Source organism: Lactuca virosa, chromosome 6, assembly GCF_052849685.1.
Source record: "Lactuca virosa cultivar CGN04683 chromosome 6, Lactuca_virosa_CGN04683_v6, whole genome shotgun sequence".
Taxonomy (NCBI): domain Eukaryota; kingdom Viridiplantae; phylum Streptophyta; class Magnoliopsida; order Asterales; family Asteraceae; genus Lactuca; species Lactuca virosa.
The window spans coordinates 175,014,547-175,086,635 of NC_136431.1; the positions used below are offsets into that span (position 1 = coordinate 175,014,547).

Consider the following 72,089-nt stretch of genomic DNA (forward strand, 5'->3'; position numbering starts at 1 on the left):
CTCTCCTTCTAGAGGAATGTTCATCAACTCTTGCTATTCTCATTGCCAAACAGGAATTCAAGAAACATGGTTGAGAAACGACTCACCATTGTTGGGTAACACGGTAATGTCATTTTCTCTTTAATAAATGATTAGAAAATAGACAAATTTACAAATATGGTCCTTGTACTTTACCTAAAAATCCCAAGCTCAGTCCAAATTTTGAAATTGTCCTAGTGGCTAGTGTTGTCCTTAAGTTTGCATTTTGTTGCGGATATGGTTCTTAATGACTTCAAAGTTTTGGACTAAAATTGTGATTTTGATTAAAGTATGGGGACCATATCTGCAATGAAATGCAAACTTAAGGACTGTGTTGAGAAAATTTCAAACTTAGACTAATGATTTGTTGCGAATTATTTTTTTTTTTTTTTTCAGACGATTGCAAAAGCGGTTGGAGATTGGTACTATGAGAGGAACTCATTTCAAAAGATAGATTGTGCATACCCATGTGATAAAACTTGCCACAATCGTGTGTTCGAGTAGAAGCTGACATCATCACATTGTTTATTTACAAGAATGCCCCTGGAAATTAAATTTAATATAAATTCAGTATAAGATATGTTTCCGTACACATTCTTTGATGCGGGTTTTGTGTTGGTGCTGCTTATATTGAAAGGTTAAGTGCCAAATATCAACTATAATTAATTATACAAAATACAAAATTTGAAAAGTTATAAGTTTATGATATATGGGAAGATCACCAATTTCTGCTCTTGGTGTGTTCCTTTGTTATTATGGATCTTTTGGATGATTACAAATCAATAAAAATGTGGTTATAATTTATTTTTGTATGGTCTAAATGTATTTTCTGTCAAGTTTGAGCTTCATGTAATTTAATTTCAAGAAAACAAATTATATTCATTAAATTAGTGTGTTTTTTGTAAAAGCATTACAAGTGAGTTGATAAATTTGAACTAGTGTATAATAATAGTTGATTTGAGCTTTAAGAGCACTTGAGTGATTTTATAAATTTAAGAACTTGAAGAACTTGAGTGGTGATAGATAAGAGAGTATTGTATTGAAAAAGTTCAATACTCGGATGAAATGAGAACTTCCTTTCGTACGTGTGAAGGAAAGGATTCTTTTTCAATAATCACATACTATTTTCAATATAAGTTGGCACACTAATAATAAATATGACATAAGCATCGACGTCGTAATAATATAAATCATAACTAAATATAACTAGAAATTGCTCAGTCCCCACTCCGTGGGGAACACAAACCAGATTTTGCTTAGTCTGTTATGTTTTGTTTTGTGGGGAAACCAAACTTATCAACATGTCAATATAAGAAAGTTCAAGAGGTGGAAAATATTGATGTTCAAATTTGAGGGGATAAACGTGATATTTTATATAGTAAAGTGGTCAAAAGTAGCATTCTACAAAGTATGGTGGAAGGTGCCAACAAAAGAATGTGTAGGGGTGAAATATACCAACAAAAGAAACTTTTGTGGTCAAAGTCTAAAATAAGAAAGTTTTGTTGCTAAAGTATGAAACCACAAAACTATAGTCTAGGGACCAAATATATCAAAAAAAAATGAATTTTATGGTCAAGTATAAAATAAGAAACATGTGTGGCCAAAGTATGAAAACATAAAAGTATATTATTTATAAAAACTTTTGTTTCCATATATAGTATAATTACAAAAGTCGGTGCATGCTTTTGCATTATTTACTTTTGGTGAAATATCCGGAAGGAACGAATCATCTTAGTATGGATCGAATTTGGAGTCATTGAGGTATTCATTGTATGGCGAGTCATTTTTTTTCTTAAGAAGTTTCAGTGTAAGGTGATGAGTTATCATCTATCAGTTAAGAGCTTCGATCCGATTTGAGGAGACCGGATGGTCATCAGACTATACAACCATTTCATGCATTATTTGGATTGGTATTGATCTAAACTCAACCTTTGTAGCATTTTTCCAACGAATTGTGTAGTCTTTAAGTATATTTCAGTATGAATGACTATGTTGATCTCTTTTAATGGATTGATGTTGGGCCATATGAATGAGGGAAATGGGTGAATGGTAAACATGCAGTTATGATTTATAAACTTTTGATGTTGTTAGGTAAGTGATAATGCGTCAGAACATAATTCCCATATATGTTCATATAGACACATGTCTTGACTATTGGTGAGCATGGGGGAACCATGGGGGAAGGGTGAACATATTCTTAGTTCTTGGTTTGTTATTGAAGTCATAATGGAAGACATATGAGAGAAGTTTCACAAAGTTGAACAGTAAAAGGATGGTGTGATTCTCATAGAGATACTAGAACAAGGTAGGAGCTTCTTTAAGGATCATGAAGAAGTCATGGATATGGGAAACATTTAGCACTATTCAGGTGGGCCTAAGGCCGTTCTTGAACATGTCATGGCTTCATAGGAGGATGTATAAAAGTTCCTTATAGTTTAGAGAAGAGCACTATTTGAGCGTAAATTCTCCAATGAGTTTGTTGACTTCTTTAAGAAAGTAAAGCATCTAGATAGGATATGGATGGACAAAGTGGGAGGAGGTTCCATGATTAGAGGATTTAAGGGAACATGAAACCATTTGAACCATGTGGGTTATGTCATTGAGTTGAGTCTTCGTGGAGTCATTGTATTCTATACTCTTGTCGTCTTGTTGAAAATCTACAAGAATAATTTTCGCTTTATTGATATGATTAACCATAAATTTCCACATTTGACAACCTTATAAGTTAGGCCTCCAGGAGCATCTTTTGTCTAAAGTGGGGCATCTGAGGGAAATAGGACATATCCATCTCAATTTGGAACATGTGTCTAAGTAGATGAAATTGGAAATTGTCACAACTGGCAAAATTAGGTTAAGATGTGAATTCCTGAACAATATAATCTCCTTGTATAATCCCAAAACTCGATCCAATAAGCCAAATTCAATCATTTTTGGGCCTTAGCCCAAGAATTTTCGACCCAAAACCTTTATTGGACCAATATTTCCTTATTGGGCCCTATTGGGCCGATAACCTCTCATTAGGCCCTAATGGGCCGAAAACTTTTATTAAACATTATTTTGAGCCGAAAAACTCCTATTGGGCTAAGTCGAAACCGAACACCACTATTTTGGGCCACCCTTTGGGCCGAAGATCTTATGAATCGGCTATGACTTGAACAAAAAAAGAAAAAAAAAAGGGTGGATAATAAGGGTGCCACCACTTTATAATCCAACATACACCCAAGGCTTTTATCCCCCAAACAACTATGCTAGTCCCAAGTAAAGAGAAGTCAACTCTTCTTATTTCCCCCTCTCTTCTTTTATTCTCGGCTACAACACACACAATACACACACTTCACAACTTCAAATTCTACACATTACTCTCAAGAACAATCCTTCTTCTCTTCAAAAATTTCAAGTTCATCATCATCAAAATCGGGTTCTAGGCTTGCTTGGTAAGTTCTATGCTAAACTCAAGTGTTTTGCTTCATATTTATGTTGAAAACATCCCATTTACACACTTTTGTTGTGTGTTAAACTCTTAGAACCACCATATTTTCGAGATCTCACCAAAAACTCAAGCTAGGTTCAAAGTTTCATCTTCTTCTTCATCTACATCTCAAAAACCCCAAGGTGAGCTTCATACCCCCATATCTTTCGTATTTTTCATGTTTTCGGGGGGAGGATACAAGTCAACTCTCGTTTAACCGTTGGATATTTGCATGTACCATTGTGTTATGCGTATAACTTTTAGATCTTTACTTGAACATGAAGTTTATCACTTAGATCTTCACAAAAACCATGAGAAAAGTATGTGTTGTCATATATATTACATATAAACTTGTAGATCTGGGATTATACACTCAAAATAGCAAAAATAAGTGTTGTGTTCAAACATGTATAACCTAAACTCAAAAATCAGCTTTTAACAAAAACAATTTGGTCAAATTACAGACTGTTTTGACCACCTTAAATATAATATTTTTCAAAACTGTTTTACATGCAAAAAGTTCAGGTTTATACCTTTAAAATGACCACTCTCACGAGTTCATACGATTTTTCTACAATTTTTGGCGATTTTTACAAAACTGCCTATCATTTCCGGAATGATTTTGGACCAGTCTGTGAAGATGAACATTTTCACACTGGTTTGAGGCCATTAAAAATTATAATAAAAATTATGAACAAAGTAGACTCATTTTCCAAACTCTTGGAGTTTACGGATCCAAATTTCGACTTACGATGATTTTTCTATAACTTTTCTAAAAACAGGGACAGAAAGGTCAAAAACCAGAAATTATTTTTATCAGGTTAAAAGCTCTTATACATGTGTTAGATGCAAGTTTGTATAACTTATATATACTTTTAAAACATCTAGACATGTTAACTTATATGTACTTTATATATATATATATATATATATATATATATATATATATATATATATATATACATCCTTATTGGGCCTGGATATAATATACATGTTTAGTGGGCTTTAGCGTCCTTTTACATGCTTAGTGGGCCTTAGTGTCCTTTTGCATGTTTAGTGGACCTTAATGTCCTTTTACGTGTTTAGTGGGCCTTAGTGTCCTTTTACATGCTTAGTGGGCCTAGGTGTCCTTTTGCATGTTTAGTGGGCCTTAGTGTCCTTTTACATGTTTAGTGGGCCTTAGTTGTCCTTTTACATGTATATTGGCCCCGGGATATACATTCTCATTCCTTTTGAGCCTGGAAATAATATACACGTGTAGTAGGCCTTAGTTATCCACTTACATGTTTATTGGGCCTGGAATATACCTTATATGTTTTTCTTTCTCTTTTCACGTAAATTCGATTAAGGATCTAGTGAGACGTGTCGGTTGACACCTATTGAGTGTACGATCGTAGCCTGTAGTTATAACCAGAGTCTCTTGGAGGGAGATCGGGGTTTGTGTATAGATCTATACGGGGGTGACACCCCACACCTGAGTTGTTCGCTACAGTTAGACTAGGCTAGTCTAGGGTGACAAAAACCTTATTCTATTCCGTCGGCGTCCAACAACGCCATGACAGGCGAAATTGTCATTATCTAGTATGGTTGTAACGACTCACTTTTAGAGGAATTAACGTTATAAAATTTACGGGGAAATCATTCTCTTTTCTCTTTGGATTACTCGGTAACTTACTCGCGCCGGTACTCAACCTCGGGGGTTGTTTTACCATCATTCTCTTTCACAGACAACATCGGGTTGTCTGGGGGCATTCTCTTTATATTCTCTTTGCATTCTCTTTACATTCTCTTCATTCTCTTTTTTCATTCTAGTAAACAATAACACACATGCATTAATACAAGATCGAACACAAACATTTCAAACCATTTCTTTTTAGAAAATATCGGATTTTCTGGGAATATTCGCTTCACTTTTGCAAACAAAAGATAATATAGGACAGGCATGCATATATTTACAGTTTTAGAACGAGACTTACAAATTATTTTATAGAAATATCAGATTTTCTGAAAACACTATGAGAACTACTCTAAACAAGTACAAAACCATTTTATACAAAAATGCTTATGAACTCACAAACTTTTTAGTTGGCGCTTTTTCAAAACGACTTGTATTCTCAGGGACCAGTAGTAGGTAATAAGCTCGACTATGAGATCAAGTGGTGCGACTTCAAGAAATTTTACTTTACTTACTTTTGTGTAACTGATGAACAAGTTCAATATGTAAACTATGTAAGTGTGTATTTCCAATGTATGATGTTTGGTTGCTATGTTTCATTCATATTCAATTGTTATGATATTGTACAATGACGTCAACCGCCCCCGGACGTTTCCGCCGTCCCGGTTCGGGGGTGTGACAGATTGGTATCAGAGCATTGTTTATAGTGAACTAGTATATCTAACCATACAAGATATACAACTATAAATACAATGAGACTAAAAACACTCTGACTAAAAGTATACTTTAAAGATATAAGTATTTTATAAAAGTATACATACTTGCTAGAACCGTATCATAATAATAACAAAAAAAAAGTATTTAGATGTTGACCACTACAGTCAAACCTGGGCAGTTATGTAATCATATTTGGGATAAATATAGTCTGATCAACTATATTTATTTGAGATACGACCAACATGAGACGACCAATATCATAAGGTATGGTTTATTAAATCATGTACATCTTTTTAGACTAGTAAGACTTTAGTTTTTTAGCTAAATAAATAAGATTTTATAAGTTAAAAAATATTGGAAGATTTTTTAGAAAATCCTTCCATTCTTTTTCTTAAAAGCGTAGGTTCATGGGTGGATAAGAGATGGTTTTTATCTTATTATATTCAAGGGAACATGTCTTAGGAAGGCATGGGTTAAAGCATAAATAAAATATAGCCTTGTAGAGGTATGATGATCTTAACGGATTAAGATCTAATGGACAAAGACTTAACGTAAGAAAGATAAAAGCTAGTTTTCATCTTCCTTTCTTTTTAGTTGAAAAATCCGAATTTTCTTCTCTACTCTCTCCTTCTCTCTAGTTTCTTAAGTGGTTAAGATCATATGAAGAAGCCTTGATACTTTACTTGAACTCTCCTTTAGAACAAAAGCCTTTTTTGTTCTTAATGGCTTAAGAGTTTTGTTACTACAAGAAGATGACTAACATCTTATCAAGTTGGCAAATTGTTTCTGGATATCTCTAGAGAGCTTCTACTTTGGTGCTTGTTTCCATCTTCATCAACTTCCTAATTGCTAAAAGGAACCAAAGACTTCAAAGGTTGTAATCATTTTTCCTTTTCTATGGTTGGTTAAATATTTCTAAGCTTTGCAAAATGATCATTTGTGGGTAAAATGGTTTTACTTTATTCAAATATAAAAATGCTTATGTTGCTAATTATGTTGAATTTGTCACTATAATTAAACGATTTTTAAATAAAACCCCAACAAGTCATTGTTTGAGAAGTTTCAATGTAAAGTGGCGAGTCATCATCTACCGGTTAAGAGCTTCGATCCAATTTGAGGAGACCAGGTGGTCATCAGACTAGACAACCATTTCATGCATTATTTGGATTGGTATCGACCTAAACTCAACATTTGTAGCATTTTTCCAACGAATTGCATAGTCTTAAGTATATTTCAGTATGAATGACTATGTTTATCTCTTTTAGTGGATTGATGTCGGGCCATATGAATAAAGGAAATGGGTGAATGGTAAACATGTGGTTATGATTTATAAACCGTTGATGTTGTTAGGTAAGTGATAATGTGTCATAACATAATTCCCATATATGTTCTTTTGACGTATGAACACATGTCTTTCTATTAGTGAACATGGGGGAACCATGGGAGAAGGGTGAACATATTCTTAGTTGTCAGTGTGTTACTAAACTCATAATGGAAGACATAGGAAAAGTTTCATGAAGTTGAACGATACAAGGATGGTGTAGTTCTCATAGAGATACTAGAAGAAGGTGAAAGCTTTTTTTAAGAGCATGGAGAAGTCATGGATATGGGAAACATTTAGCAATATTCAAGGGGCCCTAAGGCCTTTCATGAACATGTCATGGTTTCATAGGAGGATAGATAGAAGTGCCTTGTATTTTAGAGAAGAGCATTATTTGAGTGTAAATTCTCCAATGAGTTTGTTGATTTCTTTAAGAAAGAAAAGCATCTAGATAGGATATGGAGGGAGAAAGTAAGAGGATGTTCTATAATTAGAGGATTTAAGGACACATGAAACCATTCAGACCATATGGGTTATGTAATTGAGTTGAGTCTTCGTGTGGTCATTGTATTCTGTACTTTTTTGGTCTGGCTGAAAATCTGCAAGAATAATTTTTGTTCTGTTGATATGATCAACTGTAACATCCCCCTCTAGCACGTATCACAATGTTGTCTTCTTTGGGCTCATGACATGAAAACTTCCTAGAGGGTCACCCATCTCTGAATTTTTCTCGTCCGAGCACGCTTAACTGCAGAGTTCTTATAGGATCTTATGCCCTCACGACTTTAAAACGCGTTGTGATAGAGAAGGTTTTCACACCCCTTATAAGGAGTGTTTAGTTCTCCTTCCTATCCGATGTGGGATCAGGTGCAACCCACCTTCACCCCCCCCCATTATAGGGTTCAACGTCCCCGTCGAACACATCGACCCGTGCCCTAGCTATAATACCATTTGTAACATCATCCTCTTGCACGTATCACAATATTGTCCGCTTTCGGCTCCCGGAGTGAAAACTTACCAGGGGTCACCCATCCCTAAATTGTTCTCGCCCATGCACGCTTAACTGCAGAGTTCGTATAGGATTTGTTGCCTTCACGTTTTTAAAACGCGTTGTGTCATATAATGTATCAACACCCCTTATAAGGAATGCTTAGTTCTCTTACCCAACTGATGTGGGATCAGGTGCAGGTACCCCCCCATCTTAATTTTCATTAGGAAAACACATTTGACCAACTTAAAAGTTAGGCCTCGAGGAGCATCTTCTGTCTAAAATGGAGCATGTGAGGGAAATAGGACATATCCATCTCGATTTGGAACTTGTGTCTAAGTAGATGGAATTGGAAATTTTCTATTCATTTGTTGCTAGAAAATGTAGAGTGATAATGTATCTTAGAAACTTTAAAAATACCACTTTTTAAATGGATTTCTCAACATTCGAGTTTTTATCAAGTAACACTATAATCTAAAAGTTATATTTTGCATCAGCCTAGAGAACTCTTTTGGCTAGCGAAATGAGATCTTTAAAGAAAGCATCATATTACAAACTTTTTAATAGCTCAAACAACTTGCTAGGTCTGACTATATGTAAATGTAACGCCCGTGTTTCTAGGCTAGGCATTAATATTGATGTTATAGTCTAGGTTAACCTTTGTAATTCATTTTGAAGAAATGAAAAGGAATTATGTGAATATTATGTGAAAATTGTGTGTTTTATGCTTAATTATTAGGGTTTAATTAATTAAGAATAAAAATGAGTGTCAAAAATAAATATTAGATAAAGCCGATATCTATTAAGAAAGTTGTAGTGGTCGTGACAAGGATTACGGATATATAAAGAATACCAAAATCCGAGTTATAACGAAGAAGTTATGACCTGTCGAAGTTTCGCGACAAAACTGGCACGGTGCCGAATGTCGTAAAAAGTGAGTTTTTGATAAACTACTTTTTAGCCTTAGTGATCTAAACAAAAGTCGTAGTGTTCGTTAAACCGAGAGTAGGTATAAAAAGAACGCCCAAATCTGACTTCGTATGAGGAAGTTATGATTTTTCTAAGTTTCAGCTTAGCAGTAGACAGCTAAAAACTCAAATTTTAGATCGAGTGATTTTTAGCCGATACAACCTAAACGAGAATCGAAGGTCTCGTCAATAGTAGCACAACAGTAAAAAGACAGACGAAAACGGACGTCGGATGAAGAAGTTATGAATTTTTAACGGATTTCCTGTCCCGGTCTGTTAAAAATAATAATATAAAAATTAAAGTCAAAATTAGCCGACGAAGTCTAAACGAAAGTTGTAGAGCGTAGTTTTACCTACGCGTGCATATAAAGAATGTCAAAAACGGAGCCCGTATGCGAAAGTTATGGATTTTAGAAGTTTTTGCACAAAAATCGAGAAAAAATATCAAATCCGAGGAATTTCGCATGGTGGGACTTCGGCCACGTCACCCGGAATCTCGCATGCATGCCACGTGCTCGCTGCTGATTCGACCGAAGGGAGGCCCAACCGAAGCAGTCCGCATATCGCCCCGTGTCCGATCTCGTGTGTCATCAGAAACGTGTCCGACCTTCGCATGGAGTGCCACGTCCGAAGCCTCGGACCTAGACCTCGGTCCAATCAGGAGGAGACACCAGCACCTTCGCATGTGCGACCCACGTGACCTCGCTCCGGATCTGCTGACGCGTGGAGGCTTCTCAACCCTTGGATCAGGAGCCTCGCCCCTATAAATAGAAGGGTGCGAGACCTCCCGGTAATACTTTGAAAACTTGTCATTTTTAGCCCCTTTTTCAATATTTCTTTCATTCCAACTTCCCCCAAAGCCCCGGTATTATACCAAACACCCGAAATACGCCCCGAAGTGCCCAAGAAGCCCGAGAAATTTATCTTTTCGGTTTCGAAGCCCAACCTTCGCAGAGCCCGGTTTCTCAATAAAACTTCCGGTTTTATTAGAAACGATCGTTTTAAGAAACGAAGTGCTGCCCGATTATCAGTAAATCATGTGAGTGTAAGTCACCTTCATCTTACACCTAGATATGAAGTATTTTCTATAAAATACGTGCTATGTGTAATTATATTAATTGTTTAATTGAGGTGACTGTTGAATAGATGTTTTATACAAGTTTTAAACTGTATATGTATTTTTATCTACAAATATGTTGGGTAAAACATGGGTAGATAGTTGATGTGTGATGAAATAAAATGATGAGAGGCATCGATGTGATAGTGATCCAGTCATCTAGCGGAGTATGGATGACGACCACAGACTTTTCTAGACAGTCCAGTGGAACGCTGGCAGGCCCGCAACCTGTAGGTGTTAATAAACTTGGGTGTTCATTTGCTGTACTCCATCCCCCTCATGGTTGCCTTTAGGACATGTATGGCTGAGGAGTCCCCTTAGCAGTAGTGTCCATCTCGATGATATTCTTTAGGCTAGGTCCCTTGTGATAAGTGTTTAGGGACGTAAAGTGAGGATAACGGGAACGGGTAATCAGGGTTATTGTTGATTGATGAACTTAATAAGTTTATTATTATTGTGGGTTGAAAACCCTATATGCTCACCAGGCTCCCAAGCCTGACCCACTCAGCTTTTTATGTTACAGGTCAGTGGACCCCGAGCATAGTCGGAGGATGATGAGAGATTTTTGGATTATAGGCCAGTAGTTGTAAATAACTGTTGAAAGACTTATAATGTCTTGTTTATGCTTTTGATCTGTATCGGAACATGACATCCCGATGTTTTGATATGAAATGAAATTATATATTTCTTAAAGAAAGGTTTTGACAAACTTTTATCATGTTTTGTATTGGGAACCAATTCCACAACATCTTTTAAAAGGATTTCTCTGATTTTATTTTAAAAAACATAAATTAAATCGGTCTTTTCTGGCCGAGAAATTAGGGGATGTCACAGTAAAACACTATAATCTTTTATGATGGTTTATAATAATATTCTATTATTAAGTACTACGTACATTGATTAAAGATAGATGTGATTTTCACTTGTTTAATCATCTTGATTGGAGCTCTCGTACTGATAATGTTTTATAAATTCTATAATTAAAAAAAAAGTAACAAAATCTAACTAAAACTTTATGGATAGAATAGAGAAGACTTGAGAAAATTTGAACACGTGTTTAAATTCTTATGTCATTATCTTTTTTATTTGATGCGTATTTATAATACATATCATCATATTCATGCATCATAAAAATATAAGTACATAGTTAAAAAAAAATGATTCATAAATAAAAATCGTTCATCTTTGTCTATCCATCAATAATAGATGAATTATTTATAACAATATGACTTCCCAAACAATATATATTATCTTGTAATATTGAATTTTTATTCTTAATGTCACTTTATGCATTATCATGTATATATTACTATATTTGTCTGTGGGGAAAAAAACATGACAGCAATAATAATGACGCAAAGCCCCACGTCAATACAAGTCATGGTACAATCAGTCGTTCGGATTTGAATCCCGGGTTCTCCGTTTGCACGGCGGTCTATCGCTCTATCTCCGCCCTCTCTATCTTCCAAACCCCAACACCTCCGAATCCGATTTCCACATATCACAATGGGATTAAGGACGTACACTTTATCCATCCACCTACATGTTATTCATTTTAGGAAAAATGGAAGTGCCAATGCCATCAATCATTTATAAAATCTGGATCTGAAACCTTTGCTTAAACTTCATCATTTAGGTATCTGAAAAATGAAATCTTTGTGGAGTTAATCGATTGCGGGTTAGTGTGCGAGTGTTCTGACAGAAATAGATGGGATCGAGCACCAGTAAATCTATTGACCCTGAAGCCACGGCAACGCCTATCGGCCGGCGGAGCTATTCGAGAAATGTGTTTCAAACTTCGTGTATTCGACCGGCATCTGGATCTTCCGATAACAGCGACATTGATGACGATGAGGGCATCGACGACGAACAGGTTACTTTTCTCTTTGCTCTTTTATGTATTTTTCCCTAACCAAAACCTAGGATGTGCATTCGTGAAGTTTAGTAGCAGAGATTTTGGCCGATTTCAATTGAAACTTTTTTATTTATGATTCGTAAGTGATATATACTTGCTAGAGAGACTAGTTCTAGGAAATTAGGAATCCCTACATTGTTAAATTAGTTATATCAATGTTGATTAACAATCGTGATGTTTTTTAGTACTGATGGATGAATAATAAGCGAACTTATCAATGATGTTTTTTAACTTTTCAGGTAGCTAAAGAAAACGTTATCGAGGGCAATCGTTCAAACATGATTACATCAAAATCAAAAGGTAAAACAGATCGAAACAAAAGCATCAAAAAGAAAGGAACCGATAAAAGGGCATGCATACCTTCTGAAACACAGGTGAATGAATGGGGTGAATCAAGCCTAAGTGGCACTGTATCAAGAAACACCAGTGGCTCTTCTTCTTCCCAAAACCCTTCAAGTCGCTTCCTTTCACGCTTCACTTTCTTTCCTGGTAACACAAGCTCACGTTCCTCAAGGGCATATCCGGAATCTTCCACAAGTTCCATCATATCAAATGATGAAGACCTTCACTCCAATCGTTCAACCAATAAACCCAAAACCCGTGTGGGTTGTGAGCCTTTTCCTTCATGTTTCATGCCAAGATCATCATCTCACGCACCACAACATGATGATTCTGACTCTGATAATAGTGATATAAGTTCTATCCATGAATTAAGTGGAGATGCCATTGCCAACAACAATGGAAGCTTCTTTTCTCCAAGAAATGCTTCTCGCTATGGTGGAAATAGGAGAATGGAATCTCGAGAACCCGTTGAACAAAATGTTAGATTTAGTAGAACTTTAAGTGTTGGAAGACTTCGTGATCGAGTTCTTCATAGACCAACATTTCCTGAATTAGCATCTTTCCCATTTCAACAAGAAAGGGAAGTGGTGAATGAAGTTAGTGAAAGTGGATCACGTTTGTCTAATGAGAATGTGATGATATCTACAACTTCTAGTTACACTCCTTCCACCATTTCTAACTCCTTGTTTGGAAATCAAGATTTTGAAGTTGATAACATGGGTGCTAGAGAAACTAGATATAGCAACCTTCTTGAACATAGGTCAAACTTTCTTGAAAGAAGACGAAGAATAAGATCACAGGTAACCATTATACTTTGGTTGCGTTTGTTACATAGGACTGGACCCGAATGTACAATCTTTCTTGGGCTAGTTTCGATGATGAGGATGAGGAGGGCATTCACGTCTTTTTTCAACCAAAGATTGAGAGCAAGTCCATGTCCCATCTCTTTTGGGTGTGACAAAAAGTTACAACTTTTGTCCTATTGACACCGGTCCCTATAATACCATGTTACACCTTTTTAGATGAGACAAAAAGTTGCTATCTTTGTCTTATTGACAAAAAGTTGTTATTTTTGTCTCATTAACATCAATCCCTATAATACCCAGCTACCCCTTTTTAGGTGAGAGACAAAAAGTTGCAATCTTTGTCTTATTAACATCGGTCTCAGTCAAATGCAGTACAGCCCTTTTGTAGGTCAGACAAAAAGTTACAATCTTTGTCTTATTGATATCAGTCCGAGTCAAATGCAGTACAACCCTTTTGTAGGTCAGACAAAAAGTTACAATCTTTGTCTTATTGATATTAGTCTGAGTCAAATGCAGTACAGCCCTTTTGTAGGTCAGACAAAAAGTTGCAATCTTTGTCTTATTGACATCAGTCTCAATCAAATGCAGTACAACCTGTTTTGTCATGTCGCCTGTTTCTTAACAAAACGAGCACTTGATAACAAACCTTTTGTGGGATTTTGGGCATTGTTAGGTACACGCATTACAAAGAATGGGAAATCGATTTGAGAATCTTTCAGGTCATGAAAGGTCTTGTATATTATCTGGTCAATATCAATCAGGACATTGCTCATGTCGAATCAACAATCAAGACTCAAATGATGGGAATACTAATAGCACAAGGGGTAGCATTTCAAGAATTGTTTTGTTAGCAGAAGCTCTCTTTGAGGTGATATCGTTTTTTCTTTATGTTTTCTTTTTTATAATGAGAAGGGCATTTTCGTCTTTTTTCATAGATAAGTGGTCCTGTCCCATCTTGTTCCACCTTTTAGGATCTAACAAAAAGTACAGCTTTTTGTTTTTGTCCCATTGACATCAGTTTCAGTCTCAGTCAGGTTACACAGTATGGGGCTTAAAGGATGATATGTTTTGATATTTCAAATTTTTTTTTAATAAAAGTTGAAACTGGTGGACTTATTTTAATTAGGTTTTGGATGAAATTCATCAGCAATCTGTAGTTTCTTCATCAAGGCCTACACTGTCATCAATCGGATCAATTCCTGCTCCAATTGAAGTTGTGGAAGCACTTCCTCTTAAACTCTATCACAAGTTGCCAAATCATTTAAATGAAGATGATGCACAGTATGTATATAATATATATTTTTCTCCTTATCAATAAATATTGTGATGATGAGAATGGGCAAATAGGTAAATTTAGCTTGAAGTTTTTTTAAAGAAGAAATATTGTAATTTTGGGTTTGGTTAATTTGTGAACAGATGTTACATTTGCCTTGTTGAATATGAAGATGGAGATGAAGTTCGTGTTCTTCCATGTCATCATGAGTTTCATAGACTATGCATTGACAAATGGCTCAAGGAAATCCACAGGTGCTTTTTTGCTAATCTTTTTTTATTCTAGGGTTAAATGTGTAATTATGAAATTACATTTCACTTAAGTTTAAAACTTTAAATTCACTTGATGAAACAGGATTTGCCCATTATGTCGTGGGGACATTTGCAAAACGGGCTCATTGCCTACTGAAGGTTTGCAACTATAAAAGACCCTTTTGCCCCTGTGTACCTATAGAACCAAGCTTGGAACTTGAGGGTAAAACGGGAAAACTAAAAATCTATGGGGTGTTGGTTTTGGTTTGTGTTTGGGTTTCTTGACTTGACTTGTTAAAGCCTTGTAAAAAAAGGATGGAAGTTTTTGTGAAAAATCATTTTGGTGCAAGAATTCTTGAAAAATAAGTGAGAAAACAAGATTTGAGTTGGCTTCTTTCCTAGAAACCGAAGATCCGGATGTATTTTGTTGATTTTTATTTTTTTGAATTTTAATGTCAAACAACTATTTTGGTTGTCTTGTATTTTTTTGTTACATTCTTTGTACTTTGGTGGTGGTTTTGCTAGTTGTTTGAAGATAAGATTTAATATGATAAATTATGTGTGGTTTATTTTTAGAACAAATTACTGAAATCGTCGTCCCTGTGGTTTGCCAAAATTTCGTGTTGGGTCCCTAACTTTTGTTTTGCATTCGGACTGTCCCTAGGTTTTGATTTTGTTACGGTGTAAGTCCCTGCCTAATAGAAAATGACTATAATGCCCTTAATATTTTCCTTTTCAATTTTCTTATTATTTTTTTAAATAAAAGAAATGATTTAAGTGATTTATTGACCTAATTGCACTCTTACTCTTGCTCTACTTCTACCATTCCCACTCCCACAGCCAGTCATCGGCCACCATCAGCCATCTCCAACCGCCGCCAGCCACCGGAAAACCACAACAATCGAACCTCAAACAATTATCAAACCATAATCTACCCGAAAATCTGAAAGTCATACCAGAAATCAAACAATCACACTATCACCACCATATGTCACTACCATCGTCAAAAACCTGTCAGCCACCGGAAATCATCACCGGCCACCATCGGAAAAATGAAAATACCTCTAGAAAAATCTATTATATAACCTAAACATTCGATGAGATATGAAAACCAAAGTTGATGCAGATCTGAACAAATCTAAAGCAAACACTAGCCACCCACTGTCGAACACCTACTCCTCTAACCCTAACTTGTAACTCAAATCCGGCGAGACCAAAACTCAAACGACCAAAGCATCGACATAAACCACACGTCACTACCATCTCCGCTCTGAAGCCACCACCATCGCTGCTCTAAAGCCACAACCACCGTGCCCTGAAGTCTCCACCATCGGATCTGCTGCCACCACCACTACTATTGACCATCGCCAAATAGATCTACTTCAGGAAAGCGATCAACAAGCAGATCAGGACAAAAATGGGAGGAAGACGAAGTAGAGAGAAATCGACGTCGGTAAAACATTTGCAAAACTGATGATGGCGGCTGAAGAGGTTTTCAGCGAGAGAGATAAAAGCGACAAGAAGAAAGAGTCGATAAATACGAAGTAGACGACGGTCTGAGTGCCTTCGTCGCCAGCGATCTGGTGGTTTCTGGTGGCCACGATTTGGTGTCTCTGGTGGGTAGGGGTTGAGTTATTTTCTTTAACTGATTATTTTGATTGATAAAATATTAAACTGAAAAATAAAATATTAAGGGTATTATAGACATTTTCTATTAGGCAGGGACTTGCATCATAACAAAATCAAAACCTAAGGACGGTCTGAGTGCAAAACAAAAGTTAGGGACCAAACACGAAATTTTGGCAAACCACATGGACAATTTCAGTAAATTATTCTTATTTTTACTTGATACTAAAAGAACGAAAAAGTTTGGTAAAAGAGAAACTTTGTATTAAATCCCAAGTTTGTTAAGACTAAATATGTTTTAATATCATTTATCAAGAAACTTTGTATTAAATCCCAAGTTTGTTAAGACTAAATATGTTTTAATATCATTTATCAAGAACGTTTTATTACAACCATATGGAAAATGACCTTAATAGTTGATTGTGAACTAAGCTAGTAATTGTTTGAGTTTTGGGTCAATATGACAAGAGTTTGATTTTGAAGCTTTATTAGAAGTAGTTTGACTGTTTAGAGAAGATTGGTGAATAAGAAGATGTAGTTATTTTTATATCGGAAACTTGACTTTTGATTTCCAATGAAACCTATTTCAATTGCAAACATGAAAGTCACAAGTTTGACTTGCAGCAGTGATAAGAATGTTCATGAACCCAAAAAATTACATCTAACCACTACTATAATGTTTCAAAAGGAAAATATTATTATGAGTATTGATAGGTAAGGTTACACTAAATGAAAATTTAAAATGGAAAAGAATTATAATATAAGATGTTATATCCGCAACAATACAACAGACCCTGATAATCATATTAAAATGGGATAGATGAAGAGGAAATGTTAGACAAATGTGCTTCCATAAGAGGTAGAGCAACTGCTTCATATAGATGACCTGCGCAACCGATATTTGTAAAAAAGACAAAGAAAAAAATACCCCGTAATGGTTTTGTAAATTTTAAGGAAAAAATGTGACATGGATGTAAACGTGGATTAAGGGTCTCCAGGTGGAATAAGGGTTTTGTAAATTGGCTTTCACGAAGACGTCTGTAAGGTTCGATCGATCAAGTTTCCTCGCCATTTTGTGAACTCGATTCGTTGCTAAAGCCGACTGCTATGTTCTTGAAATCGATTTCTATCCTCTCCGTTTTCAGTCCAGCAACCACCTAATCTCTCCCCAAGCTTTAGAAAATGGCAGCTGCTCAGTTGAAATTGACTTGTTTTCTTCCTTCGTTTGAAGGTCTGAGATAGAAACCACCTAATCGATTGTGGTGTCTTCTCCGTTTAGAAGTTCGACACTCAGGTCAACCTGTAGTCTGGTCGTCAAATTTTCTACTACCGTTGCTCCCAATTACACTTCATTGAAACCATTGGGTGACAGAGTGTTGGTAAAAATCAAGGTTGTAGAGCAGAAAAGTGCAGGTGGTATATTACTCCCATCCACTGCATAAACGAAGCCTCAAGGTGGTGAGGTTGTTGCAGTTGGAGAAGGCAGGACAATTGACCACAAGCATAACTCAACTTATCTGTAACTACACATGAAGTGAAAATAGAAGCTCCATTCATTTTTGTATGAAGGCGTAATGGTTGATTCAAGATAATGGAAATGAAACATTAAAAAAACTATGTTCAAATATTCAATTTTGAAGTTATGTTTAATTTGAATTTAATTACTACCAGTTATTTAATAATGTTAGAATGAAATATAACTACCACTATATCATTATCTACATTAAATAAACAATAATTTTTATAATTTTATGCTTTAGGACCATTTTACCCCTGTATACTGATTTTAACAGTCAATTAAGGTGCACAAAGACGAATCTACTCTTGCGTTAGGCTAATCATACATACATCTTTTTACGACCAAATTGCCCCTATATACAATATGTTATTATATGTAAATTGATAAGAAGTTACAAAATGCAATTTTTTTTGTTCATATTTAAGTTTCTGAATAAAATGGGACAGTGTATGCAGTTTTTATGTTCAAAATGAAAGCAAAGTTTTTTTTTTTTTTTTTTTGGTTAAAGTTAACAAATTTTAACAGTAAAAAACACATATTTTTTTTATCATTAAAAGTTTGTGACTAAAATACCCCTATGACCAAGGTTAAAATTTTACAAGGTTAAAACTTTCCAACATTGTTGTTATACCCTTGACAAAAATGACAGTTCATATAAGGCAAAAATGATAGTTTTGTCCCTTAATAAACATGATGGTGTAACCCTTCATAGTTTTGTGCCTTGGACTTTAATTGTGAGTGGAATCAGTCATTCCATTCCAGTTGCACACCAAGGAAAAGGTCTTACCTTTCTTACATAAAGATTGGTTCCAAACTACAAGTTTCCAAAATAAATACTTATACCCATTCCATTTCAAAAATATTACTTTATTACATCATATTAAGTTTAACACATAAGTAAATTTCCATGCCCCTGTTGACAGTTCATAGACAGTTTATGGATCATTTTGCCCATTTTGTTATTATTCAAAAAATACATTGCTATTTCTGGGCATGCCCCTCCATTATTATGGCTTGATGATAGTTTATGGACCATTTTACCCCTACTGTTACATGAACAATATAACTAAAGATTTATACTTTTGCATCCCTTTACACCATTATACTATCAAAGCTCTAAAGTCTAATCTACCCTCTAATATGGTCTCACTATCATCTTCTGGAGTGTTGCGATTTTTTTCCAAACACCAATTCAGAAATTAAACCTAAAAGAACATATTAACAGAAAGGGAAAATGACTTATATGGGTAACTATGTTTTAAAATCGTTCAAAAAATACCATTTAAGTTTGGTGTGTGCAAAAAACACCATCCAAGTAAAGAATTTGTACAAAAAACACCAATGAACTACATTCTTTGTTCAAATTTGACCTTGTGGTAACTGGCAATTACCGGTAAAAAATAAGTAAAGGAAAAAAACAAGAGGAAATGACTCAAAGAGGTAACTATGTTTCAAAATTGTTCAAAAAACACCATCCAAGTTTGGTATGTTCAAAAAACACCATCCAAGTAAACTTTTTGTACAAAAACACCAACAAACTATATTTTTTGTTCAAATATTACCCACCGGTAACTGGCTCTTACAGGTTAAATGATGACTTGACTTAACTATTATGACATGGAAAAATAATTATTGACAAAACAATAAATGATATATACCTCCTTTAAAAATTGATTTAGGGTTTCTTCATGAACGAATGAGTACTTCTTCTCCTATGATTGATCTTCTTCTTCTAAAGTGATGATCTCGAACTCAAGTCCAAAACTCCAATTCTTGACTTAAGGCAAAAAGGGCTCCTTTACCCTTGGATATAAAGAATGATGAAATCGGACTTAGAATGAAGAAGTTATGGTCTTTGGAAGATTTGCGGTTCTTGACCCTAGCCGAGTACGCTAGGAGTACACCGGGCGTACTGGCTCGACATCCCAATCGTTGAGGCTTCAGCATATGTTGGGCGTATGCATGGACTTGTTTAAGTTAGGCCTCAGGCCCACATGATTGTAGCAAGTCATTTTTTGGGCTTAAGGCCATGTTGGGGGTTCTTGGGCCATATTGGGCCTTAGAGGCCTTATGGTTGGGCTTGGATGCCTTTGGGGCTTTTTATGGATTTGGGCCTTAGGGGGAGGGAGGCCCATTAAGGCAGGCGTAAAGGAGCCTTTTTTGCCTTAAGTCAAGAATTAGAGTTTTGGACTTGAGTTCGAGATCATCACTTTAGAAGAAGAAGAGCAATCATAGGAGAAGAAGAAGTCATTTGTTAATGAAAAAACCCTAAATTGAGTTTTAAAGGAGGAATATATCATTTATTGTTTTGTCAATAATTATTATGTCATGTCATAATAGTTAAGCCAAGTCATCATTTAACCTGTAAGAGCCAGTTACCGGTGGGTAATATTTGAACAAAACATATAGTTTGTTGGTGTTTTTTGTACAAAAAGTTTACTTAGATGGTGTTTTTTGAACATACCAAACTTGGATGGTGTTTTTTGAACGATTTTGAAACATAGTTACCTCTTTGAGTCATTTCCTCTTGTTTTTTTTTTCCTTTACTTATTTTTTACGGTAATTGCCGGTTACCACAGGGCTAAATTTGAACAAAGAATATACTTCGTTGGTGTTTTTTATACAAATGCTTTACTTGGATGGTGTTTTTTGAACACACCAAACTTAAATGATATTTTTTGAACAATTTTGAAACATAGTTACCCATATAAGTCATTCCGTCCTAACAGAAGTTGAAGAAGAAGAGAATAGAAAGTAATGATGCAAATCGTTTAATTGTTGTAATGTTAAACTGGAAGTTCTCTGTCGAATACGAATTAAGGAGTCGCAATCGTCTTTTGCCAAGAGTCGTTGAATTCATTCCAAAGCAGAAAGTGGCGACTGATACGCAATTTATAATCGATCAGAATAAAATAAAATTGATTTGGAACATCGAATTTGTAGCGACTAGAACGATTGGAATTACAATTGGAAACGCTTTGAGAATTGAGTTGAGTCGCGACCCAGGTAACTATGCACAGGACCCCAAGAAGAAGACGATGCAGGAGAAGACAAGTAGGATAAGAAGAAATAAGTCGTTCCCTTTCTTTTCTTTGTAGCCCTAAATGTCATGTCATCCCCATTTCACCATGTCATTACTCTTAGACCAAGTCAACAAATTTTTAATCCAAGTCATCAATTACCCACAAAAACCGGTTACATTAGGTGGGATTTAAACAAAATGTATATTTCATTAGTGTTTTTTATACAAATACTTTAGTTAGATGGTATTTTTTTTAACAGGAAAAACTTCAATGGTCTTTTTTGAACGTTTTTGAAACTTTCTTACCCTTATAAGTCATTTTCCCGAAAAAAAAAAGTAAATCAAAGTTAACATCAAAACATAAACATATGTAAACTAAATTAGGATCATATGGATCTAAGAACCTCCAAAATGAGGCAAACAAAGAAAGAAGTCATTGTGAGCGGTAAAATATAAGCATATGAACAAGAATTATGTCTCAACAATACAAATTAACAAACAAAACATAAAAGGAGGCCATTCTACCCAACAACCGCTTTTAAAAACATATTTTTTAAATTAACCAGTGTATCTTTGTTTTTATGAAATCTTTTCTCTCATCTTTATTCTTAAATATATCATATATTTTATATAAAATTATATTTAACAATAAATGAGGTTAAATAGTATAAGCATATTACAATACACAAATTAAAATAAATAATCATAAAATGAAACAAATTAAGTACTTAAAAATAATAAGGTTGGAAGATTAAGTATAGCTGGAAGTATAATAAAAATATTATTATACAAAAATAGTTAATTATATAAAATACTAAACTTAAAAGAATATATTTAATAGAATATAATTAGTTGCTAATATTGACCAAAATTTCTACCATCAGATACAAAACAATTCACAAGGTTGATTTTATATTATTTACCTCTCCTAATGGCTAATAATAATATACATTTTCTTTCCTAAAAACTTATAAAAATGGTTTTTAAACAAGAATAAAAATATTATAATTAATTAAACGCCATTGAAATTACAGATTTGAGAGCGATAGATTACAGTGTTGTTTTCTCTGTCTCCAAAACAAAACCCTAACCCCTCTTTTCCGAAGAAACGCCACATCTTCTCAATCCAAATTCGAAAATGGTGTGCATACGCAAAGCAACCATAGACGACCTGCTTGCGATGCAAGCCTGCAACCTCTTCTGTCTTCCTGAAAACTACCAAATGAAATACTACTTCTACCACATTCTCTCATGGCCCCAGCTCCTCTACGTCGCCGAAGATTATGGAGGAAAGATCGTCGGTTATGTGCTTGCTAAGATGGAAGAAGAAACCACCGAGTGTCACGGACACATCACTTCCCTTGCTGTTCTTCGAACGCATCGAAAGTTAGGGCTCGCAACCAAGCTCATGGCTGCTGCTCAGAACGCCATGGAACAGGTAGGTCTATCTCTCTATTTCGTCAGTTTGCGAATTTTGATATCGGTTTTTGAGTAATTTGATTGGATAGTATTGAGTTGTGAATAAATTTGGATTCGAATCATTCGATAGTATTTGATGTATCGTGATTCGTGATTTGTGATCGCTTCTTCTTTGATCGCTTGCTAAAGTCCATTTTTTGTTAGGTCTTTGTTCAATACTGTAATAAACAAATCAATGAACGTAAGCTGCTACCCTTATTCAAATATGTTCATAAATCATTATAACTCATTCTTTTTGACTTATAAATCATATATTTGTTCTTTGTTCTTCGCATAGACTGATTTCTTTTTTTTTTTTTTTTTTAAATTAGGTTTTTGGTGCTGAGTATGTGTCACTCCATGTGAGGAAGAGTAACAGGGCAGCATTCAATTTGTACACAGAAACATTGGGATACAAGATTCATGATATGGAGGCTAAATATTATGCAGATGGAGAAGATGCATATGATATGAGGAAAGAACTCAAAGGAAAAACTCAACATCAACATCACCACCACCACCACCACCACCACCATGGTGGTGGTTGCTGCTCTGGAGATGCAAAAGCAGAGTGATGTAGGTACAATTTTCTATGAGGAGGGGCATTTATGTCATTTGCATAGATGAGAGATGAGAGCAACTCTTTGTCTTGTCTTACTTTTTTGGGGTGGACAAAAGGTTATAATTTTTGTTCCACTGACAACAATCACAGAACAATGTTGTAGGATAACATGGGATTTTTTTTATTTGGCAGAAATACCCTCAAGTCGAATGAAGAAACGGGAGAAGATTGCATGGTTCTATATATACCAAATACCATTTCTGTTTTGTGATGTTATTGTGTTAATTGCAACATCTGTTATCTTTGCATAAAGTATAAAATGAAGTATTTTTATACATTACTAGCTATGGTGAAGGTTATTTTAGACATTTGCTCACTTTTACTATTGGCCAACTATCTTTAGAATTGTGAGACTTGAAACAAAAGATTGTTAAGGGGCTGTTTGGCAAGATCTGAATCTTTAAGATCTGAATTTTGTAATGATGTTTGGTTGGAACCTCTGAATTACAGTATTGAATGATAAAAATGACCATTTTACCATTTTGTATTATTTTTTGCTGAATTCAAGGTTTTTGTTTATATAATAACCAAATCAACTTCATACATTATTATAAAAAAAATATAAAAACTACATAAAATCCAAATTAAACATAAATCAAAGTCAAACATAAATTAAACATAAATCTATATAGGCATGCATGTTTTGTATCACTCTAATTAAATACAAACTGAAACTCTCACAAGTAGGAAAACATGTTTTCTCTTCCTTCCTCCCATTTCACCAATTCCATCACTTCATTCCAACTTTTTCTAATCATCTTTCTTCCTTTTAACCCAAGGTCATTTTGGGAAAACATGTTTCCTCTTGGTTCCTCCTAATTCTGTAACCACCAAAACCACACCTTCAAAACATATGTGATGAAACCCGTCAAATTGGCAAACATGATCTTGAACCATCATCTTACCCATTAATCACTAATCATAACCCATTTAAAAAAAAGACTCAAATAAACAACGCCCATAACAAATAAATTAAGCAAATGAATTCAATTTCAGCAAATTAATTCAATTTCAGCCATACATACACATATATTTTGATTTCATAATTCCATTTCAGCAAATGAATTCAACAATAATTTAGCACAAATCAGCAAGATCCGCAACAGATTTCAGCTATATAGTTCAACAAATAAACACAAACTCAATAAGTTTCAGCAACAGATTTCAACTATACATACACATACATTTCAGAAATCAATAAAATCAGCAAGATCATCAACTTATATTTTAGAAATCAAGCCATATCAGCATTTAAGATTTATCAGTTTTTAGATTTATCAAACATCATATACTATAGCATCGTTTTCAGAAAGAGGGAACGTGGGAGGCAAAGCTGTCGGAGGCGCAGCAGTCGCCGGAGGTAGAGAAGACGCCGACAATCAACAATACATTCCAGAAAAAACAGCAAAAAACAAGTTTATATCTATTAATACTCGATTTTCAGGGCAAAAAAAATGACAAAAACCTTATCTACAACCGGAGGTTGGCATCGTTTTAAATAGGTGGAGGTCTATGTTGCTGCAATAGATGGCGGAGGCGAGGCGACGAAATTGGCGGCGGTGGTGTTGTAGATCGGAGGAAGCAGACGATTATTGGAGATCGGTGAGGTATAAGAAGTGGGGTGAGAAGGAGGAGAAGGGGGCGAGAAAGAGACAACGTGTTTTTGGGTCAAGGGCATAGGGCGTCTTTTATTTTTCAGATGGAGTTTGAAATCTAATTCGGTAAGTGCTAAAATTCAGATTCAGACCAAAACTTAAGAGATAAACAAACGGTCAGAATCTTAAAGATTCAGACCTACCCCTTATTAAGAGGTATTAAGATACAAACAAACAGGCCCTAAGTTGAATGAAATTTATAACTTATTGGCATAAAGAAAAAGTGGTTTCAACGACATTAACTTTTTGGAAATGATGTTCAAAGTGAAAGTAATGGGAAAGCGTTTACCCACCATAAATGTTGGGGAATTGTACAAAGTTGTCCAAAGTGGGTTGTGGTTCAATTGACGGAGGAATGAAACATATGGGTTTGAAAGGTCAAAAACATCTGAGTCCAACAATTACACATAAATGTCAGATGAGCATTGTCATATCGACCTAACAACAAAGATGTTGCCTTCAATGAGAGCACACGGTATGTGTTTGAGATTGCTCGTTATTACAGACGTGGACACGTCTTAACGGCGTTGTAACAAGGGAGCCCCCCCCCCCCCCCCTACTCGTTGTTTCTCGTTACGGGGCATGTCGTTGCCGTTACCACCAGATGAAACGCCCAAATTTCGAACGTTCGGCCATTTTGACTGTTGACGACTTGATTAAAAAAATATATATATTTTTTCTAATTATAAATACATTTCATTCTCATACATTTTATATACATTTTCATTCATTCTTTCTATATTTCTACTTCAACAACAAAAAATGAAACAAAACCCAAACACTCCAACACAACCATCCGTTGGAACGCAAACGGGAGGGAGAGGGAAAACTATAGCGGTTGACATGGAAAATGAGGAACCTCTATATTGGTGGACACCGGATGAAGAAAATGCTTTGGCACAAGCGTGATGTGGTACTTCAAAAGACGAATGTCGCGGAAATATGATGAAGAAAGGTGCTTATTGGGAGGCGGTGTGCAAAAAATTTCACACTATATTGAAGAAAAAACCATATCGCAATACGGACATGCTTAGTAGCAAATGGATTCAAATTAGCAAACGGTGTACAAAATTCACTGGTATTTACAACCGGCTTAAGGCGCAACAACAAAGCAGAACCAACGACGTGAATTTGTTCAAAGTTGCAAAAGAAACAATATCGGGTCGAGATGGGATATATGTTTGAGTTCGAGAAAGCGTGGGAGCTGGTGCAATTTGATCCAATGTGGAATAAAACTCCTACATCGTAGTAAAATGTTATGTATTAGGCTTAATTAATGTTGTCTTTTAATGTTGTTTTATTGTAATCTTAATTTTAGTTTTTAAAATTATATCTTTTTTTTTTTTAATATTATGTTTTATAAAAATATATTTTAGTTAGATATTATGTTTTATTTAAAATATATTACTTTTTTACAACAAAAATAAATTCTGGAAAAAAAAGAAACTCGAAAAAAAAAAAAAATTATGACATGAAAAAAAATTGATGTCACATCTTATTATAACATTGTGACAATTTCCCCACTTGGTGTTAACCATTGCTTATGTAGCATATGATGTGGCACCAATTTGGTGTTATAACTAGTTGCACATTCAATGCTCTAAAAAACTTTTTATGGAATAACATTCAACAATTAGTTGAGTTGATAAAATAGATTGAACATATAATTATACAAAAACAAAAGATGGTGATACATCAAGAAATGGTAGGGATGAAGGAAAAAAAGGCGTAATTAGAAATCTTGAAATCGAAGACGGATGATTTGGAAGGCGACGCCCTCCACTCAACACTAGCTATGCAAAAAGGAGTTAGGAATAAGTATTTGTAATGTTTATAATTTTTATTATGTAAATTTTATTTTTACGAATTAATGAAATATTTTTAATTTAATTAATCTATATTTATATTTGTATTTATTTATTAGATATTATTTATATTAAAAAATTAATAAATTTATAATGGAGAGTGGTGTCCAGAATGAAGCGGTAAATAGTGAAAAATGAGTGTGTTGTCTTTGTACTGAGAAGAGAATAATATTTGCTTTATGGTTATGACGCGAGAGGACAAAGAAATGGTGTAGTAAGCCCATTGAAAACAACCGACACCTAAATAAACCGACCGACCTGTTTAAGATTTGGGGGGATGTGTTCGGGTTATTCGGGTTTCAAGTAAGGAAAATCAGGTAATCGGTTTACCCGTTTTAACATCGGATCGGGTGGTATCGGATAAACATATATATATTATCGGGTATATCCGAAATACCTGATTAAAATTAAAAAAGAAATACCCACCATGCTTCTCTTTCTATTTCTTATATACACAGCTGTGCATAATTACATTATTTTATATGTTATGTTAAGTATATAGTAATCTAAATTTGATGATAAAACTAAAACAAATACATCCATAAGTCTTTACTTGGATATATTATATGTTTGAGATATGACTAAGTTAATGAAATATTGCTGTTAAAGTTTCTTGTTTCAAATATATAAAATAATAGTTATTAAACCAAACTTATACATCAACAAAAGTTTTTTTTATTTTATTAGTTTTAATGAATTAAACAGAAGGGAAGAAGTATAGGATGTAATACACTTCTTTAGACGTCTTCAACGGAAAGGTTTGACACCTCCAACTGTTTTTGGCTTTTATTTAATAAATTTAAATGACTTATTTATAATGCCAAGCATGACTCATATGGCTTTGGTTTAATTAAAGAGATCTGGCATCCTTAAATTTGTTTGTTGCTCAATTGAAGAATTATTTTTACAATGACGAATTGATGAATTATGTTGCTTGTGAAAATCTAGGTTTAAAAGGGTATTTGAGTAATTTTACAATGATGAAATGCTAAGAATTGAATTCCATGGGTTTTAGGATGAAACCGAACTCATTTGCAATTGCAACCAAACCTAGGATAGGAATGGAATGCAATTCCAATTCCAGGCAAACCCTATGGAATCCCGAATTCCAACTAAATTCAATGCGGTATCTAATAAGCATAAAAGCAATAAGAACTATTTGCAAGTTTGTATACAAGTAATTATTCAAAGAAATGATTTGGATGAACAAAGAATGGCACTAAAGCTTTGAAGAACTCCATCAACATACAACATACAAGAACGATGTAATCAGATTCAACCTAAATGTATTGAAAGCACATATCAAACTACAATCGTTCTCTGCGAGAGGGAACAAGAAAAGACATTGTCCCTACAAAATTGTACAACACACAGACAGACCCATCGATTCATCTAATATTATCCAAAAGGAACAAATCAATCACACCATTGAAGAACAACAGCTATGTTCAAATTCAAACGTACCAGGATCTAACTGGATCATCAATTGAAGCTGTAAGCTGCTCTAGATGAAGAATCGCTACCAACAACCGAAAGCAAACCTCCATCCACAGCCTCTTGTTCATCAAGAAACAAGTCATCAGGGCTTCTAAACGCCGCATGTAACCCCACAATCACTGCCACTATGAGCAAGGAGACGAACACATTCATTCCGACATTCGTGAAAGCCAAGGCGAAGATTGTTAATAAACTCAGACAGGTTAGCACGACTCGGTCGTCAACAACTCGGTTGAAGATCATAATAGGGCTGCGAGGATCCCGGAAGAAGTAAAGAAAAAACCAAGCAACGAGTACGATCAGAAAAATAATCATCGAAATCGGGTGGTAAATGAGGCTGAGGAAGATTATTATAAGCATCACCATGGCGTAGTTGACTCGGAAGTAGTTGAGATTTTGCCTGATTCGAGACATGGAGTCTTCGTAGCTTATCGGCCGAGAGATGGCGGAGAAGTCGAAAAAGTCTCGCCATGGGCGGCGCTTGGCGACGAAGTTCTCCGTGTGGAACCTCGCCCGAGCGAAAATTGTGGAAGGAGACCCTGGTGGAAGGGTGGAGGTGCTGGGGCTGCTGACGGCGGTGCTGCTGGGGATTCCACTGTAACCGGTGTTTGAGATCTTGGACATTGTTAAAGAGATTTATTAGTAACAGAAAAATGGGAAACGATTACCAAATTGAAACCCTAGATTTTGGGATGCTATTGCTACTGGATCTGTAAAGGTAAAGGTAGTTAGAAGAAATGGAAACCGACAGTGCCACGTGGTCTTGATTCATCAAAGTATATGCACACCATCATCATTATTTAATGCTATAAAATTGATAAAATTGAGAAATTAAATATACTTCTATTTTTTCTTCTTTTTTATTTTCCTGCCTAATGAAATTATGACACGTGTCATATTTAGATAAGATTAATAATATTTTAATACACTTGTCATAATTTCAAATGGGTAGGAAGAAAAGTAGGAGGATATAGAAGGTGTTAGTGTTACTTTAGCCCTACAATGTTCCGTACATTGGTTTAAATGGTAATTTATGATTTTTTTTTGTCTTTGAAAGGTACGAACTTTTATTTTACTGGTTAATTTGGTACCTTTACTCATTTTTGAAGGTTACACCGCCTTGTCAGTTGCCAACTAAGCACGTGAGTCAACAATGACTCAGTGATGAGTCGACTCATCCTGATTTTGAAGACGAAGATTACTTCCAGGAAGAAGTCGTCAAGGAAATACATTCTTCAATCCCAAAGTTCATTAATAGTGGTGGCGGTGGAAATGGGGGTAAAGGTGATTAAAAAAAGGCGATTGTCGTTAATGAAGAGAGTGAAAAAAGTTCCGGTGGTGAGTTGCATTATAGAAATGACCCAACTGTAATAGAAGACAAACCGGTGGAATTTGAAGTTCATGTGGTTGATAAAGAAGAAACATCTAGATAGGAAAAACCTCTTGCTGATTTTCAAAACGATTCCGAAGTGGTTAGGGAAATTCAAGTCCAATTTGCGAGCTTCAGAATCCAGCAATGAGCTAGCAAAGATGCTTGAGGTCGGAAAAGTTCCACACAACAGAAAACACGCCGCCTATCAAGTTCCCTCAAAGATGTTGAACGTCTTTTCACCATCATTAGCAATCGCAACTTCTAAATACACATTTGCAGAAACCACCGATCCTTCCAACTTAGAAGCTGGTATAGATTTAAGAACAAAGTCAAAACATCTTTCATCCACCTTACATAAGCTCTATCTTTGGGAAAAGAAATTGTTCGAGGAAGTTAAGGTATGTTAACATTTTTATTATCTCTCTTCCATAGATGCTGTTCTTGAATCTTGATTCTTGTATGTAAGTTTGGGTTTTTTTTTGTACTTTTTCATATGATTCATGAGTAATTAATCTTTATTTTTAGGTTAACAAGAATGTGGAGGTCAATGTTGGAATGCCACCATAGTCAAACTCAAGCTATTGCATCTCACAAACATTTCAGTGATGATAGTCTTGAAGCCACATTACAGCTTTAACATGAAGTTTTAAATTGGACTCTTAGATTCTCTTGTTGCTTTGGAGCACAAAAGGGATTTGTAACATCATTAAACAACTGGCTTCTAAAATATCTCTTATACATCCCTAAAGAAACAACAGATGGACTTGTTCCATTTTCCCCTTCAAGAATCGGTGCTCCAATTGTGTTCATAATATGTAACAAATGGGCACAAGCAATGGAAAGGATTTCAGATAAAGAAGTGGTGGAATCCATGCGGGATTTTGTGAGGATTATGCTTCAGTTATAGGAAAGGGATAAACAAGAAATAAGAATATGGAAAGGAAAGTTATGGATTTGGAAAGGGAGGATGTGAAGATTCATAAGGAGTTGCAGGTTCTTGATAAAATAATTATTGTTGGTGGTTATGGAGAAGATAATGGGATTTCAGTTGTTTATCAGAGTAAGACTAGTAAAAGTGTTGGAGCTCAAACGAATTTGAGACTTGTTTTTGAAGCTATGGAGAGATTTACAGCTGCTTCTTTGAAAGCTTGTGATGAGTTGTTGCAACATATTGAAGAAGATATGGTTTCTCGTGACAATTAAAGAAAAAAAAAGACTTAAACTGAAAAATGGAATTAAGGAGCTCGAGTTCATCTGGTTGAATCAGATGTCTAGTCAAGACACAACTTGTCACGAATAAGGTGAATGACTTATTTGGGTTATATGAAAGCACTAAAGATATATACATAGGATGTACCCTAACCCTAAACAATCACTCCTTCCAAATCGACCTAATATCGGTTACAATAGGAAGTTTTTATGTGATTATTGGCATGGATTGGTTAAGCTCTCACCATGCTGATATCATGTGTTATGAAAAAGCCGTCCGACTTAACTTACCAAATAACGAAACCCTGTTCATCTATCGTGACAAACCCGAAACGAACCGCCGAATCGTCTCATGCATCAAGGCTCAAAAGTACATGCGCAAGAAGTACCACACATTCCTAGCCCACGTTGTTGATGAGAAGAGAGAAGTGAAGGACATCAAGGATATCCCAGAAGTCTGCAACTTTCCCGACGTATTCCCAGAAGACCTTCCGGGAATACCACCCGTGCGACAAGTCGAGTTCAGAATCAACATGATTTCTGGAGCCACTCCCATAGCCAAATCACCATATCGATTAGCCCCCACAGAGATACAGGAGTTGTCCAGTCAACTGAACGAACTGCCGAGCAAAGGATTCATCAGACCAAGCTTCTCACCTTGGGGAGCACCAGTTTTGTTCGTAAAGAAGAAAGATGGATCATTCCGCATGTGCATTGACTATCAGGAGTTGAACAAACTCACTATCAAGAACCGGTATCCCCTACCCCGAATTGACGACCTGTTCGACCAACTACAGGGATCAAGCTACATCTCAAAAATCGATCTAAGTTCGGGGTACCATCAACTCAGAATACACGACGAAGATATTTCTAAGACGACGTTTAGGACTCGTTTCGGCCATTACAAGTTCGTTGTGATGCCCTTCGGATTGACTAATGAACCCATAGTATTCATGGATCAAATGAATCGCGTATGTCGGCCTTACCTGGATAAATTCATGATAGTGTTCATCGATGACATCCTAATCTATTCGCGAAGTAAGGAAGAGCATAGTCAACATCTGCAGATAGTCTTGGAGACACTAAGGGCGGAAAATATGTACGCAAAGTTTTCAAAATGTGAATTTTGGATTCGAAAGGTGGACTTTTTGGGACACGTGGTCAGCAAAGAAGGGATACATGTGGATCCCTCCAAAATTAAGGCAATTGAAAACTGGGAAGCGCTAAGGACACCGACATAAATCCGCCAGTTTTTGGGCCTTGCTAGCTGTTAGGCGTGTCAAACCCAACAAATAAAGGGGTACGATATACTCCAAAAGAATCCCACTATATTGCACTAAAAGGTAGTACAAGGCAAGCCCGGTCGATCCACAGAGACACGGGATAATTAGTCTATACCTCTTTGCGCAAGGTACTTTGGTCACAAAAGGGGGTTTTGTTTGCAAAAGTCAAATAATGACAATAACAATCAACTTTGGAACATGCAGAAAATGAAATAGATTTGTAGACAAGTTGTAAAAGTGTTTCCAGTTCTGGTTCTCAATGTTGTCATTTAACCTGATTATGACTTGATGTAATTTGTGATTACTATTCTAAGTTGGTACTGAAAGATATTAACACGCTCTAATACCTCTCGCTTGCCAAATTATCTAACCAAAACACGCTCTTTGACTAGACCTAGCTTTACTAATTCAACCTAAACACGCTCTTAGATTATATTGAAAAACTGCATTAAGTTTTGTACAAGCTTCCCAACAATGTTCATTTCTTCTCATACGCTCGGAAGTGTGAAAACATGTGATAAATATTCTACAATAAGAAAACCTATTGTTTGTTACCAACCATTAACTTTATAGAACGATTAGGTGCCCTAAAAGTTAATTAACTACACAAAAATTCAAATCATGAAAGTGGCCAATCAAACACAAATCAAATTTAAGGATTCTAGTTTAAACAAGAACATAATCACTAGAATAGAATCACAAATCAAACATCAAATCATATGCTTCAAGTCAAGCAATCAACATATCTTGAACAAGAACTAGAAACTAGGGTTTCTTAGCCACACATGGCTAGAACAAGATCACAAGAATAAAAGATAGAAATAATGTGGAATTACAAGTTACAAATAAGAGAAATAATGTTTCCAAATGATAAAGGGTCAAAACCTTGCAAAAACCTTCGAAATCCCCTCTCAAAATGTGCTTTGATATGTTCTGTGTGTGTAAAAATGGCCCTCAACCCGTAATATGAAAGATAGGGAAAACTGCCAAAAGTTGGTTTTTGGGTCGAACACGGCCCGTGTTAAAATAGGCTAAACTAACACGGTCCGTGTTCAGTAGCCAACACGGCCCGTGTTGATTTGCACTAAACTGATATGGCCCGTGTTCAGCATGGTCAACAACTCCCATTTTGGTCAACACGACCCGTGTTGATTTTGTAGTGTAAATCCAACACGGCCCGTGTACCCCTCTGACTCCGAATCCAAACTTGATTTTTCCAACTTTTTCGTTCTTCGCCTGATCATCCCGAAATCTTCACCAATGCTTCCCGGCACCTCCCAAAGCGCATTCCAAGCTCCGGTTTACCTGAAAAAGACATGAAAGTGTGCAAATAAGCTTGTTCTAGAGACTAACATGAATATGATGAAATGCAAGAAAAAGGAAGAACCATTATGCTAAATAGATGCATGAAATGGGACTAAAAGGTGTGCAAAAAGGTGCACAAATTGCACCTAACAAATATCCCCAAGCTTAGACCTTTCTTGTCCTCAAGAAAGAAGAAGAAAGATCTAGACCGGGGAAAATAAAAGAAAAGAAAAGAAACAAAAATCAAATCAAGAACCTTTTGAAACTTAATGCAAAAATCAAAACAATCATGAAAAAGATTCAACCCAATTAACCTCGTTTTTGTAGCATAGTTGAGAATGTATCTGTCGTGCCTTGAGTCAACTTGGCATTGGTCTCAAAATATTATATGACAATAGAAATAAGACTTTGGCCACTCCCTAACGCAACTTAACAGAATCAAAGATCACAACACTTGTTCCCTTTCAATTGCATCAAGTCAATTCATGGAACACATTATGGTCTTACTCTCGTGAAAATGTATGTGAAAAAAAATATACTCAATCATCTTTGTTTTACAAAATGTAACAATGATCGACTCCAGCTATTCGTTGATTAACAACAATCTTTTTCTAAAAAATATTTTCTAATAATTCCCTAAAATTTACCCAGATTGGTTACAAATTTAAAACCACTTACACTAGTCAAAGTAATTAACAGTCAGTCCCAATATCATAAGTTCAAGTCCAAGTCCAAGGGAATCTTTTTGCAGCCAAACATTTTTCCTAAATATATTATTCAATTAAACTATAAAAATAAATATATATACAAACTATCTAATTATGTTTTTCCTACAAATAAAGCTCATGACTTTCTTTGAAATCCATGTAACGGACTTCCAACCAACACATCCGGACCATATGACCTTAGTGTGCTAGATTTAAAGAGATCCCGCGGGTTTACTCGCCCGAACCTCAAAGGCCACATATTAGCTTTATTTGGATACCTATACATATCTATAATTTTTTTTGTTATTATTAAGTTCATGACTTTCTATGGAACCCGTGTAGCGAACTTTCAACCCAATCAGTCCCAAACAATTCAGCTTTAGGCGATTAGATGTAGAACACCCCTCGGAGTTTACTTATTCGAGTCTCAAAGGTCACAGATTAACTTAATTTTTTTTTTTTAACTTTTTTTTTGCTAGGCTTATTTCTTTATATTTCCATCCTTGACTTTTATATTATGGGGACATCTCACGGTCTATTACCGTGAGGGGCTTTTAAGACATTTTTCAGGGGACTGAAGTCAACATGCAAAGACCCGTAAGTATAGTTGGAAACTATGTCCCCAAGCAGGGTATATAAAAGGGAATTAGTAGAAATGACTTTTTAGAGCGCTGGAAGGTTCGGGACACTAAAATTTTATATTCTTTTTATGTTTTCTTGAATTTGGCATTTTAGGACCAATTGATCACTTACTACTCATAAGACCGGTCACGTGTCCCAAAGATTGACTCATACCTGTCGTTATGCTCCGGTGTTGACAACTTTTTCATTTTCTGTTTTGCACGAGTAGCTTCGGGAGGTGTGTTCATGTGCAATTAGCTTGCTTTGAGATTTTTCAATAAAAAGAACAAGTCTAATCTCAAGGCATACGACTCACTGACCAATTCAACTGTTTTTAGAAGATTAGGCTGCCTTGGGTTGGATCAAAACAAACATGGAATAAAAATCTTTTTTTTTTTTTTTTTTTTTGAAAATGCATGAATGAACCTAATGCATGAATGAACCTAGTGTACAACTCTACCCCTCACCAAGCTTAAAGATAAGCATCGTCCCCGATGCTCGGAGAGGGCGGAACAACCTATTACGGAGGAGGAGACGGGTGGTGCCCGGTTGGGTAAGAGTCCAAACAATCACAAGTGCACACAAATTGAATTTTTAAGCAAAATATGGACGATTAAAGATATGGAAAGAATTTTACCGAATCGTTCTTGGAGTCTTGTAGTTGGTGGTGAGAACCTCCTCTTCAACCTTCCCAAGCTATCCGTGAAATATTTTTGGAGCCCGAGAGTCATTTTGAAGGCTTAAAAACATGTTGCAACACATTTGGAACATTAAAAACTACAAACTTCAAAAAAAAGTGAAAATGTTTTGAATTAAAAGACGAAAATACCCCCGGGTTGCCTCCCGGTTAGCCGCCCTTGTTTTAAGTCGTTGGCTCGACTTGGCCCCGAAATATGCTTCATTCTATGTATGTGGGCCCTTCCAAAACATCAACCTTCTCGTCACCTCCTTCAATGGAACATTTATCTTGTACTTGACTTTCTTTTTGCGTGGGAACCATGTTGGACTTAGACCCTTAATGACAACAATCGTCCAGCCGACCCCTTTCTTGTACTTGTCCAGTAAGGTGGTCAAATCTTCCTTCTTTGATAAAGTGGTCGATTTGATGACCAGTTGGGTGTCTTCCTTCTCAGGGTACATATCCCTTGAAGGGTCCAACAAATTTGTCGTTTTCGGCTCTTGTGGTTGGTCTACCGGTGAAAGGAGTTTCTCATTGGTAGTGGGTGGCTCAGCCTCTTTTTTGTCAACCTCCAACACCTCCTCTATAGTTTCCTTGACATCCTCCTCCACTTCTACTTCTCCCTCTTCTTCCCCATCTTCAAATTGCAATCTTGGGTCATCAACAATTTTCCTATCGTTCAAGGTAATGGTAGAAATGATAGGCCTTAGGTCCTCATCAGTCTGCGATGGTAATTCGCTCTGAGCTTCCATTTTACTCACAGATTGAGTAAGTTTTGCAATTTGTTGCTCTAAGCTTTTGAGGCTAGCTTTTGTTGTTTCTTGGAAGATTTGGGTGGTAGTGGCAATGCTTTTGACAATGTCTTCCAAGGATATGCCCAGCGTTTTAGGTTGTTGGGGAGGTGGAGGATATGGTTGTTGGAACTGTGGAGTTAGTTGGTATTGGTCATTTCCCCAAGCTTGGGATGGGTTTTGGCATTGGTTGTTTCCTCAAGCTTGGTTGTTTTCCCACCATTGATCAAGTTGAGGTTGATCATAACTCCATTGGTTTGGCCAGTAGTAGCTTCCCCTTTCCTGCACTTCCTCCCATTCCCCTTGTAAATATGGACACATGTTGGTATGATGTCCATTTTGAGTGCAAAAATCACAAGGAATAGGTGTGGGTTGCGCACTTTGGTCATTTCCAATCATCATAACTAACTGAGCTAGCTCAGAAAGTTGGTATTCAATGTAAGGAGCATTCATTTATGATCGACACTTTTTGTTTTCTTTTTTTTTATGTGTTTTTTTTTGTTTTTTTTATAGAGATGTACCTGCTCACAAAAATCTTGGCATAAACAATTAGTAACACCGTGTCCCCGACAACGGCACCAATTTGTTAAGGGTGTCAGACCCAAGAAATAAAGGGGTATAGACTAATTATCACGTGTCTCTGTGGATCGACCCAACAAACACAAATCAAACATCAAATCATATGCTTCAAGTCAAGCATCAAATCAAACATCAAATCTTGTTTAAACTAATTTGATTTGTGTTTGATTGGCCACTTTCATGAAAGTGGCCAATCAAACACAAATCAAATTTAAGGATTCTAGTTTAAACAAGAACATAATCACTAGAATAGAATCACAAATCAAACATCAAATCATATGCTTCAAGTCAAGCAATCAACATATCTTGAACAAGAACTAGAAACTAGGGTTTCTTAGCCACACATGGCTAGAACAAGATCACAAGAATAAAAGATGGAAATAATGTGGAATTACAACTTACAAATAAGAGAAATAATGTTTCCAAATGATAAAGGGTCAAAACCTTGCAAAAACCTTCGAAATCCCCTCTCAAAATGTGCTTTGATATGTTATGTGTGTGTAAAAATGGCCCTCAACCCGTAATATGAAAGGTAGGGAAAACTGCCAAAAGTTGGTTTTTGGGTCGAACACGGCCCGTGTTAAAATAGACTAAACTAACACGGCCCGTGTTCAGCAGCCAACACGGCCCGTGTTGATTTGCACTAAACTGACACGGCCCGTGTTCAGCATGGTCAACAACTCCCATTTTGGTCAACACGACCCGTGTTGATTTTGTAGTGTAAATCCAACACGGCCCGTGTACCCCTCTGACTCCGAATCCAAACTTGATTTTTCCAACTTTTTCGTTCTTCGCCCGATCATCCCGAAATCTTCACCAATGCTTCCCGGCACCTCCCAAAGCGCATTCCAAGCTCCGGTTTACCTGAAAAAGACATGAAAGTGTGCAAATAATGTTGTTCTAGAGACTAACATGAATATGATGAAATGCAAGAAAAAGGAAGAACAATTATGCTAAATAGATGCATGAAATGGGACTAAAAGGTGTGCAAAAAGGTGCACAAATTGCACCTAACACTAGCTACTACCGAAGGTTCATACAGAACTTTTCCAAAATCGCAAAGTCACTTACTAGCCTGACCCATAAAGGAGTGGCCTTCAACTGGTAGGAGAAACAAGAAACTGCCTTCCAGACGCTAAAGCAAGCTTTATGTAGTGCTATGATCTTGTCTCTTCCAGAAGGGATGGAAGACTTTGTAGTCTGTTGCGATGCGTCCAAATAGGGTCTAGGTTGTGTACTCATGCAACGGGGAAAGGTCATTGCCTATGCCTCGAGACAACTCAAGACTCACGAGGTCAATTACACCACACATGACCTGAAATTAGGAGCAGTAGTATTTGCCTTAAAGATTTGGAGACACTACCTTTTATGGTACAAAGTGCACAATCTTCACCGACCATAAGAGTCTCTAGCACATTCTTAATAAAAAAGAACTCAATATGAGACAATGACGATGGGTAGAACTGCTAAATGATTACGATTGCGAAATTCGCTATCATCCGGGCAAGGCCAATGTAGTAGCATATGCTCTAAGTCGAAAGGAGTACTCGGGACGCCGAGTAAAATCATTAACAATGACTATCCATTCACATCTGTCCACCCAGATCAAGGAGGCACAACTTGAAGCCTTGAAACCTGAGAATGTAGCAAATGAAGCCTTGCGGGAATGGATAAAAACCTTGAGGTCAAGGATGACGGAGCTCATTACCTCATGAACCGAATCTGGACATCGAGATTCAGCGATTACAGAGACATTATCATGGATGAGGCTCACAAGACCAAGTACTCCATTCATCCTGACTCTGATAAGATGTATCTAGACCTCAAGAAACTCTATTGGTGGCCAAACATGAAGACGAAAATTGCTACTTATGTGGGCAAGTGCTTGAATTGCGCCAAGGTCAAACTAGAATACCAAAAGCCCTCGGGTTTGCTACAACAACCAGATATACCCGAGTGGAAGTGGGAGCGGATAACCATGGACTTCATAACTAAACTCCCCAAGACAACTGGTGGGCACGACACCATATGGGTAATTGTCGATAGGTTAACCAAATCCGCGCACTTCCCGCCGATAAAAGATACATACAAAATGGAGAAACTAACTAGGACGTACATCAAGGAGATTGTACGATTTCATGGGGGTGAAAATATCCATTAAATCTGACAGGGATAGCAGGTTTACCTCACGGTTTTGGCAATCATTACGAAAGTCTTTGGGAACCAGGCTTGACATGAGTACAGCCTACCACCCATAAACCGACGGGCAAAGCAAGAGGAATATTCAAAAATTGGAGGATATGTTAAGAGCTTGTGTTATAGACTTCGGTAAAGCTTGGGATGCCCATTTACCAATCATCGAGTTCTCATACAACAACAGTTATCACACGAGCATTAAAGTGGCTCCATTTGAAGCCCTCTATGGGCGCAAGTGCAGATCACCTCTGTGTTGGGCCGAGGTGGGTGACACGCAGCTAGCAAGGGGACAAGTGCCTAACAACACACTCACCGCTTTGAGATCATATGGGAAACGACAGAGAAGATCGTTCAGATCCGTGAACGACTAAAGGCATCCTGGGACCGACAAAAGAGTTATGCGGATAAACGACGCAAACCCTTGGAATTCCAGGTTAGTGATCGCGTGTTGTTGAAGGTCACACCCTGGAAGGGAATGATACGTTTTGAAAAACGTGGGAAACTAAATCCAAGGTACATAGGGCCATTCGAGATCCTTTCCAGGATCGGCCCAGCAGCCTACAAACTTCGACTACCACAGGAACTCAGCAACGTGCACCCCACTTTTCATGTGTCCAACTTAAAGAAGTTCCTATCTAATGAGACCCTCGTCATTCCACTTGATGAGATCGAAGTGAACGAGAGTCTCCACTTCGTCGAGGAACCTGTGGAAATCATGGACAGGGAAGTCAAAAGAACAAAACAAAGCTGCATAACAATAGTAAAGGTCCGTTGGAACGCCAAGCGAGGACCTTAGTTTACTTGGGAACGCGAGGACCAAATGAAATAGAAATACCCACATCTTTCCCCTAACCCTTGAGGACCCACTTGGAATGCCAATTTCGAGACAAAATTCTTTTTAACAGGGGGATGATGTGACAACCGTCAATTTTGGTCAAACAAAGTCAACCAGGTCAACCCAACTTGTATTAGAATTTTAGGAGAAATGAGATATTCCCTAATGCTTCTAATGTACTATTGACAAGTTATAATACAAAGTACCTTTCTTATTGGAAATTATTGGATTTAAACCCTAATTAGGGTTGGTAAAGTAAAAATTCGATAATTCAATTTCATATTATTTGGGTACAAATAATATTCATAACACAATGTATCGGAGTTCATAAACCTTATACTACATGACAAATTCATAACAAAAGCTACAAATATATATTTTTTTTGGTGAATTCGTCACCAAATGCGACAGATTCTATATCCGGCTAAACACTCAATTTTTAACGGAAAGAATTTAGGAATCAACCTAACTTCCGTGTAACGTATTATTATTTTTGATAATAATGATTATTATAATAATTTTAATTTTTATAATTCAAATTAAATATTTATACATCCTTTATACCATATTTCTTTATAAAAATACCAGTATTTTTATAAAAATGCCAAGTTTTATAAAGAGTTGACTTTTTTTTATTGTTTTATTTTTATTTTTTTTATTTTTATAAAAACACATAAGATACAAAATGTCTCCTCTTTTCCCCACCATATTCTAACACCCAAGATACAATTACACAAACCATAAGGTAATATTCAAAATGTCTCATCCATGTTCCCTCATACCCCCTACCCACCCCACCACCCTCCCTCCCCCTCCCCCTTAAAGTTACGCCCCCACCCCTTTATTCACTTCATCTTCTTGATCATTTTCATCTCTTCATTTTCTCTCAAGAACTCTTCATTTCTCTCAAGGTTAATTATCCATAAGTTGGTTCTTCATCTTTTGTTAAGCTTTTCTTCACTAATCTGGTGATTCTACACATAAATATACTAGTTTTGCTACAATTACACACATTAACATGTGTTAACATTCATAGGGTAATTCCATCTTCAAGTGTTCTTCAAGCGTCTTCAAGTGTTCTAAGCTTGAAAACCTTCATCTTCATCTCTTTATCCACCAAGAAACACACTCAAAGTGAGTTCATACCCTTTCATTTTCGTTTTATCCCAGTTTTAGGGGGGAATACAAGTAAACTTGTGTAATAACACTAGTTGTTACGCATGCTTAGTCTTCAAGTTGTGTAAAAGTATTCTTTACATGAAATAATGTTATTACCTAGTATTATTAACATTTATGTGTGGTATGTTGTATAAAATGCAAAAATCGATGAATAATGAGTATAAACATACTATATGTTCTTGAGAAAAAGTAACAAAAACAAAACTATAAAAACTATGGTTTTATGAACATAATATGACTTTTCTAGCAAAAATGGTTTTAACCAAACTATTACATTATTTTTGTGGGATACAAATCAAAATATATTATTTTGAACATGTGTTATGAAACTAGTTAAAAGTACCAAAGATTTGGTTTTACAAAAAGAAAACCTTAAAAACCCACAATTTTTATGTAAAAGAAGAGTTTTTCTAGCAAAAATGGTCATGACTAGGTTATGGTACCATTTTTGTGAGATTTGACCTAAAATATGTTATTTTAAACATATAAGGTTAGTTTGACTTAATATCCACAAAAAGGTAAAAATAAATTTTACAAGGTTTACAACCTAAATTTTTACCGGTTAGTGATGTTAAAAAAGCCAAAAACTAGAAAATTGACTTTATCATACTAAATGTTCTTATATTTGTGTTAGATGTAAATTATATGATATAATCTTTTAAAACATCTAAACATGTTAACTTATATATATCTATATGAATATATATGGACACAACAAAACATTTATGATAAACTATAATGGATGTAGTTTATGAGTCATTAACACTATTTTACCATTTTGGGGCGAACAAATAATTATTTAAAGGTATAATTATTTTACACTATGTAATTATTATGGAAATGTAATATTTCCACTTACAAAAGGGTTTTCATTACACTATACGTAAACCTGTTGATACAATTTTGTGAGACATAGTCTTCACCGTACCTACCAGAGTACACACTAAAGTCCTGAATTACAACCAGAATCTCGGTAAGAGAGCATGACACTTATGTATAGATCTATACGGAACTGATAATCCCGCACTTAAGCTGTTAGCTATAGCTAGACCGGCAGGTCTGGGGTGACAATTGTCTAACATTCCGACGCCTGAAAAACGTCACAACAGGCCAACTACGGTTTTAGCATGGTTGTAATAACTCACATGGGATATTAACAATACATTTGGTTTAAGGGGCTAACATACGTTCAAATGGTTTTATATAATAATAAAACTACATAATACTATTTTCAAGTACAACAATACTTATACATTTTTGGTCTTAGGTTTTAAGACTACAACTCATTCTTAAGAAAATATTGGATTTTCTGGAAACATACACTATCATTTTACAAGGAAAAGTTGCAGATTTTTTACATACAAAACTCTTATAAACTCACAAACTTAATTGTTGACACTTTTTCAAAAGTACTTGTATTCTCAGGGAATCGTTAAGCAATGTAATTTCAAGGTCGTGAGGATGGACGTTACAACGTCACACTATTCATTTTTGGTCGTAATGTAATTAGAATTGAAACAAACAACATTTGGATGTAATGTAATTTTCCCAATTATAATTATGATGGTTGTGTTGCTTTGATCACCATTATTCATTATGTTATGATATTGTTCATGAAAGTCATCCACCCCCAGACGTTTCCGCCATCCTAGTTTGGGGGTGTGACACGCAACCTTCGAGATAAGACAAATACATATATTGCAAAAAGATCCATTATAGGAGTATGGTAAAACACTGCCTCCATAAATGATGATTTGGTATCACTCGGGGTACCAATTAAAAGTATCATGAAATAACAGATGAATGCTAGAAACACCACTCTTTTTCTGGATGGATGACTGGCTTGGGTATGAACCTCTCAAAATACGATTCCCAAATCTTTACTGTTTAGAAAAGAAAAAAGATGCATGGTAGAAGATAGAATAAAAATTGGCGGACCATGTTGGGATTGGACCTCACATCCCACTTTGATTGATAAAAAAAGAGAGTTATTAGAGCTATCATCCTTAGTGGGGTCATTCTAGCCAATAAGTAGACCGGGCGAATGGAGCTGCAACGTGTCATCGGATGGTATGTATTATGTGGACTCTTCGCGTCACAAAATTGTATGGTTGGTAAATATGCTTTGTATGGCCGGTAAATATGGGCCGAATTCCTACAACAATTGAACCAAGGAAAAAGGGAATGACCATGGTTTCGAGTTTATGTGGATAATTTAAGGTAAGTGATGAAAGCCCAGTTCATATATAAACTAGGTGCTCCTTTATGGGAATGGATATGGAGATGGTGCAATTTATCAAATATACAATGTAGCTCAATGGTGATATCATCAAATATACAATGTAGCTCAATGGTGCAATTTATCAAATATACAATGTAACTCAATGGTGATATCATCAAATATGCAGCAAACTGGGGGGACTGCCTAAAAAAGAGGAAGGTTCTGATAAGTATATGCAATGACACCATATGGTGGATTTGGAAGGCTAGGAATGACAGACCAGTGGCGGAACACAAGCACTAATGTGAGGGGGGCCGGAACCAAAACTACAAAACAAACGAGTATAAACGAGTTTAATTTTAGTTAAATTGTAACATGTCATAAAACTCTTATATTTTTTTGGTTATTAATACGTTTCGAACAATTACCAACAAGATTTTTGAGTCTAGATAAATTAACAATTGACTTAATTAATTTTTTAGTATTTTCTTATTGAAAAAAGACCCTCATAATATATATTTTTTTTCTAAACGGTTTTCTAATAATTTGTTTGTAATCTCCTCAAATCCTGTCTATACATTTAAACAATAACACAAGATTGAGATATAAAACAAATAAACATAACAAAATGGTTTATACACGTCTTGCTAAAGTCTAAGGACATCTCACTATCTTATATTTCTAATAATTATTAAGAAATATTTGCACTTATCACAAACCTATTGAAAAGAAAAGTCAAAAGCTAATATATAGCTTATAGGATGCAGAGCCAGATGTACTTCTCTTTTTAGTGTTGAATAGAAAAAGCAATTCATATATAGATACACACGCAATATGTTGTACTCTTTGCTCCGCTTAGCATCACTACACAATAAAAAAAACCCTAAAGCAGCCAACAAGAAGGAACAAGATACAAAGAACAAGTATGTATTGTGGACTTACAAGTAAGTGAGGCTGCAAAGGGTAACCAAAGCAAGTACGTCGAAGTCGCAAAGACCGGAGTTCGCATATGATGACGAGATCGGGGAAAAAATCAACAATGACGGAGAGGACGAGAAGAGTGGCGTCTTCAGTTACATTATTCTTAGACTTTTTAGTTGTTTTTTTTTTTAGTTATCAGATAGTTTGAAATATCATATTTTATTTTTGCCTTTTTGGTGTATCCATTTCCTTCAAATTAGGTTTTTTAGTTATTCACAAAACTTCTTGTTTTTATTTTTCTGTTGTCCAGTTCATTTCAAATCTCTCCAAAACTCCATTTTTTTTAATATGCAAGAAATAATTTAAATTTACTTATAATCAGGTATAAGGAGGCTGAAAAGCGGGGAGGCCATGGCCCCTCTGGCCCCTAAAGGGATCCGCCCCTGTGACAGACTCTTTAAAAATATGGGTATTCCTTCAACAAAGGTTGTGGATAGTATTCAATCGATGGCACACGTTTGGATTAAACACATGAGCCTCAATTATATACTTAATTAGGTTGATTGGTGTGTACACCCCTTTAACTGAGATGGTTGTAGCTATTATTTTTTGTTGTTTCTTTTCTCCTTCATCTTGTATGTGAGCTCCCTCTACTTTTCTAGCTACTTGCTAGGAATTGGTTTGTTTTAGTTCTTTACAATATTTACCGGTTCCCAAAAATATAATAAAATATATTTTTTTCATTAATCAAGCCAAAATATTAAAACTATTCTATCAATAACTTAAAAATAAATAAATTATTCCTTTATTTGTTAAAAACATTTTGCGGCTTGTAGTTATGCCCGTCGTCTGTTAACCTCCCGCGCTGAATTATACACGCCGTAATAATCATATCCAACGCTTAATCCCCGCCTCCGTGTCTCCTTCATCTATTCTCACTCGCTACTGTCATACTTCCACACACACTTAACCCCTTCCAAAATCCAATTCATCAGCTTCATGTCATAACAACCTTCTCCTTTCTCCTTATTTCTGAAACAAATCGCCAATTGCATCCTACTCGATTTGTTGCCCATTTCTAGTTCCTTAACTTCACATCGGTATGTATTATGTATACCCCTTTCTACTTTATTTAACTGTAATTACATTTTCAGATACATAAATCATGGTCTACGGTTTATTTGCACTCTAATATTACCATCGGTGTTTAGTTTTTCATCAGATTAGGGAAAATTATGCTATCTAACTAGTGAAACGTATGAGCAATTTGAATTTTGATGGATGTTATGTATTTCGGTGCCTTGGTTTAGATTTATATGTTAACCCTAGGACTTTTAGTATTTTTTACACCAATTTTCTATCGTTTTTATTTAAAGTAATTTCGTACATTTCATTGTTGAAAATGGAAGCAGCCTGTTTGATTTGACATTCACGAATTCTTAGGTCTGGCTTTTATAATGATTAAAATTGAAGATATGATACTTTTATCATACAATTTCTGGTATTTTTGCAATGATTTGATGACAAAATGTATCTTGAACCACAGTAATAATGGCGACAACTACAATAGCATCTATGGGGACAAGTACTTGTGGCTCAATGGAATTGGCTGCATCTTCATTTACTCCCAAGTATTTGAGTTCCAAGTTGCAGCATAAAGAGCCTCATTGGTTTGGATTTTCATGGAACAAAAAACATAATTTAAATGCTTCAAGTCGCTCATTAAGGATGATTTCAAATGGGTATTCTGGGAGAGGTGTTTACAGGGTGAAAAGGGATAAAGATGATGATGATAAGAAGATATATAGGAGGCTTGATTCTTGTTTAGTTATTCCTCCACCTAAAGGAAAGAAGCCTAAAGCAATCGTTAAATTTCTTGGTGGTGCTTTTATTGGAGCAGTTCCTGAAGTTACTTATAGGTGAGTTGTTAAAATTTCATTAATTTTCTTTAATTATTAATTATGGGTCAATTTTAATTATTAATTATTAAAAAATATGATGTTTATATGCAGCTATCTTTTAGGGCTATTGGCAAATGAAGGTTATCTTATTATATCTGTGCCATATAACGTGACTTTTGATCACTCAAAAGCTGCTACAGAAGTTTATGACAAGTTTCATTTGTGTTTGGATTCAATTTTAACATCTGGATTGCCTAATGATGACGTGTCATCAGCTCAACTTGTTGATCTTCCTCTTTATTCTGTTGGTCATAGGTGCGTGTATTTATTTTATTCTACTACCTTTTTACTGTTTTATTTTGGCCAAAAAAAATTAAATTTTTTATTTTTTTTTATGATTATTAATTTATTATGATAATATGCAGCAATGGAGCCCTACTCCAAGTACTCTCTGGAAGCTATTTCTCTGAGAGGATACCAAAGGTTGGTTTCAGTTTTCATGCTTCTCTGTTCCTCATAAGTGATCTAGTTTAAAATGACCATTATGCCCTTTATTTAAAAAAAATAATCTGTTTTCCATTTTTTTTATTGAAGGCTAATGCCATAATATCATACAACAACAGACCAGCAACAGAGGCAGTACCTTACTTCGAGCAGGTAATTTCATTGATGCCACGTGGCACATTTTGAGACTTATGAAAAACTTAAATTTTTTTTTTCAGTTGGGTCCACTAGTAAGCCAATTGATGCCTGTTGTGGAAGCATCCCCTGTATCTTCCATGGCTAAGGGCGCTGCAGGTAATTTTTTATATTTGTTTACTATTTTGGTAATCATATTTTCTTATAACTTATAACTAATTATAAGTCTTTGTTTCTAATTTTGTTATGTTTTTTTTTTTTTTTTTTTTAGATGCGTGGAGAGTGCTCCTTGATACAGCGGAATCAATGACACCTGATTATGATCCGGAAGCTAGGGTTTCATTAAACAAGTTTGTCGATCAATTGCCATCGGTTTTTAATCAGGTATTCTTCTTGCTAATCGGGTTAAATTAAATCCTGAAGCTAGATGTGTTTTAATTCTATTTTTTCAGGTTGCTCAAGGAATATCAGAATTCAAGCCAACACCTAATGAGAATCGCGAGTGTTGCAAAAACTCTTATAATATCCGGAAAACACTCCTCGTAATTTTGTCCCTCTCATAATTGAAACATTCTTTTTTCTCTTATTTACATATAATAATAATAATAATAATAATAATAATAATAATAATAATAATAATAATAATCCATGGTTTTTGTATTTCAGGTAAAGTTCAATTCTGATGCGATTGATGAAACGGATCTTCTTGAGGAGACTTTGAGGCCTCGTGTGGAAGCTATTGGTGGAACACTGGATAAAATCTCATTAAGTGGTAACCATATCACACCATGCATCCAGGTTAGCTTATTTTCACTTTTGGTCCCTGAGTATATCTGATTCTTTCAATTTTGTGTCCCATTAACAATTATTTTATTTGCGATTTTGTGTGAGTATTGTAGGAACCAAAATTGCAAGTAGGTGATGTATATACTCCAGCAGATGCAATTGCACAAGTGCTCAAGACTCTTTCACTAAACGAGACCAAAATTCTTGCTACAACCATCTCAGATTGGTTCTCAAGCATCAATGAATAATTTGAAATTCACTATATTAAATTGTATATATTACTAAAGAAATATTATACCTTTTTGGGTGGGATAAAAAATTATAATTTTTTGTCCCATTAGCATCAATCAGTCCAATGCATAGTAAAAACTATTAACCATAGATTTGTATTTCATTAAACATATAACATCATTTACAAAAACAAAAGGTTTCTAAGATTACTCGCAATCAAGGGGACGTTAAATAAGCCTCTTTGCCAAGACAACATCCACTACTTCTACTTGGTGTTGATGTAACGGATCTTCTATTGGATTCCTCACTTAAAAATATAACATGAGAATCCTCTTCTGTTTTTAACAAATTCATCTTCCCTTCTATGTTATCCATTTTATCAATTAATGTGTAGCTTGAAGCATTTGTATTTGAACTAGGTATAGAAATAGTTTCCCCCCTATTTGTTCCATTTGAGGAATCGGGATTGCTTAACATGTCTTCTTGAGAGACGTCTCCTATTCTTGTTAGAATACTAAATGCCAAGTTTCCAAGAACACGAGAATAAGCTTCTAAGATCGAATGTGCAACATCCTGAAATAAGGCTACATTAGCAACTAACTTTTTCGTCTTTTATTGTATGTAAGGCTTATACTGCGTTTGACATGAATTGGACTGATGTTATTGGGACAAGCATTGTAATATTTGAGAAGTTTACTAACCTTTCCGTATTGGATTTTCATGACATCGAGAAACTTTTGTGGAAGGTTGGGAAATCTGATCTTGATTTCACGTGAAAGATTTTCGGCTCGGTTTATTAACAACTCTATCTTATCAAGTTCTGAAACAGGATCCTTAAATGACCATGATGATGTTCTTGCGGGAGATTTACCACTGTCATGTTCCCCGACTTTCTCTTTCCATGCATGTATTGCTGCTTCTAATCTGTTAATGGCATCAAGAGCGCTGTTTTCTGATTTTAAATTCAGTGAGTTGATCATATCGGAAGATGATGAGGAGACTCTGTTTAGGACCCTATAAAGATCCTCACCAAGGCTTGCCTTTCCAGACTGTAACAAGAGAAAAAATAAATTCATTAGCATATACATAATACATTATACATCCCAATGGATATTTGAAAATACCAGGACAAGTTGTACTGTATTTGGTTTGCATTCGATTAGGACTGATGTTGATGGGACAAAAATAACAATTTTTTGTACCACTCGAAAAGATGGAACACAAACTCTCCCTCGATTTCTTGTTTGTGCAAAAAGACGTAAATGCCCTTTTCATCTTCATTATCGCAAATAGCCATAGAAAGCATGTCATGACTGAGTCCAGTCCCAACCCGTCATGTCATCTCCCGTGACACGGGAGATGACTAGACAGGTTGGGACTGGACTGGACACTGGTCAAGCAAGCTTTCTAGGGCTATTTTCGATGATGAAGATGAAAAGGGCATTTACGTCTTTTGCACAAACAAGAAATCGAGGGAGAGTCTGTGTCCCATCTTTTCGAGTGGTAAAAAAAATTGTTATTTTTATCCCATCAACATCAGTTCTAGTCCAATGCACACCAAACACTAAACAACTTGTTCTGTCATGTCATGTCATGCAAACAAGATATCAGATAATTAGATAAATGATGTATTAATAGTGGCAATATATTAAAATAACATATTGTGGAAGGAGAAAGAAGGATGGATTACCTTAGGAAGTGCCTCTCCGATGATAGAAGGAATCGGCATTTCAAGTAATACAGTTTCATTAATCGATTTAGCAGCCTTGAAAATTTGATTGACCAATTTACCCTTATTTAGCAATCTCTTCCTTTCATCATCAGAAAGGCCACCAATGGGCACTTGTGGCATAGGAAGCCACCATCTTTTGCTTTGCTTTACATTCCTATCTCTTCCTTCAGCTCGACTACCACCTTCTTCATACCAAAATTCCGTCTCAGTCATTGAATCCAGTGTTTCCTATAAACATACAAGTGAATGACTTTACACAAACATTGGCTTTCTTATTAAGACATTCTACTTTGTAAAAATCTATCTAATTATAACATCATAGTTAAAATGTTCCAATTATAGCATTGTACTTTCATGTTGTAATAATTATAAACCAATCAATGAAAGTACATTGCTATTTCTTGCATAAGAGATCACCTACAATAAGCATGGAGTCTAACTTTCGTAGAGCTGGGAGATTCAGATGAACGTCTCCACGAGCTTTTGGCGTCATTATCTGTGAAACAAAAAAAAATCCAATTTTTATAAATTATAAATAGAAAGTATCAATGAAATTAAACATAAAGGAATGAAAAAAAGATGCCTCTAATGTTCTTCCATCTGCACTACATTGCTTAGCTGGAATCAACTCAACCATATAATTAGTTGGAGAAAGCAACCAATCCATCTCTCTACTCCACTTGTTCTTTTTCTCCTCAGCCAATGGCTCAAGTTTCCATAGCTCTCCAAAAACAGTTCCTAAAAATAACAAAGTAGGATACTATAATAATTAATAAACAAATAAATAAAAATACATTGCTATTTCTTGCATAAAACACCGATGTACTAACATACCCGCTAGATGTGTTATGGCATTGGACAAAGCCAAAGCAGGGGAAACACCATTTCTTCCTCCTGTAGCATCTTCACCTAACAAAAGCTTTCCAAATTTTTCTTTCATGACTTCCATATCTGAGTATTGAAGTGTATATGAAGGACTGATTTTGTGAATATATTGTTGTGGGCTCTCTGAGTAGTCCCAATCATCCAATTCGTGTTGTTCCCTTTTCATGATACTCCATTGAGAAAAGAATGATCCGGAAGGATTATTGCTTGAACAACAACTTGATATATCTTCTTCTGGTGACTCGGTTGGGGATCTGTGTAGTTTATTTGTCATGCTTTCATCCTCGTATGAGTTGGCATTTAAAATGCAATTCTCAAGCCCATTGTATGTCATAATTCCTGACGTTTTGAAACAAATATCAACTAGTTTTTACCAAACATTATTACCAGATTGAATTTATAAACTTTTGTCAAAATTCAAAACGTTAAATGAATTGAATTTTTTTTACCAGATTGATTAGTTATGTTAAACCAAACATCGATTTATACATGCATAAAACTGGTAAGAGGTCTAACGTGTTACATAATCTTATAATATATTTTGTTACACAAACACATAGAAAACGTATAGTTATATTATATAAATAAGTCATTAACCTTTTAATAAAATAAACTTTGCGAACAAAAAATTATTCAATCAATAATAGGTAAATAAATGGTTTTATCTATTTTAACATTCTCAACAAAAAAAGTTGCAACTAAATAAAAAAAATGTTTAAAAAAAGCTGTACATACTACATAGTACATAGTCTGTGTGTGATATACAAGACATATGCGATTTAAATATACATAAAGTTTATCCTTGAGTTATTTCCTTAAGATATATTATAAAAATTTCTATAATATTAAAAGCTATTTATAACACGAGATATAATAATATCGAATAATAATAAAAAAATGTCCCTACCATGATTTAATGCATGGGTTTGTGCGTTTGGTAATTGGTACTACCAAGTCACACAATATACCGTAACGCAATTAAAGGCCATTAAATTTAAATTCATAGACACGAAACCTGCCATTTTCCGTGGATTTTGTCATGGGTAGATCTGACATTTCACTATCACTTTTATGTTTCTTTATATTTTTTGCTTTTTCTCCCAATAGCCAACTTTCTTTTTCTGGGGCAACTTTTTTAATTTTGTCGTCTCAGCAGTCAGCAAGAGAGCTCCTAGTCATACTCCATTTAATCATTTTTTGAATAAAATATCAATTTTAATAATTTTTACGTTCGTTATTTTGAATTTGGCATTTTAATTTTGAAAGGCCCACAAAAAAAAAGGGTAAACAAACTTAAATACGGGTAAAAAGTACGGGTTGACCATTCCCAATCCAAAATTAAACATTTTCAAGCAAAATATTTTTATGTTTTATAGTTATATGTTTAATCAGAATATATAATAGTTCTATACCTTAGATGCTTTATACAAACAACTTTTAATTGGAAAATATCTCTAAATACTTTTACATGAAGAACTGTTATAAAAGATTGTACTAAAATGGATGAGTATATTATATTATTATATATACGACCTCCTTTCACATCCGTTTAACTTCAGCTTTAAGTATCTTATGAGTATACTGTAATAAATTCATTTGATTTGAAATTTTTTGGAATGATATTTAAAGTTTATGTAGATTTTCGTGTAAACTTAAACAACATTAAAAATTTAAAAGAGAAGGAAACGAGCTTACTTTCCGGTGGTTGATCAAAATCGATGCTATTGCTGATTCCCCGCTTCCATGTACAGCAATTCAACCTCCTCTTCAATAAAACCATTCTTAATTTAATGTGGTTAAGCGTAGAAGACGATACTCTGCAGAATGAACAGAAAGAACAGAATGAACAGAAACATCATGACTTTTTGGATATTATATTCGTCTGCAATTCTGATATCAACTGCAGTATCTGTTTCATCAGATTCGTTAATTCGATTTCTTCTTTGTTGCATTTTTAGGTATCTTAACATGATTTCCATAAGATTTAACAAGTAGGAAAATGTTCTAAAGTGAAAATCAATGATACATTTCTGAAATAGTTGAAAATATTTGTAATTAATGTCAATAAATTGTAGTAAACTCTTTTAAAGTTATACTTGACTATAATTTTGTTATTTAATCATTTAATGCATGAACAACGGTTTAAGCTCTCGTTGATGATAATCATCGTCATTTTCCATTTCGTAACTGAAATCATGATGAAAAAGCGAGCAAAAAAACTAGAAGTAATGAAGAACATGATGATGCGAATCAAGAGAAATACAATCGAAATAAGTTTCATCATGAAAAACTCGAAGAAGTAACGAAAAATGTTGACGCGTTAGAGAGATAGATACACATACTGATACAGATACAAATTGCACGTGTTCATCGAAGGAAATTACATACATAGTTGAAGAATTCAGTAACCAGATCGAGAAGAACATCAAATTTCCCCAAATTACCAAAAAAATCTACCGATTTCCGATGAAAATATGAAATGACTCCAACTCTAACAAAATTTCAAAATACAACAACGAAAAAACATACCTGTATGATTTCCGAAGCGATTTCTCGTCTAGATTCGCATTCACACACTACCTAGCTAAAATGGCGACATAACAGCGTTGATAACTCGAATCTGCATCGCCATTGATGGAGAATGTGTATGTGAAAGGAGGAGAAATTGAGGGGAAGGAAGTCAAAATTAGTAGGTAACAGCAGACGATGAATTGAATTGAATTTCAATTCTTTCTTACAGTGTTACTGTGTGTCAGTACGTGGGGTACAGGGAGTGATTTCGTTGAATGATAATTCGGGTTTGGATCCATTGGAATGATTCGTGGGTTTATTCACTTTATAAATCTGGATCGATGGTCCCGGACCTTTTCAAATTTCAATACATTCCTTTATTTACTTCATTGGACAAGGCAAAAGTAATAATAATAATAATAAATACTATTATTATAAGGTGTAAAAGTTGAACATTTGAAAAAAATGTCAATGACAATGTAAATTGTTATTTATTTAATAAAAATGTCAACCTTCTATAAAATGACAATGTAGATTGTAATTTGTTTTATTTAACTCACCAAATTTTTTCCTATATAAAATGACAATATAGATTGTAATGTGTAGTAAGTTTCGCTGACGTGATTTCGTACTTATGCATTATAAAGTAATAAACTTATGAAATAGTGATACACTTGTTTATTTATCTTACTTAGGTCATATAACTTTTTTTTTACACACACAAAGTAATTTTAGCTGTAAAAATAATGTTATCTAGATCATGTATCATCTTTTTAACTTGTTGAACGGTTTATTTGTAAGTTTTATTTATATAACATCTATATTATATAAATTCAAAACGTTTTATTCGAATTTAGAATATTTATATGATAATATGGTTTATATATTATTATTTAACCTTTGTTAGAAAAATGTTGAATAAATTAACAATTATGTTTTATGGATACCTATAAATAGTTCTATTGTACGTGGCTTGATTATATATATATATATATATATATATATATATATATATATATATATATATATATATATATATATATATCACAAGTCAAATTGATCTGCCGATCATTGTGTGTAACCTGATATATTGTGTTGTATTACTGATTGTCTAAAAGTAAGTTGGATTTGTTGTGTTAGACAGTGTGAACTGAAATATGTTGAGTTTTAAGTTCGATTATCTTTATTTACGTATTGTTTAAATAATTATCAATGATGCTTTAATAAATGGTTGAAAATAGCTTCATCTTTAAATATAGTTATTTTTATATCTTTAAAGAAAATGGAGTGCATCTATTGACATGTGTGTTGAAACATGTTTTAGTTCAAAAAAACGTTTTAAAGCTGCGGTTCTTTTGAGGGAATTCAGTAAAATTTCAATCTATTTAGAGCCGTATATTTATTGGTTTTGATTTTGATCCTATTTAGTGATAATATTTTCCTTAAGTATTCTAAGTCTAATAATCTTCTAAATGACTTGTTAAAAAAAATAACATACATTTTTTTTACCAGTGTTGCATGTAATATACAAAATTTTTATTTATTGTTAATAGACAAATTTATCCACCTCATTCTCCGTATAGTCTTTCTTTTTTTGAGAGATGGAGTTCGATTCCAGAGAGAGATTCAAGGAGTTCAATTTGAGAGATGGAGTTCGATTCTTTTAGGAGATGTGTCTTCTTTTGAGAGACGGAGTATGATTGTTTTGAGAGTTTGAGTTCAATTTTGAGAGATGAAGTTTGATTCTTTTCTATGCTAAGTATCAAAATTTTGCATGAAACCTTTTTTAATTTATGAACATGGTGTTGTAAAATTTGAGGGGTTTTAAGCGATATTTGATGTAAAAAGTGTGTGTTTATTTTCTTTAAACGTTTTAACAACTTAACTATAAAGGGTTGATTCCGTTTGTAGTGTTATGCTGTAGGTTTTGGTTAAAGATTTTGAAGATTAAAGGGTGTGCACAATCCCATATCATCAAACCACGCATCATTGGTGCCAAAATTAGGGGATTCTCTGAAGTTAACCTATAAATTTAAGTTAGCTTATGTTAGAGATCATTTAGTGGAATTATACTTTGTTTTGAATTTTGATTTGATTTTTATGCAAAGAAATGATTCCACGTATGGGTATGTTTTGATGATAAAGACGAACTTGCCTATAAAAATACCGGAGAATGTGAACAAATGGGGTGGTTGATGGTTGTTTGTTTTTTGTTTTAGTAGTAACAATAATAATTTAAAACTTTATGAAAATATAAAATCAAATAGGAAAAAACTATGTGGACTTAATGTCAACGTACATCAGGTGGGCATGTTTTGTGATACCACATAACAAGGTGACTAGACGACCCTTTGTATCCCATAAAATGGTTTTATTGATATAGATTTTGTAAGATAAATTTAGGGCCTGTGGTGGAGATATGGATACCAACTTGGATCGTGAGAACATTTTCCGAACTGATATTTCTACCCTATGCTTGGGTCGCAAGAAATTCAACCTACAATAATCCAAGTGGACACTTACGATTCTAGGCACAGAAATCGTAAGTCAATTTGCTAGAGAGATTCTGTGAGAGTTTGATAAAAACGAGAGCTAAATTTTGTAACCCTCTTCTGAGAAGGAAGAGCCGTTTTTATATTAAAAGAGATTAGGGTTTTATTAGGGTTGGACCGTCATTAGTTACTTTGGAAGCAAGCCAGGATAATCCGGATTTAATGAGGATTTTGATAGCTTATTTTATTTCCTTATTTTTATTAGTTTATTTTAGATTTTTAGCTCTTTTTATTAGTATTGCATTGTATATTTTTTATTTTCTTTATCATGGATCGTATCAGGGACTTTTTATTTTGCATGAGGAATTTTGCAGGGTTTTGGAGCCCATTGCGGTTGTGGTTTGACTGGAGTTGGGCTTAGTGGGCTTTCCGATGCATTATTGGGCTTGGCGGATCCATAAAAGAAGACTTGGGCCTTAAAGAGTTGAAGACTTGGATATTTTGGGCTTGTGAAGATGGATCATGAACTTTTATTTTGGGCTTGGAGCATCCATATTTGAAGCTAGAAGATGATTGGTTAGTTTGAATCATGTGGGATATGGAGGGGACCAAGGGAATCTTTGGTAGTGGAAGGGTGGAGTGGAGGAATGAAGGACCAATAGCATTCCAGCAGCACTTGCGCATGTGGAATTTTCGTTGCAACTGCCCAGTTTTGGGCATTTTGGTCATTTGGCTTGCCATTACCTTGGGGGATCAGATCTAGCAGCCATAACCTCGATTTTACACCATTGGAGACCGGGAGAAGGCGATTTTGAAGCTCAAGACTCATTTCTTTTCATCTTTCCAAGATATTGGTAGTTTCTTTATGCAATTAGACTTTTGTGATTGTTATTCTAGTGCCATGAGTGGCTAAACTCTTTATATTTGGTTAACTTTGGCTAAAAACCATTGAATGTTTGTGGGTTTTTGAAGGATTTATGCTTATTTATCATTTATCTTATGTCTATGATTCTAGTTCATATTTCCTATGCTTGTTTAGTGCTTTGATCATGAGCTTGGTACTTTAATAAGCAATTGTTGGTTTATTTCTTTGGTTTTGCATTGAATCATTGAATTTACTTAGAACAAGAGCTTTATGATGGTAGAAATCATCTCTAGCTTATGAATCATAGCTCCTTTATGGATGTGTAAGCATTGACATCCTCTAGGAATTGGGGATTCCTTCATTCTTAAGGCTAATTAACTTCTTGGGTTCAATTGCTTCAATTGGATCTTTGATTTTGATTAAGAAGGTGTGTTGTGGGCTTCCCCGACCTCCATACTACCTATGAGGAATCTTGGCATATCATGCTTCATGATTGCTATAACCAATTTGGGATGAATGATAAGCTTTGTATTGAATCCTAATGATAAACACACAAATGTTCATTGTGTTGAATTGTCTTGGTTAACCAATTGTTCCCAACATTTGAGCATCTCACCATCTTGCTTAATTGCAAGCTTTTTAGTTATTCAAGTCTTTTAGTTTTCAAGCAATCACAACACCCCCCCTTTTAGTTTAATTGTAGTTAGTTAGTTTATTTTCACTAGTTCTATTAGATTGCATTGGTGATTGAATACAACCATTTCCCCGAGGATCGATACCCCTTTTTACCATTATATTACGTTTTATTTGCAAACAAAGGGTGTAATTTAATTGGTGGACTTGACATCCCACCAGATTTAGGGTTACTAAAACTAACGAGTTTCGTTAGTTTTACCATAATCACCCTCAAGAGATTGAATTTTCTACCATGTTCCGGATTTAATGAGGATTTACGGACCCCAGCAAGGGGCTCTGCCCCTTGGACCCCGCTAGAGGCGCTGCCCCTAGACCCCGCCAAAGGGGCGATGCCCCTTTGGAAACCCCGGACCCAGGGACGCTGCCCCCGGACCCCCGACTAGTCGTCGAAACGACTTCTAATTCGATCTTATACATGCGTGCACTCCGTACCAACCCCGTACATATATTAAAGTACAAATTAAGAAGCTCCTTAGCTCTCATATTAGTTTCAGTTACATAAAATGACACGGTGACATTGAAATCACCAACATATTTTGACATTTTAGTGATAGAATACATAAAAATGGATATTAACCAAATGAGATCAAACCGATTTTCGGTTGCTGGACAACATTGGCTTTAATCCTATTTATAATTCTTATAATGTCTTACACTCAATTCATAATGCTCTCCATCATTTTCATGAGAAATGCATGAATATCTTTTATTGGATCCACAATATTCTGGCTATTTTGTATTGTTATTAAATATATTTTCAACATCATAACAATCAAATAATTTCATTAAGTTATGTTAGAAATCAAAAGTCTCAATTTCTACATGATGTTTCAAATTTTATTTTGATTTTTTCCAAACAATATGATGTTTATACCGAAAAGTTTTATAAGTGCAGATGTTATATTGAATCTTTTCTTAGTTGTTAATAACTACTAATGCAAGTGCCAATTTATTGTAAGACTTAAATTATTTTGACATGTCATATGTAATTCAATCAATATGTGTCGTAAACAATAGAACAAAAAGTTAGATCGAATGTTTTTTCTTCGTAATCATGAAAGCAACATAGAGACCTGAATTAAGTATTTTTATTATATTATATATGCGTTTATTATATTTTATAAAGTCTAAGTGGGTTTTACATGGAATAATGAAATTAAAAATAAAACAAAACTGATAGACACCTACTGTTTAATGGAGTGGTTAAAAAGCCCATCAACACAAAATAAAGCCTATATACTGTTTAATAATACTAATAGAGTAATAGTATATGATGATAAAAGAAATAATAAATATTAATAACATTATTTTATTATTATGTAAGATAGAGGAGGGGCGAGGGGCGCCTATCTCATATTTTAATTTTAATGGACATAATAAAGGTCATAAAGGGCGCCGGAGGGTGAGGAGGCTGTCTAATGTTTGCTACCAATGTGCTTATTTTTATTTATTTATTTTATTTATATTTTTTTTCCTTAAAAGTTATATACATATAATAATTAAGTATTTTAGATTAATTTTGGTTATCCTAACCTGTTTTTTTCTTCATGTTAGATGATGAATATTTGGCATTTTATCTGAAATATCAAATATGAATTGTAAGTTTGTTCGTTGATGATGCTTTGTATATTTAATATTGTATTACATAATAAGGTATAATCAATAACGGTTCGATAAGAATTCAAAAATATATTATTATTTTACATAAAATTTACGATACAAATTTGTTTAAAATACTTTATTATTATGCGCACAAAATCATGATGTTGACGTCAATATTTAAAAAATATATATATTTTTGCATATACATATAATAGGTGGTCAACAATATTTTATTTGAAGATTAATTTGTATCAAATCTATTATTTTATATGTCTAGTTATTTGAGTTTTTATATGCTTATTTGAAATTAATCTCTTTTTTATCATTACGTGATAGTATTTTGTCATTACGTGACAGTCTTTCATCACTGTGTGACTTCGTCATTATTTGACTTCGTCATTATGTGACGATTTCGTCCTAAATGGCTGGTTTCAAATGAAAGAGGCTATTTTATAAGTATAGAAAACTTGAGTTGGAAAATCTAGTAACATGTACATTGCATTTTGGTTGGTTTTAAATTGATCATATTAAAGCTTCTTATCTCCATATATATTTTCTAAATATAAAATGGTTTAGAAGTTTATCTTAGGAATTAGATTATTACTATTATCAAATTCATTCAAAAGTTAAACTCCTAGTTTACTCACTAAGCTCTTGAATTCTAACATTACTATTTTGACTATCCATGTTGAATATTAATGAAGATTACTAAATGATTTGTTTTTAGATATTTAAAAGAGTATGTAATTGATAGCTTATTTTATTTCCTTATTTTTATTAGTTTATTTTAGTAATTTTAGCTCTTTTTATTAGTATTGCATTGTATATTCTTTATTTTCTTTATCATGGATCGTGTCGGGTACTGTCTATTTTGCATGAGATATTTTGCAGGGCGTTGGAGCTCATTGCGGTTGCGGTTTGACTGGAGTTGGGCTTAGTGGGCTTCTCGATGCATTATTGGGCTTTGCGGATCCATCAAAGGAGATTTGAGCTTAAAAAGTTGAAGATTTGGATGAAGTGGACTTTTGAAGATGAGTCATGGATTTTTATTTTGGGCATAGACTATCCATATTTAGAGCTTGAAGGTGATTGGCCAATTTCAAATCATGTGAGTCATGGAGGGGACCAAGGGAATCTTGGGTAGTGGAATGGTTAGTGGAGAAGAATGGACCAATAACATTCCAACAACACTTGTGAGGGTGGAATCTCAGGCGCGCGGGTACCAGCGCAACTGCACACTTTTGGGCATTTTGGTCATTTTGTTTGCTATTTACCTTGGAGGGCTGGATCTTTCAGCAACACTTTGATTTTCCACCATTAGAGAGCCGGAAAGGCGATTTTGGGAGCTTGGATACTCATTCTTCTCATCTTTCCAAGTAATTGGTAGTTTCTTGATGCAAAAACACTTTTGTGATTGTTGTTTTGTTGCCATGAGTGGTTAGTTTCTCTATTTTGGTTAACTTTGGCTAAAACCCTTGGATGTTTGTGGGTTTTTGAAGGATTCATGCTTAATTGTCATTTATCTTATGTTTATGATTCTAGTTCATATTTCTTATGCTTGTTTAATACTTTGATCATGGGCTTGGTACTTGAATGAGCAATTGTTGGTTTATTTCTTTGGTTTAGTATTGAATCATTGAATTTACTTAGAACAAGGGCTTTATGATGGTAGAAATCATCTCTAGCTTATGAATCATGACTCCTTTATAGATGTGTAAGCATTGACATCCTCTAGGAATTGGGGATTCCTTCATTCTTAAGGTTAATCAACTTCTTGGGTTCAATTGATTCAATTGGACCTTTGATTTTGATTAAGAAGGTGTGTTGTGGGCTTCCCCAACCTCCATACTACCTATGAGGAATCTTGACATATCATGCTTCATGATTGCTATAACCAATTTGGGATGAATGATAAGCTTCATGTTGAATCCTAATGACAAACACACAAATGTTCATTGTGTTGAATTGCCTTGGTTAACCAATTATCTCAAATATTTGAGCATCTCATCATCTTGCTTAATTGCAAGCTTTTTAGTTATTCAAGTCTTTTAGTTTTCAAGCAATCACAACACCCCCCATTCTAGTTTAATTGTAGTTAGTTAGTTTATTTACACTAGTTCTATTGGATTGCATTGGTGATTGAATACAACCATTTTTCCGAGGATCGATACCCCTTTTTACCATTATATTACGTTTTATTTGCAAACAAAGGGTGTAATTTACTTGGTGGACTTGACATCCCACCAGTAATTTATTTACTTTAACTATTACTTTGATTCATTCTAAACAATGATTAGATATTTTGAAAGATAACTAAAATAACACGAAACATCAATTACAACAATGATCCGGGCTTTAAGCCTATGATATGTCCAAACATAAGCCCAACACCATAAAATGAGTTTACTACTTTACTATAAAATGAGTTTACTATTTTGACTATCCATGTTGAATATTAATGAAGATTACTAAATGATTTGTTTTTAGATATTTAAAAGAGTATGTAATTTATTTACTTTAACTATTACTTTGATTCATTCTACAACAATGATTAGATATTTTGAAAGATAACTAAAATAACACGAAACATCAATTACACAATGATCCTATTTCAACGGGCTTTAAGCCTATGATATGTCCAAACATAAGCCCAACACCATAAAATGAATTTACTACTTTACTATAAAACAAATGAGGCCAGTGTGTTATGTAACCCAAATCACAGACAATTCCAATTAAAATTTTATTAGATCTAATATAATTAAAGGGCTAAATATTCCTAGATAGGCCCAAAAAACAAATTAGCCCCAAACTTAAATGGCTAATAATTTATTACTTACCGACACAGTTAAAATATCTAAAAATCAATTTAACATTATAATAGTACTCTATCTATTAGCATGAATTTCTAAATATCAGTTTCCGTCGTGATATTACGATGGAATTAGATGTTAGATTAGAAATAAATTTGATTTACCTGTTAAAAGAAAAAAAACTAGTAACATGAATTTTTCGATTTAAATAACCAAAATATTAGAGACATAATATAACAATCTACACCCATTGATCATAAATCCTCAAATTTACCTTATATAAAATTCTATCTCAATTTTCCGTTAAAAAAGTAGGGTGTGTATGGACCGGTGTGGTTCGGTTTTCAGCCAAAACCGAACCATAACCATTATAAATGGTTAACGCATTTTGGTAGCCATTGGGTATTGGTTGATATTAGTTTTAGTTAACGGTTTTTTTTCGGTTAATGGTTAATATTGGTTAATCATAATGAACGAAAATGAAATAAAAATAAAAAAATACTTTGCTATAAAAACTAAAAAACATAAAATACATTGTTATAGAAAGTGAAACTTTATTAATATGATAGAAGATTAAACATCACATTTAATTCCAAATAATTACCCTTTAAATTTTCAATTCCAAATATAATTCCATATCTTATATAATATGATATTATATTAAAAACATTTATTAATATTATTGGTTCGGTTTGGTTTTTAGTGATTCGGTTTTGGAAAAAAAATCATAACCAAACCATATGTATTTAGTTAATCAAAAATAGAAACCGAACCACCTTTTTTAGTAATAGTTCGATTAAAATGGTTTGATTATTTCGATTAATTTGGTTTTGGTTCGGTTTTTCGGTTAATATGCTTACCCGTAAAAGAAAGTATTTGACTCTTGATTTCATGAGTTCAATGTCATTCTTCTTTTGATCTCATCATACAACTTTATAACTTTAAAGGAAAAACATCTAGTCCCAAAATGCAAGTTTACAAACATAATATCAACATGCTTTTAAATCTATGCACATAAAATAATAAGAGATTTATCATTTATAATCATTTCATGGTTGTCCACATGTCGTTGACAATAATTTTAGGGAAAATGACTCTTGAGGGTAACTAACAGTTGCGTTTGTTTTCATTTGGTCAATTTTTTTTTTTTTTGTACTCAATATACCATCGAACTTGTTGTTTGTGTTCACCATAACCCTTTTGACCAGCTTTTGACCTGTGATAGCCGGTCAAAGGATTATGGTGAACACAAACGACAAGTTCGATGATATATTGAGTACAAAAAAAGGAAAGAGACCAAATGAGAACAAACTCAACAGTTGGTTACCCTCCTGAGTCATTTTCCCTTTACTCATTTACAACAAATCCCACGTCATCTCCTGCTGATATTAATGACTTTATGAGATTCATTCTTGCTTCTCTTCAAAATATAACCCACGAAAGAACATTATTCGTACATGTACAACTTTGTAATGCACTTGAATATTTATTAGGGGAATCTTGACTAAGCAGGTGCATTTCATGACTACATTTACATTTCCAATCAAATGATTTATCGTATCATGGATTCTAGACAAATCTACAAACGAGTGGAATCACAAGTGCTGTGATTTTTGAATTTACTTAGCTTTAACATCGAATTCATGGGATAAGATACAACATCAATATGTACAATATCATGCAACTTTTGCAGACACATCACCATAATATACTTCGAGGTAAACATTTATGCTGATAAATATACCTCTTATACACAGTCATATCCTTTTGTAGAGAGGTGTTGACAACTAACCACAATAAGCATAACATAGACCATGTTTTAACGAAGTTACCCCTCCGAAACGCTTTTCATATACGTTATGGCCAAAGAAGGTTGCAGTCTTTAATAATTTTGCAACTTTAATTTCATTTAACTTTTCGGGGAAAATGACTCAAGAGGGTTACCAACTGTTGAGTTTGTTCTCATTTGGTCCCTTTTCTTTTTTGTGTACTCAATATACCATCGAACTTGTTGTTTGTATTCACCATAACCCTTTGACCGGTTATCGTAGGTTAAAAGCCGGTCAAAAGGGTTATGGTGAACACAAACAATAAGTTCGATGGTATATTGAGTACAAAAAAAGGAAAGTGACCAAATGAAAACAAACGCAACAGTTAGTTACCCTAAAGAGTCATTTTCCCATAATTTTATCCTGTTTGTGTTGAACTTTCGTTGATTATAATAGGTAGTTTAATCAAAAGTATGGTAGTTTAATCAAAAGTATGGTAGGGCTTAAAGCATGGGGGATAATTACGTCTTAGATGCATGGTTGACTTAAAGTGTTAAGTCCCTTGGATGATGTTTTAACTTAAAAAAAGGATTTTATCCATTTCTTTCCTATGAGTTGAAGAATGGCTGAATCCTCCTCTTTCCCTCTTATTCTATCTAGTTTTTGGTTAAACACTTGGAGAATACTTGCTTTTATATGCTCTCTTTAAGTCATATTTTGATATGCAATTAAAGCTTAAGAGATTAAGAGTTCTACACAATACTAACATCTTAAATCAAGTTGAGTTCTTGTTGATGTCTCAAAGGTTTCCACATTCTCTATCAACTTCCAAACATCCCCTTGAGGATTATGTGATTTATGTGCAACATATGTGCTTATAACGATATAATAAAATAGTAATAAAAATATGCGCCAAAAATAAAATAATAGATAGACCCAATATCTATGAAGAAAGTTGAAGTAGTCCTAACAAGGATTTCGGAGATATAAGGAACGCTGAAATCCAACTTATAACGAATAAGTTTTGACCCGTCGAAGTTTGGCGACAAAACCGGCACGGCGCCACGTATCGCAAAAAGTGAATTTTTGATAAGCTACTTTTTAGCCTTAGTGATCTAAACGAAAGTCCTAGTATATGTTAAACCGAGAACGTACATAAAAGAACGACCAAATCTGACTTCTTTAGAGGAAGTTATGATTTTTCTAAGATTTAGCATATCAGTACACAACCCGGAAATCGAATTTTAGATCGATCGATTATTAGCCGACACAACCTAAACAAGAATTGCAGATCTCGTTAATAGGAGCTCAACGATATAAAGACAACCGAAAACGGATGTCGGATGACAAAGTTATGAATTTTTAACGGACTTTAACTGTCTAAGCCTGTTAAAATATAACTTTAAAAATAAAGTCAAAATTAGCCGACAGAGTGTAAACGAAAGTTGTAGATCACGTCACTACCTATGCATGGATATAAAGAACGTCAAAAACGGAGCTCGTATGTGAAAGTTACAGAATTTAGAAGATAGATAATTTTTCTATTAAGTTCCGAAGCGACACGTGGCACAATCCTAGCCACACCTTCCTCCCCACGGCTTCGCATGCGATGCTGACATGTGGAGCCGGTACGCCCAGCGTAAGGCTTGGTATGCCCCGCGTACCAAGTACGCCCAATGTACGTGTTTTGTACGCCCCGCGTACGCTCCGTTCCCAACCTATAAATAGAGGCGTTTTTCGTTATTTTTCTTCACACCTTTTCTCAACTTCTCTCCCAAATACCCCCAAACCCTCCTCCCCTTTCCCTAGAACTTCCTAAGTGTTAGAAGCGAGTCCCGGAGTGCCAGAAGGCCCCGAGAAGTAGAGCTTTCGGCTCAGAAGTTATGCCCGCGCAGAGCCCAGTTTCTTGCTAAACCCCCATTATAAGTGAGTTATGTTTACCATAATTTAATTATAACTTATGTTTAAGTTCATTATCGTTATTATGAACCTATAAACAAGATTTATCAGTGATTCCAAGTCGTTATACTGATTGATCTACTTACGGAGATGATGTCTAGGCTGTGATTTAGTGAGGTGTTTAAAATGAGATTTCCAAACAGTATACTTCGTATACCAAACGGACCCTACCTCCGATATGATCGTACATGGTTGTTCCTTACTTGATAGATCATGAAAGTAGACTTTGAGTTAATGATAAATCTAGACTAATAATTAGTCGCAATAAATATTAGACTAAAATATAGTAATAATGATACTAGGTTTCGTCGAAGGAAAAGAAAATTGTTAGAAGTGAAGCGCTGCCCGAATTTCGAGTCATCACTTTCACAAGTGAGTGCATAGTTACTTTCATCTTACACATATATATGAAGTATTTAATATAAATTACCTGCTATACGTGCATATTATCTGTGTTCTTGATATCTATGCTGCATGAACGATGTATACATATTTTACTTGATTTAAACTGTATATGTATTTTATACCTATCAATATGTTGGGAAAATATGGGTAGATGAAATAGACGAGGAAAGATGAAATAAAATGATGAGAGGCCTCGATGTTGAAAGCTGATCCAGTCATCTAGCAGAGTATAGATGACGACCATTAACTATTCTAGACGGTCTTGTGGAACGCTGGCAAGCTCACAACCTGTAGGTGTTTGTGAACGATGTGTTCACCAGGTGTACTCCATCCCCCTCATGGTTGCCTTACTGACATATATTGATGATGAATCCCCTAAGCAGTATCGTCTATCCCGATGATGATCCTTAGGATAGGTCCCTTAAATTAGATACTTTAGGGACGGGAAGTGAGGATAACGGGAACGGGTAATCGGGTTGAATGATTTGATGAAATTAAAGAACTTAATTATTGTGGGTTGAAAACCCTATGTGCTCACCAGGCTCCCAAGCCCGACCCACTCATTTTCTTGGATTACAGGTAGTGGCAAAAGAGCACATGAGTGATGATCTGATGAGAGATCTATGGATTATAGGCCATTTGAATAATAGATATTTGTAAGGCCCGTACCATTTCTGTTTATGCTTATGTACTGTATTGACAATGACATCCCAACGTTTTTAATATAATTAAACACATTTCTTCGAAAATGCTTTGATAAAATCTTTATCATTTCTTTGGGATCAAATTCCGCAATATTATTCTTCAAAAAGATACTCTGATTTTTAAATAAATCATAAACAAATCGGTATTTTCTAGCCGTGAAATAGGGGATGTCACAGTTTTAAAATAAAAAACCGGTTTTATAAAAACGTTAATCACGACAAATTTTGAAATACTCAATTATAAGTTTTAAAATGATGATTTTGTAACTTATACAAACTCCAAATATATAAGTAATAAAAGGAAGTTTTATTAAAGATATAAAAGGTTCAAAAAGCGCTAAAACTCAAACTTAATACCGATTATTAAATTTAAAATTGAATCACACCAAATTATATAAAAAACTAGCTTTTTATATAGAACCTTTAAAGGTGATTTTCTTTTGAAAATTGGTACCATGGATTATTATATGCATGTAATAACCATGATATCATATGTTTTTCTGAACTAGAATTATAAAAAAATAAAAAGATCCCTTACAAACCTCAAATTTATGCAATCCATTTTGAAGAACATTCGTACATCTCTTGTATCCACTAGTACGATAAATGTCACCTAACCGCTTAGTGTTATCTTTTGATGGCCGTGGTGTATTCGCTATTTATATAACAAAGTTATAGGCCGATTACACAAGTTTTTCAAATTGGATGATTTGATTGAAAATATTTTATGATAAAGGTCACCTAAGCAAGAGAGTTCTGAGGCATAAATGAGATCAAACATATCTAATAAAATTTGTTATTAGTGATCCCATAAATGTAGGAATTATATAGTGGAATATAATTGATTATAAATATCTACCGGGTTAGGTTCAAATACATGGGATAAAGGTCACCTAACCATTTATTTGTTTTTCAACTTGGATCATAGACTTTGATAATTAATGTTTTTGGAAACTAAAAGGGTATTAATTATTAAAGATTAAATATTGAAAATACTAAATGAATTTTGTTAAAATTTTATAGATATAATAATCCATTCTCATAACCATGAATTGTCATTTTCTTTAATGACTTAATGAAACCATAACATTCAATAGATAAAACTTCAATAAATGGTTTCATGTCTTGAGAGAAAATCTCGTGAGAGATATGAAATTATATACACTTAAAGGTTCTAGTCCTAAACAACCTACTTTGAGCAACAAACCTGAACATAATACCTAGTAAAGGAATCAATATGATGCTAAAGATGCTTCTAATATCAAACTAGGAATAGTTATTCATGACTTCCAGAAAGTCTTGGATAATTTAGATATATATCTGATGATATATGTAACGCCCGCAGATCCGGACTAGTCAATTTAGAGACAATGAACATCAAAAATGATTTTTTGATGGAAGATTATTTAGAAGGAATAATCTTAACCAAGTGATAGTATATGTTACAAGGGTTCCGTACATATAAAGAACGCCGAAATCCGAGTTATAACGAAGAAGTTATGGCCCGTCGAAGTTTTACGGCAAAACCGGCACGACACCGGGAGACGTAAATAGTGAAATTACGATGGAGGACTTTTTAGCCTTAGTGATCTAAATGAAAGTTGTAGTATACGTTAAACCGAGAACATACAAAAAAAGAACGCCCAAATCTGACTTCGTATGAGGAAGTTATGAATTTTTTAAGATTTGGCTTAGAAGTGCACGACCCGAAACTCGAATTTTAGTTCGAGCGGTTTTTGGCTTACGCGACCTAAATGAGAGTTGAAGATCTCATTAATAGGAACTCAACGATAAAAAGACAGACGAAAACGGAGTCTGTATGAAGAAGTTACGAATTTTACGCGGACATTTAACAGTGTAAACTTCTCATACTACTAAATTTAAAATCGGTCGAGAATTAGCCGATGGAGTCAAAAGGAAAGTTGTAGATCTTGTCTTTACCTACATGTGGATATAAAGAACGTCAAAAACGGAGTTCGTATGCGAAAGTTATGAATTTTTAAAGATTGACTGTTTTACCTGCGTCCGGTGCCACGTGTCAGCACCAGACTTCGCCTTGGAGCCTACGCAAGGCTCACGACGTGAGAACCCTTTCTCACGACGTGAATCGGCCCAGACAGCCTATAAATAGAGACGTAAATCGCCCCTAAAACTCACACCTTTCATACTCTTTCTCTCCTATTACCCCCAAACGCTCTTCCCCCTTCCCTAGCACCTCCTAGGTGTTAGAGGCGAGTCCCGGAGTGCCGGAAGGCTCCGAGAAGAAGAGCTTTCGGCTCAGAAGTTCTTCCCCTGCAGAGCCCGACTCCTAGCCAAACCCCTGGTAAGTGAGATATGCTTACCCTACCTTAAGTATAGTTTATGTTTAAATATAGTAATGTTATTAGGACCTTATAATAAATATATGGGCTATTATTATGAGTTATATAAGTGTCGTTATAATATCTTTTTAACCACTCGCGGTACGGGGAATCTGGTTTGGAGGGCCGCTTGGGTTGCTGGATTTCAGAAGTGCTATATACCAAAATGATCCTGCCCTCCGGTGTTCCATGTCTGGCCCCTGTCTGTACATAGTGGGTGAAAAGTATTGTGTTAACGCTTATATAATAGTAATAATGGCAAGACTATTAATTAGTCTCGTCGAACGTTAGACTAAACTCTAGTGGTAATGATACTAGGTTCTGTCAAAGGAGTTGTTTAAAGTAAACGAAGTGCTGTCCGAGTACCGAGTCACCACCTTATCAGGTGAATGCATAGTTACTTTCATCTTACACATAGATATGAAGTATTTAATATAAATTACATGCTATGTGTGAATCTTATCTATATACTTGCTATCTATGCTGGTGTTGAGAGAAAAACTTGGAGACACACTTGAACAAAAGTTAGAACAAGTATAATGCGGAATAGTTAATCTCAAAGGATCTAAAAGCTCAACAATAATATAGTTAGATTGTTAGAGAGTTAGTTGCGGAAATGTAAAGGAATGGGAATGACAGCAATTGTTATATCAAGAAGACACTTAAGCTGATTCATAACACGGAATGCATTCACTCCAAGTTAATAAGGAAGGTCAAGCTTAGTGATTAAGTCTTAAAGACTTGCTCCGAAGAGGGATTATGATCAGCAGGATTATGATAAGATTTAAGTAAGAAGATATGAGTGAAGAAAGATAAGAGAGATAACTTCAGAATGTGTATTCAGATAGAATTCATAAGTTATCGGTTTTTTTTATCTCTATGAATACAAAGAGAGTAAGTCTCTATTAGTACCGCGAGATCTGATTTCTTCTTTAAAAGCCTTTTTTGCCAAAGATTTTGGTGAACCGCAGTCATTGTTGTTCAACTGCGGTTTCCTGGAATTCTTGGAATGATTTTGAAAACGCGGAGTTGAGTCATTAGAGCTTGAGGATTCAGGAATTTGGGAACATTGACCTACTTCAAAATTTTCTATAGGTAGTTCATGAAATATTGGCAGAAGAGTTACAGTTCCTTGAACTGATGACTGCGGTAGGGATGACTTGACTACCGCTGAGTAAGTCTTAGATGGGACTTCAGTGGGACATTTGTGGGACATTTGACTACAGTGAGAGACACTGCGGTCTGAGGACAGAGATGGAAAGTCTTTTGGGACTTCGGGGCCCTCAACAACAATCTCTTCGTCAAATACGGATGAAGTTTGAGAATTTGGATAGATGGTGCCACAGATAGGAATTTGATCACATGTGTGACCCGAAACCTCCAGCACAATTTCCTCAATGACACAATTATTGCTTAAGTAGTGCAGTCTACCGAAGTGAGTTTTAATATCTTCGGGAAAAGTCTTGTCATTGACAGGGAAATGAAATTCTCGGTCTGGAGGGACATACAGTCTGTCTTTGTTGAACCGGGGTGAGGAATCCATTGAGGTAGGATATCCATTTGACCAACCCCAGTTGTATGTATTGTCCACGGTTCCATTGTTCACCAAATTTTCAATAGCTTCACTTTCATTAAACAATTTTTCAATTAAGAGATTTAAGCGTACAATTTCTCTCTGAGCTAAATCTCTCTGGTTCAAAGCTATCTCTAATTGGGTTTCACTTAACATTCTTGCATCATTTTCTAACTCTAGGTCCTTCTCTAACATAGCCATCTTAAGTCTTTTGTTATCCAGTCGTCCTCTCACGTGGAACATCTCTTGGGACGCAATGTTCTTCTCATCTAAGGCTTTATTATAGTCTGTAAGGACGGCAACACAAGTGTCATTAAGATCATCTATGTAAGGCTGACAGTCATGCATGCTATAGTTTAGAGTTTGGATCATGAGTTTTACCTGTTCGACGATGCTTAATGTTCCATCCTTTGCCATGTAGCAGTAGTTTTTGTTCAACATTGTAGACCCATCATCATCCGCAGTGGCCAGCATGCAGATTTTCCCTTTTCCTTTGACACTGCTGATGGCCTCATCTTCGTCTCCGGATGACCAGACTTGATGGTCCCTTTTGACATGGGCCACGTATGCCCTTGCCTTTTCAGCTTTTTCTTTGTCTTCCAACTCTTGAGCCATTCTAAGGTAGAATGCTCTGTCTTTTACTACATTGGCCTTACAATCTCATGCAAAGTGATTCTCTTTGTTGCATTTGTGACAAATTACAACATCAGTCTTGTCTTCTGAAGGAGTACCAGAGTCAGTGATTTGAGGAGACTGCGGTACCTCCTTTGGTTGAATATTCTGAGATTGCGGTGGTGGATGAGAACTTTTGGGAAATCGAGAGTAGTTATTCTGAGAACCGAAGTTACGGTTGAATGGAGGTTTGTTGAACTGCTGATTCTTGAGGAAGGAAGGAGGTGGTAGACGGTTGAACTGTTGGCTAACCAGAGCAATAGCCTTCTGAAAATCTTCTTCATCATCATATTCAGAATCCGCTTCGTATGACTGCGGTAGAGTGTCATACGAGGAAGGGTAAGGTGACTGTGGTGGAGCTTGTGCGATGAGAGCAAGTGGTCCTCCGAAGTCAGCATAGTCTTTGAGTACGGTGGATTCTTGAGCTTGCAGCTCTCCATAGAGCTTGTAAAGTGACAGGGAGTGAATCTTTCTATTGCCTTGGACTATCATCTTGGCCGTAGTCCAATGTCTGCCCAAGCCATTAAGAAACTGAAGATTGATTTCATGGTTACTGCGGATGGTGACCGCATTGGATAACTTGGTGACTATCAGGTTGAACCTTTTGAAGGAGTCTTCCAAACTTTCTCCAGTATGAGCTTTGAAGTTGTTGAACTCGTTGAGTGCGGTAGTAAGCTTCTTATCTTGTGCTTGTTCCGAGCCTTCGTACAGGTTTTTGAGAACATCCCATATCTCTTTCGCTGATTTGCAATTTATGATAATATCGAAGTTGTCAGGAGCAACTCCGCAAGAGATTTCATAAAAAGCAACAGCATCATTTTCCATTTTATCGAGATCATCCTTGGTGGGACGGCTCATGGCTGGTTGACCTCCTCCTAGCCTGGTTGCAGCGCCGTCAGTTTGGACTGGTGTCAGGACTGGAACATGTGGTCCTTCTTCTACGGATCGCCATACATCTCTACCCAGTCTTCTCAAGTACCTTTCCATTCTTTGTGACCAGTGATGATATTCATTTGCGACTAGTATTGGGGCTCGGTTAGAACCACCGACATTGTTGGAAACATTTAGAGATAATGATTGTGCCATTTGAAATTGTTTTTTTTTGTTTTGAAGAAATGAGCTTTAGTGGTATAGAAGGCTCTTTGAAAAACCAGAGTTCCGTTTTCAAAAAGCAACCACTTTGGCTCTGATACCAATTGTTGAGAGAAAAACTTGGAGACACACTTGAACAAAAGTTAGAACAAGTATAATGCGGAATAGTTAATCTCAAAGGATCTAAAAGCTCAACAATAATATAGTTAGATAGTTAGAGAGTTAGTTGCGGAAATGTAAAGGAATGGGAATGACAACAATTGTTATATCAAGAAGACACTTAAGCTGATTCATAACACGGAATGCATTCACTCCAAGTTAATAAGGAAGATCAAGCTTAGTGATTAAGTCTTAAAGACTTGCTCCGAAGAGGGATTATG

General features: G+C 35.0%; 6 protein-coding genes across 9 annotated transcripts in view; 4 read left to right on the top strand and 2 right to left on the bottom strand.

Annotated features, from left to right (window-relative positions):
• The window catches only part of LOC145122807 (pectin acetylesterase 8-like), a 5,173-nt gene extending 4,351 nt beyond the window's left edge, over window positions 1–822 (top strand). The window contains exons 12-13 of the mRNA XM_079058376.1: window positions 1–103; window positions 415–822. The exon at window positions 1–103 is cut by the window's left edge and continues 43 nt beyond it. Of these exons, the coding sequence (XP_078914502.1) occupies window positions 1–103; window positions 415–522 (211 nt within the window). The 3' untranslated portion in view covers window positions 523–822. The remainder of the gene's footprint in view (window positions 104–414) is intronic.
• A 10,795-nt stretch (window positions 823–11,617) lies between these two features.
• LOC145119867 (RING/U-box superfamily protein) lies at window positions 11,618–15,342 on the top strand. Of its 2 annotated transcripts, none has more exons than XM_079055631.1 (6): window positions 11,618–12,146; window positions 12,428–13,330; window positions 14,010–14,204; window positions 14,484–14,617; window positions 14,753–14,863; window positions 14,964–15,342. In XM_079055631.1, exons 1-6 carry the CDS (start codon window positions 11,982–11,984, stop codon window positions 15,031–15,033), a joined length of 1,578 nt encoding a protein of 525 aa, XP_078911757.1. In that variant the 5' UTR covers window positions 11,618–11,981; the 3' UTR covers window positions 15,034–15,342. The 2 variants fall into 2 exon arrangements, with proteins under 2 accessions (XP_078911757.1, XP_078911756.1); XM_079055630.1 differs by having other exon boundaries at window positions 11,620–12,146; window positions 14,463–14,617.
• Window positions 15,343–22,057: 6,715 nt separating this feature from the next.
• On the top strand, window positions 22,058–23,415 carry LOC145119614 (Acyl-CoA N-acyltransferases (NAT) superfamily protein). 3 transcript variants are annotated; one of them, XR_013713909.1, is made up of 3 exons: window positions 22,058–22,465; window positions 22,818–23,163; window positions 23,240–23,415. XR_013713909.1 is itself a non-coding variant. In XM_079055297.1 (3 exons), exons 1-2 carry the CDS (start codon window positions 22,166–22,168, stop codon window positions 23,058–23,060), a joined length of 543 nt encoding a protein of 180 aa, XP_078911423.1. In that variant the 5' UTR covers window positions 22,058–22,165; the 3' UTR covers window position 23,061; window positions 23,240–23,415. The 3 variants fall into 3 exon arrangements, 2 of the variants coding, with proteins under 2 accessions (XP_078911423.1, XP_078911422.1); XM_079055297.1 differs by having other exon boundaries at window positions 22,818–23,061; XM_079055296.1 differs by having other exon boundaries at window positions 22,059–22,465; window positions 22,818–23,065.
• A 4,409-nt stretch (window positions 23,416–27,824) lies between these two features.
• Window positions 27,825–28,891, bottom strand: PRA1.E (prenylated RAB acceptor 1.E). The gene has a single exon (XM_079055295.1). The coding sequence runs from the start codon at window positions 28,746–28,748 to the stop codon at window positions 28,110–28,112; it is 639 nt and encodes a 212-aa protein (XP_078911421.1). The 5' UTR covers window positions 28,749–28,891; the 3' UTR covers window positions 27,825–28,109.
• Window positions 28,892–44,877: 15,986 nt separating this feature from the next.
• LOC145119801 (initiation factor 4F subunit (DUF1350)) lies at window positions 44,878–47,683 on the top strand. The gene is made up of 10 exons (XM_079055544.1): window positions 44,878–45,122; window positions 45,569–45,941; window positions 46,035–46,238; window positions 46,349–46,406; window positions 46,518–46,580; window positions 46,646–46,721; window positions 46,834–46,946; window positions 47,015–47,104; window positions 47,229–47,360; window positions 47,462–47,683. Exons 2-10 carry the CDS (start codon window positions 45,574–45,576, stop codon window positions 47,594–47,596), a joined length of 1,239 nt encoding a protein of 412 aa, XP_078911670.1. The 5' UTR covers window positions 44,878–45,122; window positions 45,569–45,573; the 3' UTR covers window positions 47,597–47,683.
• Window positions 47,684–47,708: 25 nt separating this feature from the next.
• Window positions 47,709–52,989, bottom strand: LOC145119800 (rop guanine nucleotide exchange factor 14-like). Its single transcript, XM_079055543.1, has 8 exons — window positions 52,726–52,989; window positions 51,892–52,013; window positions 50,146–50,535; window positions 49,895–50,049; window positions 49,733–49,807; window positions 49,270–49,539; window positions 48,281–48,628; window positions 47,709–48,152 (listed from the first exon to the last, which is right to left on the bottom strand). Exons 2-8 carry the CDS (start codon window positions 51,974–51,976, stop codon window positions 47,796–47,798), a joined length of 1,680 nt encoding a protein of 559 aa, XP_078911669.1. The 5' UTR covers window positions 51,977–52,013; window positions 52,726–52,989; the 3' UTR covers window positions 47,709–47,795.
• Between the last annotated feature and the right edge of the window lie 19,100 nt (window positions 52,990–72,089).

Coding starts and splice junctions, on each gene's coding strand:
- LOC145119801 (XM_079055544.1), top strand. CDS start 45,574: ATGGCGACAACTACAATAGCATCTATGGGGACAAGTACTTGTGGCTCA. Junction 46,581..46,645: donor CAGTACCTTACTTCGAGCAG/GTAATTTCATTG, acceptor TTTTTTTTTCAG/TTGGGTCCACTAGTAAGCCA. Junction 46,722..46,833: donor CATGGCTAAGGGCGCTGCAG/GTAATTTTTTAT, acceptor TTTTTTTTTTAG/ATGCGTGGAGAGTGCTCCTT.
- LOC145119800 (XM_079055543.1), bottom strand. CDS start 51,976: ATGGTTTTATTGAAGAGGAGGTTGAATTGCTGTACATGGAAGCGGGGA. Junction 50,536..51,891: donor TTTTGATCAACCACCGGAAA/GTAAGCTCGTTT, acceptor TCAAAACGTCAG/GAATTATGACATACAATGGG. Junction 48,629..49,269: donor TCGGAGAGGCACTTCCTAAG/GTAATCCATCCT, acceptor CTCTTGTTACAG/TCTGGAAAGGCAAGCCTTGG.
- LOC145119614 (XM_079055297.1), top strand. CDS start 22,166: ATGGTGTGCATACGCAAAGCAACCATAGACGACCTGCTTGCGATGCAA. Junction 22,466..22,817: donor CTCAGAACGCCATGGAACAG/GTAGGTCTATCT, acceptor TTTTTAAATTAG/GTTTTTGGTGCTGAGTATGT.
- PRA1.E (XM_079055295.1), bottom strand. CDS start 28,748: ATGTCCAAGATCTCAAACACCGGTTACAGTGGAATCCCCAGCAGCACC.
- LOC145119867 (XM_079055630.1), top strand. CDS start 11,982: ATGGGATCGAGCACCAGTAAATCTATTGACCCTGAAGCCACGGCAACG. Junction 14,618..14,752: donor TTAAATGAAGATGATGCACA/GTATGTATATAA, acceptor ATTTGTGAACAG/ATGTTACATTTGCCTTGTTG. Junction 14,864..14,963: donor TGGCTCAAGGAAATCCACAG/GTGCTTTTTTGC, acceptor TTGATGAAACAG/GATTTGCCCATTATGTCGTG.